This window comes from Poecilia formosa, unplaced genomic scaffold (genome assembly GCF_000485575.1).
Source record: "Poecilia formosa unplaced genomic scaffold, Poecilia_formosa-5.1.2 Scaffold37, whole genome shotgun sequence".
Classification (NCBI taxonomy): Eukaryota; Metazoa; Chordata; class Actinopteri; order Cyprinodontiformes; family Poeciliidae; genus Poecilia; species Poecilia formosa.
Window position 1 is genome coordinate 2,770,935 of NW_006799976.1, and position 65,350 is coordinate 2,836,284.

The window sequence follows — 65,350 nt, forward strand, 5'->3', positions numbered from 1 at the left end:
TTTTGCCATGTTACAATAACAAACGTCAGGGTGATTTATAAGGATTTCGTGTGAAAGTTGCGCAGAATTGTAAGGTGTTAGAATTTTTCTTTTCCCCTAAAATGTCTTGCAAATGAAAGTTTAAAGGGGCAGTACTATACGTTTTCCACACAGTACTGCCCCTTTATATAGATAAAATCACAATCACTTGATTGTGATTTAATATCACAATCGAGTAACTATGTTAACGAAAGCTGAAAAGAATGCTATACCAAATACAACATAAAAGACATTTTACATTGTGATTTAATACCTTGAAATTGGGCCTCTGTCTCTTTAAAACCTCCTGCTCTTTCTGAAACTTCATGGGATTTTCCTTTTTTTTTTAACCACTTAATTTTTTTTTTACATTTCACTGAGCAGTAGTCCCTATAATGAGCTCAGCAGATGCACAGTTCCACCAGGTGTTTGCTAATTGCTGTTGGCTAGTCTGAAGGAGCTGAGTGGGGGAGTCGAAGGGAGGAGCTGCTCTGTGAGGCGGAAACTGAGCCCCAAAGGCAGAGCTAGGTCCACCCATAAGTTTTGCACAGCTGAATGGTTGACATGGAGATTAAAGGATTTCTCAAACATGCATGAAAGAAACAAAGCAACACTCAAACTCAAAACTCCATATGTTGTTGATGAGGGGAAAACATTTTAACATGACAAAGCTCATGAAAGTTGATTTTACATGACAATGGCCCTTTAATAATATGGCGCACATTTGTCTTCACTCTGATACCCCTAAATAAACTGCAAATAGGCTCCAGAAGATTAATCAGACTAATTATCACTGAACTACTTTGGCTCTAAATACAGGAAGTGCAGGCTCAGTATGAACTCCGAACTACCAGAAGAGGAATAAACATTTTATAACTGCTGCTATTAAATTATCGTTTAGTTCCTAAACGATAATTCTGTGTTTTAGGTTGGTGTATGTGTGAATCCTTTAAATTTTCAAGATTGTGTTTTAAATTCTGGGGGTAGAGATACACCAACTAGTCAGCTAGAGTTTATCGCACATTTTTCCTCTGAAAACTGATGTTCATTAAATGCATCAAAATAAGTCTACAAGTGCATCAGTTAACATGTAATTTTATTTGATTAAAGCTTAGAGACAAACAACCTTGTTTTTCTGCAGACATCAGAGCTACTGCTGCGATCAAAGAACCTGCAGCACATCTTCTCTTATTTCCTTTTTTTTTTTTTAAATTGTCCTCAGGGAAATCAGTTGAAGATGGAATCGGCAGGTCAGACCTCTGAGAAAACTGCAAATCAATTCGGACGCGGAGAAGCTTCAACCATGAATTTGCTGTTGCACACAGAACGGGGCTGCACATTACGTGTTCTTCAATGTGTGTGTGTTTGTGTGTGTGAGCCAAATTATTAGAATGTTGGAAAATTTAAGGGCCCGCGTGCAAGGTCCATATCGGACATGATCACTCAACATTTTATTGTTGTCACTTTTAAAACCATCGACAGCTTCCCTCCCCCCCACCTCAAGGAAGATCAGTTATAAAAGGAATAGAAACGACAGACAGCTGTAAACATTTTTTTATAAAGGCCAGAATTGCTCTCATTTCACTGGATTCACCTTCTGAAAAGTCCTCATGACAACCAAAATGCAAATCACAAAGCTGAACTAACACCCATGCATAATGCAAGGAACACAAGAAGGCTTCAAACAGATGAACAAGACGAGACACAGATCAAACAAATAAGTCTGTCCTGCATCGGATATGTTTAATGAGGGCTTGTGACGGGAGTAAGAGCTCTCGCTTCCAACGCTCCCACAACCCACCCAAATACCTGGAATAAATTGTGTGGAAGACGAACCTATCCCATACATGTTTTATTCCTTGCGCTGCGTTCAAGTTGTACTCGAAAATGGGAAATTACAACTTGGAATTTTTTTTTTTTTTTTGGGGGGGGGAGGATCTACTGGAATGCCGCCCAAAGTCGAATTAACCATTGGGAAACTGGGAGCAACTCTGACTTGAAAGGCCGACTTCGTGTTTCAATATGGCCGCTCCTTGCATCAGCAGTAATAAAATGAGGTGAAAACTAAACGTGCCAACATTACAAGACACAAGTGTAGGAGGTTCTTAAAGAGACAGACCGATTTCAACTATAATGCTAGTCAAGCGAATTTCAAGTTATTTTCAATGTATACACCATTTTAAATGCAACAGTTGATTGTGCTATAAAATGGCACTATATGCCTGGAAAGTACATAAAACAAACCTTTTTACATAAAAGGAAGCTCATGAAGTCAAATTAAAGGAGCAGTGTTATGTTTTCCAGACACAAAGTGTCATTTTACAGCACAATCAAGTAACTATGTTAACTTCAGTTGTTATAAAAATGGCAGATATATCAAATATGACTTTGTAATTTAACAGCTTGAAATTGGGCGTGTCTCTTTAAAAACTCATTTGTTGCAACATCCAATATGTCAGTATGCAAGTCTGACGCAGAAAGAAATACAGATTCAGGTTATTAGAAAGTTTATTAAATAAAAAAACAAAGATTTACAATATTTAATCAAACAAATTATTGGTAATATCTACACAAGTTACATCTTGAAAACAACAGTCGCTTAATCTTACCAAGCAAGTCTCACAAGCCAGTGCTGCTACAGTACCTTGGTGGCAACGCTTTGCTTTGATCTGCATTAAACCAGATAGTAAAAATAATACGGAAAATTAAGTCAGCGTTTGTAACTTGGTATATGGTAGAAATTCTGTTAAGAAAGGGAGGTATAACTGGTTTTTTGAGTACATTACATAGTCCTTTATGTTGAGGATAACCTGGTTTATAAATTGAAGTTGAGTGTGGCACAGAAAGAGAGCACCTGAGAGAAACAGATCTAAAGCCCCCCTAACATGAACCGCCTCCAGAGTTCAAGAAAACTAAATGCGTACATGTGTCGTTCATCTGAGGATGCAGGCAGCAATAAATATTTACAGAATCGTGAAATGAACTTTGATTCAATTCCAAAAAAAAAAACAAAAGAAAAAAAACAGACTTAACAATCCACTTCTGGACAAACACTGGTTAGAAAACGGGAGGGTCGGGTGCTGACAAGTGCTCTAGTTAGAACATCATGCAAGTGAGTCACTAACATGTGAGGGGCAGCCAGACTTCATGCATAGATCCTTCTGTCTGTAGAGGGAAGACGGTCAGACAGCCGCCAGCAGCTCCACTGCTCTGAACGTTACTCGTCGTTGTCTAAACGAGACAGAAAATGAAAACTGATTAGAATGAGGTGTGAGGGGGTGCTGTGGTGGCGCAGGGGCAAAGCACAACCCACATATGGACCTTTGCCTCATGTCTCCCCCCCTCTCTCATTAACCACTTTCCTGTCAATTCACTATCAAATAAAGGCCACTAGAGCCAATAAAACCTTTAAAAAACATAAAATCAGGTGTGACCCAGGGGCCATCTGTGGCCCCGTGAGGAATTTTGTGCGGCTACTGGGAAAATGATGGGGAATGGAACAAAGTTTGGTAGGTCGTTTAGTTTATGCAGACACTTTCTGCAAAAAGTCTTTCCCTAAGGCGATGACTTTCAATAAAAAATTCTTAGAAAAAAAGGAAAGGTTTTTGTGCTTAAGAAGAAAACAACAGAACATACATGTGTATGACTGAGGCAAACTCTCTATCCCGTTGTTAGAATTCAACGTTTTTTGTTTGGAAACCCAGAAAAAAAGAGAAAAAAAGAAAGTTCAAATTGATTTTATGGTTTTAGACAAAATTCATTTCATAAGAGCCAGGTTAAAAATGTCTATGTTAGAGATCCCTAACCTAGACCAACATCCTCCTAAATCTGAGTCTGAATAATAATAATAATGAGGGGAACAGACTACAGTTCATTAACACAGAAAGCTCTCCGAGAACTGCTCCACACATCTTTTCAGAGATACGGCCCCTGCTCTCTGCGTGGAGGTGATAAAACATCTGCCAACGATCCCGAGACGAGTCCTCAGGGAAAATATCCGACATGTGTAGCTTCTCCTTCAACGCAGTAAAAATAGAAATCAAAGAGTTGTCAAACAGAGATGAAACCCCCCCCCCCACAACATATCTGAAGACTATTTGGATCCTGAGGGGAAACCTTTAAAGCCTCTCCACCCTTCAACATCTATTTCTGGTGTGGCCACAGTGTGACAACAGATCAGGCACAGAGAATAACAAATCAGGGAAAGCAAAGGGAGCAAAGGGAGCGTTTCTCCATCTACTCAGTCCCTTGACAAGTTGGTGCAGTGACACATGAGAAGTTGGTATGTTGGAGACTTAAATCTGGAAATAATGAAGAAAGGTGATCCAGATGCAGTCTGTATAAGCCACTGAATATTCACAGGGAAATAGAGCTGCTGAAAACATATTAAAATACACAAACCTTTCCTGGTGGTTGGATTAAACAACCACGAAATTGTTGTTTAATCCACCATTCCTGGAAATATCATAGCCACACTTATTTTTTGCCAAATTTAGAAAACAAACATTTTTTTTCTAGATTTGGGGTGGGGGGGAAGAAAAGTACAAAAACTAAAAGTATAAAACTTTTGCCAAGTTGAATTTGCTGATTTGTAGTTTTATTTTCTGAAAATCATGAATCATCAGTGTTCATTCTGGCTTCTGATTCAGAAATGACGTCAAGGGCAAGTTAAAAATTATCATAACGGATCATAATTGTTGTTATAATAATAAAATCTGTGTAGCATAGGGGAAAAAGAAAGGTTAAGCACCTTGAGTTCAGTTTTAAAAACAAAAAAACTAGAGGCCAAGATGAACAGTGTAGTTTCCCTTTAAAATTTTAGAGAAAGAAAATAAAGGTCTTTTTATTGGTTTTTAACTGGACAACCACAATAATCACAGAATGGGACAAGAACACAAACTGCTATGTGGTAAAACCGAATCTAAAAGGTGTATTTTTATTACAAAAAGTAATAACAATAATCCAGTGTAAAACCTACTTATTTTCTCTACTTATTAAAAAAAAAAAAAATACAAAACTACTTTATAAACAAAAACCACCAACCTTCTTGGTAGGCTCCGTCAGCCATCACTAGATGAAGGATGTTTGGGTACAGATGCTGGTGCTCAGTTCCCAGGATGTTTGACACCAAATTGGAACCCAGTTCAATATTCTCATCTTCATCTTCATGTATAGCCTTGGGGGGAAAAAAACCCCAACAACCCAGGGATATTTATTGCGAGGTCAGAAGAATGAATGGGCTGATTTTAGAGACACCTAATGACTAAATCTGCACCTTTATCTTGTTATAAGCTTCAATGAACTTCTCGAATCCCATCTGCTGCTCCAGGTTGAAGCGCAGCTCCTCCAGGCGACTGAAGATGCTGTCGTGATGGTCAACCTCCACGCACTGATCATCTCCGCTGCCATCTATGATGGAGAAGAATAAGGCATTTGTCTTCTTAGGATGCTTTGGTTTACATGAAAATGTCTCCAACTATAGTAGAAAAAGCTAAAAGGGTAGAGACGGGTGCTAAACAAAATGCAGGTGAAAAAGAACGTCACCTGCAAGTCAAACATGAACAGGTTTCTTGCTCTTCCAAAGTTACAACTGACAAGAACGTTCTTAAACAGCTGGAGTACTTCAAGTGGGAGGCTGAAAAATACGCCTCCCGCAATAAAGGTCTGATTGAAGTAATGGTTGAAGAATACCGAGTGAGACTCAAATATGAGAAGCAGCTCAAAAGTCACTCTGAGCAAGCTTCCAAATTTAAGGCTCAGGAGGAAACGGTGAAAGCTCTGCAGGGTCAGGTTGCGGACCTGAAGGTGGAGTTGAAACTTGCTCTAGAAAACAACCATCCTAGAGTCTCCACCCGACCAGAGGTCCCCCTGCAAAGAGAAGGCTCCCTACAAACAGAGGAGACCAAGATAGACAAACCTCCAATCAACCAGGGAGGTCTGAAGAAAGACAGACCTCCAATCAACCAGAGAGGTCTGAGGAAAGATGGGCCTCCAATCAACAAGGGAGGTCTGAAGAAAGACAGACCTTGAATCAACAAGGGGTCTCCATGCATAGCCTGGCTCAGCCTTTACTCCGACCCACAGTCAGGTTGTAAACAGGAGTCCACGCAAAGCCAAACCTCCACACAAACATGAAGGTCCGAGGAAAGACAGACATCCAGGCGATCAACCTCCACTGGTTTCATGGAGGGTCTTCATGTTGGTGTTGGCACAAAGGCCAAGCTAAGCCCAGCTCAGCCTAGCTCAGCCTTTACACCAACCCACACCCAGGTAGCACTAACCAAGGTCACTAATCAAGCCCAGGTTTTGCTAACACTTTGAATTATGAAAATTTGAGGCTTTGCACAAATTTGGCAAAGCCTCAAACTGTTTAACAAATATTCATCCATCATCTAACATAGAGATGATGGATGAATATTTGCTAAACAGTTGACAATAGAATACGAAACAGAATTTGTGAAAATTCATTTGGCTCTGCTACTGTGCAGAAACAACCAATCAGAACCAAAAGTTTGCCCTTTGGTTCTGATTGGTTTCTAATGTGCTGAATGTGTCTCAGCACATTCGACTACTAGTGTACTGCAGCTATGCAATTGGCAGAAAAACAACCTAACGTTACATCATCATTATTTATAGAATGATTTAGAAAACAAAATTCTATACAGGCTTGTCAAAACTATTTCGACCCATATTAGAACTTTGCATTGATTTCCCTTCATTTTAGTAGCTGCGATTAAACCAAACCAATACTAGTCTATTCCTAACATTAACTAAACCTTAATTCACATCTTTGATGCATCAAAGGAATCTCTCTCTCGACTGTTTTTTCAGACCTGTTCTCTATAAGTTAACTTGTAGGTTCCTGTAACTTTTAAGTTATGAATCTTCCACAGGAGCATTAAAATTATTTGAAGGCACAGAATCAGCCCAGTAGGTTCACATTCTCAGGTGAGAGAGACTCACCTGGTATAAAGTTAATTTTTCGGTACTGGAATTGCACCAAGGATAAATTACTTTAATCAAAGCATATCATGAATATATGTGCATATATTCCATCTTAAGTACATAGCATAATAGTTTTTTTGTTGCTTTTGCCACCACTAGATGATGTAACATAAACAGCACTATTCAGAGATGCAATGAGTTTATAGCAGCGGCCCTGATGCCAACATCTACAGAAAACATATTAAAGATTGTGGCATGTGTTACACAAATCAGACCTTCACTAATCCTCCTGGAATCTGTTCTGGTTAAATAGTTAACATTTCCAAACAGCACCATATGTGATTTTTCTTCAAAATAATCATTGTGTCCACGTTATTTTCTTTGTCATTCTAGACAATATAATTATTCCTGTAATAAACAGTTTTAGATCCTTTAATACAAAGGTACAGCTTATGCCACACACTTAAGTCTCAGAATAACCCCCATCTGCTACTGCATAAAAAATACACAATTTATTGGGGGGGAGGGGGGGTTTTGTACACCAACATTTTCACCGAAAGACAGAATATAGCTAAACAGATTCGACTCATGTAACGAAAAAAAACAATCTAAACATGTCAATATTACTTTCCAACAACTTCCAGAACCGTTTTATTTCAAAGCTGATGACTGACGGTGTATTAAGCAATCTGTACATATAAACATATTGCAATTCAGCTCCTGTACAGAAGGTTTATACCTCTGCTAACTAGAACCGCCGTCGCTCTTTTTCCTCCCAGCGCCCGTTAGTTCAGTTGCTATGACAACGGTAAATAAAAACACAAAAGGAAAAGGAGTAGTAACGGCGTGTTCCGCCATGTCTGTAGTTCTAAAGAGCAGCTCAGAGGGGCAGACAAAAGTCTACGCCTATTTTGAGTGGCACTGTTTTGTGTCAGACTTTTGTTTTGAGTTGAATTTGGCTCATTTTGTGTTAATTATGTCGCCACAGTTACTCGAAATGCCAACAAAAGCAATAGCTCCCCTCACAGGATCGAGCCGCTACTTTTTGACGGGGCACGCTTCACAATATATTTTGAGGTGTAGAACAATAGGTGCCTGCCTATACATTGCTACGGCAGGCCCCAATAATAAAGGTTGACCTGAATTCAAATTCCAAACAAATGGAAGCTGCAGAATATGCTTCTCAAAAAAAAAGAGAAATACAATTTTGGGCGTGCTGATATCAATGGGAACACAAAGTACTTTATTATTTTTATTCCCCCCCCCCCCCCAATTTTACAAAAATTACATCTTCAAAAACCAAAAATTAAATTCAATCGATCACGTGTGGCGCTCCCGCTTACCTGACTGCCATTCTTCGTTGAGCTGCTTGCCGTCTCTTTGCCGCTCCTCTCCGTCTCCATTAGCCAGCAGTTCCCTGACCTCGTCGTCTGCCGGACTCCCATTAGAGCACTCCTCGTCCTCATCCTCGTCCTCCTCTTCATCCTCGTCGTCCTCATCCTCCTCGTCGTCCTCTTCGTCGGCGTCCACGGCCATCTGGTTGTTGTCCTGATCGAGCTCGGCGGCTATTTTGTTGAACAGCTCGCTGTTGCCCTCCTGTGGAGGGTTCCCGTTGTAATCTCCGGCTCCGTTAACATCGACAGGGTTTCTGTCGCCTTCTTCCTGCAGCAGTCTCACCATAGAGGCCCGGATGTCCCGCAGGTCTTCATCTTCGTACGCACTAAGAAACAGAGCAGAGTCTCACAGTTCGCTCTTACCCTGCAGTAATTATTCTCCATCTTGATTCTTAAATTTAATTCTTAAACATTTTACAATACAAATATTTTGTTTGCAGGATATCCTGAACACAAAACTTTAACTCAAAGTATTCACATGCCTTAAGCCTTCCACATTGTCATTTAATTTATGATAGATCAGCATGAAGTAGTGCATAATTGTGACGTTACAATAAAAAAAAAACCAAAGTCTGAGAAGTGTGGAGTGCTAGCCTTGTCCTGATAACACATTTTTCTGGATGGTAAATTGTCCCAGAAATTTTTCCATGAATGATAATATTGTTGTTTTGAGGCCATTTTCAAATAGTATATCGATAATGGCATAATAATGCAAATTCACCCTCTCAAAGACCAATAAACTTTAACTTTGTACAGAACATTTACCAGAGAACCTGGAATATATTTTAAATATCCACAAAAAAAAAAACAACAGTTGGATGACTAATAATAGAAAATATTTTCAAAAACTGACTTGTTTCAGTTATTTACTTTTTTTTTTTTTTAAAGAAAGTGATGAAAAAATTTAATTCAGAAACTGAATTTGGTGTGGGAAAAAATCAAAGTAAAACTTAAATCCCATCTGAGCGAAGCTCCTTCTTCCACAGGTTTGCTGTGATTTTAGAAACAATTCAATTTGTGGGACTGAATACAAATGCACGCCACACTTTCCAGATTTTTATTTGTGAAGAGTTTGAAAAACCACGCTTCATGTTCCTGCTACTTCGCAACTGAGCACGACTGGTGCAGGTCATAAGAAAAATCTCAGAAACGCAAACCTCAATCGATTTTTACTAACGAGAAAAAAATGTGGAAAACCTCAAGGCCATTACTTTTAGCACGGCGTAGACTAAAATGATCAAATTCAGAGTCAGAACGACTTACTCCTCAGCATCTGATTGGTCGTCGTCTTTGACAGCCTCCTCCAGATCCTCAATTTCCAGGTCTTTGTCCGGGGAAACGTTAGCCTTGCTAGCTTCAGTGGAGTCCTGCTGAGGGCTGAACAGTCGACTGAGGTCGGGTAAAGAACACGTCCGCAGCATCTAATGGCGCAACAGGAGCAGAAAGGCATGTGAAGAAACTCGATATAACATTTATTAGAAAATTCATGAAGTAAAATATCGAATTTAGCACTGAATGACCCTAAACAAATAATCTCTCTGACAGCCCAACTGTTTGATGCTTCCAGTCCAACTCCAGAGAAGAACAGAAGGATGTTCGTCACCTTTGGGTTGTTGGCATCAAACATGCCGGCAGAGAGACCGATGAGAAGGGCGTCCTGGTTCTTGGTGCGTAGAGGTGAGACGGATCGTGAGCGGGAGGCCAGAGAAGAGGATGACTCGTCCATGGAGGAATTGGCGGACATCACTGAGAGGGCGGCGGCTCGGCGGTGGGCCGGCGAGCATTTCAGAAACAGCGGCTCCTCGTTCTGAGCCGAGCCTGGTGAGAGCCGAACAGGCGAGGGTGGATTTAATCAGAGTCATGATCACAGGGGAAACCGGTGGCCATGACAGCGGGGACGTTCGCCTTACATGAGGAGTCGGTCGGCTTCTCTGAACTCTTCTCAATATCCTGAGGGCCCGCTGGTCTTGTAGCGCCCCCATGTGGCCTGTAAGAAGAAGACACACAATAATGAAATATGACGGAATATTAGGGTGAGATTAAGATCTTTTTTTTAAATTAGGAGAATAAAGATACAATATTACCCAAAGAAAGTCGCAAAAGAAAAAAAAAAAGAAAAAAATCACTAGAAAAAAAAGCTGTTGAGAACACTGCAGTGATCAAGATCTGACATGACCAGTTCTTCAGTCCATGTGGCACTTTCTTCTAAATAGTCGTTTGAACACATCGTCAAATTTACTGTTTTTGTAAGGAGTTCTCCTAATATTACTACTTCATTTTCCTAATATGACGACTTTATTCTGGTATCATTTCGACTTTGTGAAAATGAGAGAACAAAGTAATACGGCAACTTCATTTTCACACCATCACAACTTTTTTCTCGTATTATGAATTTTGTCTTCACTCTCATATTATTATGACTTTATTCTTGTAATGTTAAGACTTTTTTCTCAGTCTGGCCCTTACACTGTAAATTAGTGAAAAGTTATTACAAATGAAATACCATATTAGGGTTTCGCTGTATGGCAAATCTACATGTAGGTTTTTTATTTTTTATTGTTTTGCTATTCGCATTAAAATGACCTCTAAATCTGAATTTATTGCAACATTTATAATCCAACACATATCAGTGCTCACATTTGCTTCTGGACTTCCTGTTCCCAAGCTTGTTGCACATTAGCTGGTGGATTTGACTCTTGTTTAGGACTCTCCTCCAAAATCACTGACTCCAGGTCGGCTGGATCTAGAGGAATTTAACCAAAACAAGATTTTGCTTTGCTGAAAATGAATAAAAGTCTTGATTTGTAATAATCAATGGTGATCATTAATATTAATATCAAGCTAAGAGATAACTTACCCTCAATATCAGTAAGGCCAGGCAGCAGCGATGCGTTTACCACAGACGTTTTCTGACCTGAATCCTGGTTTCCATCAGTCGGTCTTTGACCCACTGCAGAGGTGAAAGGTTCACTGGGGATTTTCACACCATCAGCTGCAGCAGAAAACAGAAAATACACCATTAATATTAGACAATGAATGCACCGAGGGTATTCTTGTGCTTTCATTTGTGACCCTCTCGCTCACTCTAAAAAAATTAAAAATTTGAAATCTGTCATTTCCAGATCATAAAGGGAAATCAGAATCAGCCAGAAATTATTCCGATAGGTCAGAGCTTCACAAAAACAACCAAAACAGATCAGATTGTCTGTATGAAGTACATCTGCAGCTGATCCTTAAGACAATGACTCAAATTAAGAACAAAAACTAGAAAAGTCCGTACACGTTGTGGAAACCTCCGGCTGTTGAGCGAGCGGCCGAAGCGCCTCTGGCCCCTCACACACCGGGTTCGCCTCCCACGCCTTCCTGGGAGCGTCTTCCTGAAGCTCGCCCATCCATATGACTTCCCCCAGCGTTTGATCTGAGACAGAAGGCAGGACAACAAAACAGACCATTTTCTAACGCACGCGTTTCCCATGTCCTCCCCCGGAGTCGACGGTCGTTACCGGTAGTTGTGATGCACGTCTCTCCGAGCGTCTGCTGTGCAACGGCGAGAACGAGAGGAGCCGCTGCCTCCCACTTCTTCCTGTCTCCACCAGAGCATGGCCTTTCCTCTGGAGATGCTAAAGTGGCTAGCAAAACAATTAGAAAAAAAAAAAGAGATAAAAATTGATGCACCAGATTGATTTTGTTCGTTTTTCGCCTGGAAGACTGAACTCACTGCTTGATGTGGAACAAGTTTCTCCAAAGGTTTGCTGAGGCACAGGCAGCGCCGCAGGCAGCTCCGCCACTTCCCACTTCTTCCGATCTCCGTCCGAAGGGCGGCATTTCTCACCGTCCAGCTGTTGGGGCGGAGCAGGAGTCGGTTCTGATGGTGCCGGTGGCGGTGGAGGAGGTGAAGGAGTCTCCTCCGTCTCGTCCACCGGGCTCTGGGCTTTCAGGTTCTGGTTCAGTCTGCGCAGAATCTGCTTCTTCTCACTCTGCTGTACAGGAGACATCGGTGAACGTCGACTCTTGGAAATTTATTCACGCAAAAAAAAAAAAAAAAAATCGACCGACACTTTAACAGACCTGAGTCACTGCTGTTGCCTCAGTTTCGTTCAAGTTCTCCTTTGGTGGAGTAATCTGTGAATGAGTGAAAACGGTCACAATTTAAAAGTAGCGATACAACTACAGCCATATGTGTTGATTGTTTATTTTAAGTATCAATTAATTGATTATTCCAACAATTAATCGGCTTAAACACATGATCACATGCTGCAGATCTTTCAGTTAAGCCTTTTTTATAAATGCGTTAAAAAATACAAAACAATTCAATTCCCTTACTGAAATAAGAAAGTTGATATTTTATGGATTAAAATGCAACATAGCATTCCTTTAGTGAACCCTGGATCATTCTGACTGGTATTTTAAAAGAGTCTTTATTGGTTAGTGCTCTGGTCATTTTGTAGCATTGTGATATTTATATGTGAAGTGCACTATAAAATATTATTGTTAGGATAATTAACAGCAATGGATGAATCTGTAGTGAAAAAAAATACTAACAATACTTTTATTCTCAGCCCTTTCTGACTTATCAATACGTTGATTATCTTTTGGATTACAGATTAATATTTGGGTAGCAAAAAGTGCTTAATAGGAGATTTTTCAGAAATAATTTGAACCAGGTGAAACTAAAACTATGCCACTTGAGTTTTGAGTAGGACAGTTTTACAGTGTTTTTATTTTTTTTATCTTAAATGTAAAATACATATAATTTTTGCACAATTACTGCTGTGAGTGAGCTGTCCTTTCAGGATTTTTTCTTTGGAGTACTTAAACTCCTGTTAATGATTATTTAATTAACAAATTAGCTGACAGTCAATTAGCACACTGACCGCTCCGACGTTCTCCAGCGCAGCGGTCATGGAGATGAGGGGGCTGGAGGCTTTGGATGAGGGCTGGGCCGAAGCTTTGGCGGCTGGGTCGGGCTGCGGCGGCGCGGCCTGTGGAGGAGGACCGTCAGAGGAAGACGACGCGGCTCCTGCTGCATTTCCAGGTGCAACGCCGCTCTTGGCAGCTCGAGCTGCACCGAGCTTTAAACAACAACAGAACATAGCCAGCATTGGACTTTATCCGTTTTAGACGTGCGTGCAGAAAGGCGGCGTGAACCCTACATGGTCCTCCCAGGCTTTCTTCTCTCTCTCGTACGCTTCCCTCCTCTTCTTCTCCAGCTGCTCCTTCAGTACAGCAACACGGGCGTTTGCCTGAGCCTGAGGAAGGTTAGACGGACACAGATATGAATATAGACGCACTGCAAAACTAAATCTTACCAAGTAACTTTTCAGCAATATTTATGAGCTTGTTTTAAATCAATAATTTCCTAATACATAGTTTAAAAGAAAAAAAAATCATCTATAACTCGGGAAAATGTCTTGTTATAAGTGAAATAATAACCATCCTCTGGTTTCTTATTGTTCAATGTTTACAAAAACTTCCAAATTTTTTGCGATGAATAAAACATCTAATATTAAAGTACTGGAATGTCACCTGGCCTGAAATCTGTTGAAAGTTTATGGCCGGGGCCATACAAGCTGGATTGTAGCCCAGACAAATTCTACTTCCTACTGTCTGGCCAGAGAGTTATACCAGGAACTCCGTAATAGTTATAAAAAATAAATATATTTCTGCAATTTGTTAAGGGTCTTTTACCTAAATATTAGTCATGGTGTGTATTTAGCTTAACCTGCTGAGACAGAGAAAAGTCCAGAAGGAGATCAAACATTTGCACAAAGTTCTTATTTTTGAAAAAAAAGTGAAGTTTTTTGTTTTATAATCACATTAATGACAAAAAAAAGATGAAACAGAATAAAACAGATACCAGCTGATTTTTTTCTAAAGACTAAACTATTCATAGAAACACCTCTGACCTTTTTAAAGAGCAATTCCAGAAGTAATAAATCTGAGAAGTAAATAAAAATGTCAGTGGCTTTGAGCTTCTTGCAGACTCACTTTTAAAACCTCTATCTTTTTCCTCCTGAGCTCTGCCTCCTCACTTGACTCCTGGCTATCAGAGCCGTCACTGTCATACTGAAACACACACACACAGACAGAAATATCAGAGAAAGTGACAACAAGTCTAAACTCTGACGGTGTGTGTAGGTGTGTACCTTCTCTCCTCGCAGCCGGGCTTTGATCTGTTGACGCTCATTGAAGTTCTGCAGGCGGATCTGCCGGAGTCTTGCCAAGTACTCCTGGGAACAGATCAATCCTTCATGAACGGTGAGAAAAACTTACTGTCTACATCTTGTTTAGTCATCATAAACACTAAACACCCACACATGCTTAGCTGTAGAGCTGGGCGACATGGCTCAAAAATAAAATGCCAGATTGTTTTCAGTCCAGAATCAACTTTTTTCTTGCCTTTTCTAAAAAGTTACAAATGACAAAATATTTTCAAAAAGGCTTTTATGTCAATCATGCCCTTCTGATTTGTATGACTAAGTATTAGGGCCAGGTTACAAGAATGTTTAATTATGGAGGATATGGTCATAATATTAGTAGAATAAAGACAGTTTCACCATAAATATATCTTAAAATTACAAGGGGGGAAAAAAATGTGGATAATTTTTTTATTATTTTTTGTGTTGGAGTTTTCATAAAATTACATCTTCATTCTCTTAATATTAGAACTTCATTCTGATAAATTGCTACTTTATTCTCATATTAGTACGACTGTATTCCTAAAAAAAAAACGAAAAAAAAAAACTTTACCTTTATATTTTGTGATAGTCTGATTCAAATCTAAATAAGCTGTAAAATACTAAAAAGAAGATTTTCCAAAACTGTAATCTTCAAAAACTGATCATTTCAACTCAGACCAGCCATGAGGTGAGCATCTCATTAGAACAGCAAATAAGAGACAGAATTAATAAAATTTTGCAAACTTCATGCCATGAAGAACAACGTCGTGTATCAGTAAAATACAAACATGATTGAAAAAAATAAATAAATAAATAAAATGCATGAAACAATGGCCGTTGTTGGGGAAACACAACGAGGAAACCAAACACAAGGAGGGAGTTTGATGTTGAACTGTTATGGCTGCGTCACAGGGGGGATGGAGGGGTTTTGTGCAGACAAGCCAGGCGTGCTGTGATTCAGATGGAGCGTCAGGTTGGGGCGTTCAGCTCTGGGCTCCTACCTCCTCCTCTGTGTTGACTTTAGGTCGCCGGAACCGAGCCGAACCGGCCCGGCTTCCATAGATTGCAGCCAGGTTTTGTCGGGTTCCCTGTTCAGCATTCAAGTCAACCACACTTTAGACGGATACAAAGCCTCAACGTCTGACTACAACAACATTTAAGTTGGGAATGCGAAGGTAAAGTGCCACTGATCAATGTTTTTTTTTTTTTCCTTAAAAAGCTAAAGATTTGAATGATGAAATTCTGCCACTGCACCATTAAATCTATTTAATGACAGCAGCCTTCGAAGCACGCAAGCGTAAAAATAATCATATTGGAACTTTAAGAAAACTTAGTCAAAGTGCTAAAGTTGGAGTTACATTGCAAAAAAAAAAGAAAATTACAGTAATATTTGTGATAAAGTTGTATAGTGCATTTCTGCCACTAGGGGGCAGCAGGGCTCTTAAATCAGATCTTCTGTCTGATGAACTTGTGGGTTTCCAATGACGGCGTTTTCATAAACTTTCCACAAAACATTTCAAACTACTAATAACCAATTTAACACATACAGAGCACCTGCAGGTAACAGCCAATCACATTTAAAACCTTTTTAATGCCACCTTGAATTAAATTTTAAGAGCAAAAGCTGTAACTATAGGGGATGTTTGGGGGATACAGCACCCAACAAATTTATCAACTGGTGATAAATTTGAACTTACTCCATGACAGATGCACAAAGCTAGCTAGCAGGGGTGCATTAGCAGTTACTTAGCAATAGCCACAACCACCTTGAGTCACAGAGTGCAATGAAGAAGTCTGCGCATGACTCAAATGTTTGCTTAACCCAACTGTCCCGCAAGAAAAACACTACAAAGATGATTAATAGTTCTGCCACAACAAAATGTAAGACCTGATTAATGTCTTTAAGGTCAAATATGTTTTTAAGAGATAGATGCATGAATTTAAGACTTAAGACTTATTTAGATTGTGCAGACTCCCTGATACAGCCGTCAATGTGTAACGGTTTCATGCATTACGTACCAGCTGCCCCTCCGCTTTCACTTTGTTGAGCATTGCTTCTCTCTTGCGCTGTAGAAACTCCTCGACCTGGAAGGCTCTCTCGGCTGGTATCTGACCGCGCTGCCTACAGACAAAACACGGCAACAAATATTCAGGCCGCCTTCTCAGCACGGAGACCATCTGGTGGTGCTCGTTCAACTGCGACTGACCGGCTAATCTGGGCTTGTTTTGAAACGTGGTGCAACCTCTGAAGTTCTCTCTTGATGACGTCGGAGTTCAGTCGACGGGCCGGTCCGTTGGGCAGCACTGGGCCGGCAGCAGCTGGTACACCTCTGGAAAAAAACCCCGGCAAGAAATACATTTAACTCTTCTTTCCTCCTTGCTCAAATAAAAATTAGACAATAATAAAAAAAAAAAAGAAATTCATTATTACATAATTTAATTATATTTTAAAATCCTGAGATGCTTTGGCTGATAACATGATTCTAATTGGAATCAATCCTAATGTATTAAGCCACATTTTATACTCTTAAAGCAATTTTGATCTGCTGCTTTGATGGTTCAAAAACTCGGCTCTGTGTGTAAAACCGTGTTTCTCATTTCATGAGAGTAGCTAAGGTCTACTTGAAAACTCCAGTTATTACAGCTACGCGTGAAAGCGTGTCAATACGTTTGTAGGGTCCTGGATATGTTTAATAAAAACAGAAGTATTAATTTACCTGATGGGACTGCCAGGTCCTGCTGAGGGTCCCTCCCTGCTGGGGTCTTTGGGTTGGGGTTTAGCCATTTGGTCCACAGCAGCGTAGTGGTGTTCATACGGGCTCAAAACAGAAGCTTGGACCCCCGCAGCCCTTTTACCACCCACAAAACACTGAAAACACAAGATTAGCATCCAGAGTTGAAGCATACGAGGGAAAAAAGGGGGTCATTTTACTTAAAAGTAATCCAAAAAACAGTCACTACCTTCCTCTCTGGGCTGCTACCTCCACTTGAACTCAATACATGCTTCCAACCTTGTTCTCTGGCTTGGTTTATTCGACTAATCTGTAAGACATTATTGATCCACAATTTCATTCATGTTTGAGTCACAATTTAATAATAGCTTTCAGCTTATGAACAAGGAGAAATTGTATGACTTCTTTTAATCAGCAGCATAGCTAAAATCAATTAGAAAGCGTCACTGAACATTGGTTTTCAATTTCTATCACAGATTTCCAATTCAACTAATTCAACTTACATTGCGCCTCTGTCTCTTTAAGAAGCTCCTACTTTTTCCAACACTCCGCCTTCAGAACTTCATCACAACAAAGCTTCTCCTTTAAGTAGTTTACAAATATTCTTAGGAGTGTTGGACTTAGAAGTAGTTCCTATGATAAGGTTCTGTTAATTTATACCATAAAATCCTAATAAAAGACTTTTGCAGGACAGTACGGCTCACCTTTTCTTTCTCGTATCTCTTCATTTGCTCGCCTTTCAACAGGAACATCTGAGAGGCACAGAGAATGACAAAAAGGACAAACCACACACATTTAGACATTAAAAACAGACTAAATGACATGCTTACCTGTTCTCTCTGTTTCCTTTCCTTCTCTATCAGCTCCATCCTTTTCTTTCTGATGCCATCCTGCAGAGGAGACAGAAGCACCACAAACTCAAAAAACATCTTAAAGCGCTCCCCCTAGAGGTGAGAGGATGCAGAACTGCTCTGTCACAGGGCAGGCAGGCGAAGAGGGAAAAACGACTGGTTAGGAAAGGGCTAAACTCAGGCAGAAGGCTCCGAGTGGAAAACCAGGTGAAGGCAGGGATCAAGTGTAATGGGAAGAAGGAAAAAAAAAAAAAAAAAAAAAAACTGAAAACTGAAAAATTAACCCACGTGTGTGGGTGAATGAATGGAGGAGAGGAAGGGCAACGCTAACAGAGAACACAAGTTAAACGGGGACGCTCAGCTGTACCTCGTGCTTTTTCCTTTCTTCCTCCACTTGACTGATCCTTCTGTGAGGGGCTGCTGGGAGAACGGCCTGAGCAACATATAACATGTGGCTTCAGAGTTTGCCGACATTTTCAACACACGGGAACACCCACTAACATTTAGACAGGGTTCAAACAAAACAACAATAAACAAGTACGAGAGACTAACCGGTTTGTGTTTCACTGCAGCTTTCCTCTCCGAAGGCTTCTTTGCTCCGTCGCCAGCTTTCCTCACTGCTAAAGGCACTCCATATTTACATGCTGGTTTTGTAATCTTCTGGGCTGAGGTGAAAAGATATATGAAAAACACAAACAAACTGAAATTAACCTTATTGTACAAATAAGAAGTTCAGAAATATGAGAATGAAGAAAGACAGGAAATGTTGCTACGCCAACTACTGAAGCTACCAATTATAATAAGTTCTCTGTTTAACAATTTCATGGGGAACAGCCGTCATTACAGTGAGTTTAATGACTGGACACAACTTTGTTTACCCATCTGAAACCTAGGCTCTTATTTTGAAGGCATGTTTTCCCATATGCTCCTTCCTGATGTAAATTGATTTAGCATTAGCTTGGCATGGCTGGCAGCCATCAGGTTGATGTAGCGTGACAGCGTCACTTTTCTATTCCTACAGTGAATGTAAGTTTGGATGATTTCTGCTATGGCTTCTTTTTTTTTTTTCTACTGAGCATCCAAACTGATGGATAATACTTTTTCCGGCAGACTTTAATTTGGCACAAAATATTTTCTTTTAATTGTGGGATCCCACTATATTTGGACTGTACTTTGAAATATAACAGAGGATTAAAGCTCAATTAGGGCTGAAATGATTAATCGGCTGTTGAAATAATTGTCAACTGATCGAGTAATCAATTCATTGTTAATTGGAGGAGTTTAAGTATCTGGTGAGGTGTTCCAGACACGTCCCACCGGGAGGCGGCCTCGGGGAAGACCCAGGACATGCTGGAGGGACTACGTCTCTCAGCTGGCCTGGGAACGCCTTGGGGTTCCCCCAGAGGAACCCCATGGAAGAAGTGGCTGGGGAGAGGGAAGTCTGGGCCTCCCTTCTGAAGCTGCTGCCCTCGTGACCCGACCCCGGATAAGTGGAAGAAAATGGATGGATGGATGGATTGATAATTGAGGGGGCGGGTTAGCAGTCTTTAATTAATTTCTAATAGTATAAAACTTAAGTGGTTAAATGAGAAATCTGCGGAATGTACCAATTTTTTCCATTGTTCATTAATCAGAATAATTGATTAATAAAATAATCATCAGTTGCAGCCCTAGGATGAATTGTTTGACGCATTTTGAATCATTTTGCCCAAAACCAGCAGGAGAAAGTTGGGACTCACTGCAACAGACATGCATGAAGGCTCCTTACCTGGCGGCACCTGTGCCACGCCCATTTTAGGCTGCTTGTGTAGAAAAGTATGGCGGAATTCCTGAGCGATGATCTGAAAGGAGAAAATAAACCAGTTTCCTCTCCATCACAGAACCTGATGGCTGAAAAATAACGACAGAGGAATGGCGGCACACTACCTGTGGTGTGAGAAACCTCTCGATCCTACAAGAGAGGAAAGGTTTGTCCAGAATGCTGCCGATCGAAGGCCTCTCCCGGGGGTTGCGTTTAAAAAGCTGCGCCAAGAGAGAGCGTAGCTCTTGGGAATAGTGAACAGATACAGGAGGGTAAGAGCCTCTGATTATCTTCAGAACCAGGTTCTTCATGTTGCCAGCTTCAAACTACAAAAAAAACAAAACAAAAAAAACAGTCGTGATTGTCACCTAGAAAACACTGAAGTTATCATGAGTGAAAGTGGCAATAATGATTACAACTAGGCTCAGATAAAAAAAAAAAGAAACATGCTCACTGCAGTGCTGCAAAGGATGCATTAAAACGCACATTAATATGTAAACAGCTAGCACACATCAAATACTTACTGCATGCTTAAGAGTGCACATTTCATAGAGCACACACCCTAGGGCCCAAATATCACTGCAGAGGGAAGGAAAGTAGGAAAACGTAATTCAACGACAAGGAAACAGACACGCAGGGATACGTTTTCCAATCAGTTTGCATTCATTTAGTTGGGCAATTGTGAGATATAAATACATTTTAGCCCTTTATTAAACTTAAAGAGCTTCCAAGACATGACTTCACTGACTGTAACTAAATTGGATAGGATGACATGGAAACCTAAAAACAGAGCAGGAAATCAATATTGGCTTCCTGTTGTGGATGTAAACAAGAAGCTGACATGCTATCCTCCTGGCTTTATCTAGAAACCACCTGCTAATACTGGAGGGAACAAATCAGGTGAGGACATATGGACTGTGCAGCAAACATTACAAGAGAAATAGAACAACCCCCCCCCCAAAATGATTCACTTCAACTGAAGATCAGGTACCTTTTATTGTTGTACGGCTTATTTTCACAGATCTCTGGTGATAAGTAATATGGAGTCCCTATGCATGTTCTCGCCAGTTCTACAGTGCTGGGGGGAAAAACAACAAACAAACAAAAAGAGCAACGTTATTGAGTCTGTTCTAAGTCCAAGTTTTATCTTTACAGACAACTGCCGAACATACCTGTTCAGGACCCTCGCGATCCCAAAGTCTCCAAGTTGAACCGTCCCTTCTTTTGTCAAAAATATATTCTGCAGAGGAATTTTTAATCAAAGAACAAATAAATGATTGGGAACACAAGATTTGCCAAGATCTGGCCACACAAAAGGAACAATACCTGCGATTTAATGTCCCTGTGGAGAATTTTCCGCCCGTGTACGTGCTTCAGGGCCAGGCAAATCTGCACAAACCAATCTAGGATCTGAAAAAAACGAAACAAAACAAAACAATTTCAATATGAACAATGAACATTTATTTGGCAGCATTACAGGAAGCACAAAGCTGTCTGAAGCTTCTGGAAAGGAAGTTTTCCCCATCAGCTGTTCTTTCAGGTAGCAACTTTTAAACGGTGAATTAACAGGAAGCTGGAAGCATTACAGAAGAGTTGCTTTGTTTATCCTTCAAGTTTTTAGCTTCAACAAATTTTGCCTTTGTGGTCTAATGGAAGCGAAATCCGGTTAAACTGCAGAGCTGTGTAACACCCACTGCTCTCGCATCCACTCTGGTCTTAATGGAAATAATTAATGATCCCGAGAGAAAAGCTTCTTAAGGGGCAACGTACTGCTGCAACCAACACATAGCAGCAAACTGGAGCTTCTTCCTCTTGGATACATTTGGGTGCGTTACATGTACTGTGCAAAAACAAAAGGTTTGTGAGCTGATTTGTAAACAACATATGTTGAAATATTTTTTATTGGATCAATGTCTAACATGGAGCTTTTTATGGTGTTTTAAAATGTTCAGTAATTTTGAGAGAAATCACTGTTTGGCGGAAGAAAAAACCCATCATTTATTTAATGAGAAATGCTGAATTGTTAGGACAGTTAAATTATCTTACTTATTAGTCAAGTATCGCCTGGTGTTTATAACTCATAAAGAGAAGTCGGAACTTGTCAAAAACGATCAGAACTTCATTAAGTTAATGATAAGTAACCAGCCACAAAATATCTGGACGGTGAATCTCTAGTTGAAATAAATTATAAAGTTCCAACTTCTCAAAAACTATCATTTAGATCTGGCAAAGTGTTACAGGCTTACTTGTTCCTCAGGAAACAGCACTCCTTTCTGAGAATTGATCTTTTTGAAAAGGTCCCCTCCCTCACAGTAGTCCATGACAATATAAAGACATCCCCCTTCTAAAGAAAACATAAGAAATACAAATTAAATGTCATTATTAAAATACTTCTGAGATTCTTCACAGAAACACAAATGTGCGAATACCTTCAAAAGACTCCTTATACTGCACAATGTTGGGATGACTCATGTTGGCAAGAACAGCAACCTCTCTTCTGGACTCCTGCCTCTCTTTCCTTGACATCTGTGGAGAGAAATGAAAGGATCATTTGTTATAATCGTGATGAAGAGGTAAAATGGGCTCCTACTGCCACATAATAATACACAAGAGCTTACTCCAGATATGCCAATCTCCTTGATGACATACTGACGTCCATCATCTTTGGATTTCACCAGGATGGCTTTTCCAAATGAGCCCTCCCCAATTTGTTTCACCTTTTCGTACTTTTCCATGCTACTGGAGAGACTGGCTCCGCATAGTGGATCTGAAAATAAATATAGACAGCATGGGAAGACTGAAAGCTTTGATAAAGGGCTTAGAAACAGTGAAGCGTCGATTTTATTCTCTGATCAGAATCCCGAACGTTCGCGTTATTATGCATAAATGTTGAATCAATATGTCAAACATTAATTATCTACTCTAAAGGGGTTGAGATGCTGAGAAATTACATACAGCTACCAGATGGCTAATGTTACCGTGGCAGTGTAGCTAGACGACGATGTGAAAAACCAAATTCCTGCTGTAGACTTCGACTGTCCCGTAAACTCTCAAAGCTCAACGATAAAACGCGAAGGCTCATTTAGCAACAGTGTGTAAATGCTAATAGGAGGTTAATTGTGTATTACCATTAGTTCTTCGTTTCGCTGCTTCTCGCAGAAATTCTGCTTCTTGCTACTGTCCTCGCACTCACTCTAACACGTCGCTCTTTCTTCATTCTTATTGGTCAGCGTCTCTCTTCTCGATCAATGATTGGTTAAACTAACTGCCCATCACGTCTTATGCCCACCCCAACCAACGGCTCTGTTGCTGTGAACATTTCCCTTAGCAACCAAAAGGCACACCGTGTTAACTACAATGGTTGGTGAGTTTAACCTTTTCACAGCGTCCAAGAACTACTTTAACTTACAAACTATATTAGTTAACATAAAACAAAGTGTTCCACGTTTGATAGTTAAGTGTCGTGACACTGGCATTAACGTGGTGGGAACCACTGAGGTTCAGTAACTCAGCTCAAAGTCAGCCAAAGGCATTTTCAAACTAGGCTGACTTGAGGTTCACCAAAAGCGTTAGATTTCAAGCAGAATAACGTGTAGATCTTTAAACTTTACATTTGTGGTTACTTTTATCAATATTATATCGCTTTTTAAATTTGGTTTAAAGGCTTTCGATCAACTTTAAATTTTAAATCTGGAAGTATTTAGAATAGAAAAGAACTGATAAATAATACTAATCATACCATACAGAGGAAAATCTGAATCAAAAAAGTTTGATTCAATAATTTTCTTCACAATTTATGTACTGCTGTTTATTTAATAAACAATGTAAAAAAAGAATGCCATTAGAATCAGAATAAACTTTAATGGCCAAAACTGTGTGCACAAACATGAGATTTCATTGTTGACTAACTATGAAAACATGAATGAGTAAGCCATGGCATTTGTGGAATGTCAGTATCTCTCACAAAATAATATAAGTGGTGCTGATGATAGTAGTGTTAGCACTAACTCCCATACAAAATTCTGCTGAAAGGCGAGAAATAAACTTTTACGAGCTCTGATCCAAACCAATATAAACAAAAATAAGCAATAAATAAATAAATAAATAAAATAAAAAGTCACAATCTTTAAGATTTGAAATCTAATACCACAAGGTTTATGTTGTTATCTGAATTGTTTAAGTTTTTTTCCTAAATTGTTAATCTTTTTGAAGAAATTAGCTTTTGTTCCTCTTTTACTCATATTAAATTAAATACACACACATGGATAGAAACATTTACATTATTTATTTATTTATTTATCCAGTGTATGTATTTTTAAATTGTGCTTAAATAATCTCTGGAATAGCAATTTAATCGATATGTTCTTACTTTATGTTTAATATTACTTGAATGTTAGCACCAGATGAAAACCGCCCTCGTTAATAAGTTGTAGTCACGTGGGTGACTCGCGCAAGCTCTGCCGCACACCTCCTAGTTTGATTATATCGCAGATGACGCAGTAAGGTCCAGTGAAGATGGCTCCCTTTCCGGACGAGGTGGATGTTTTTACTGGCCCACACTGGCGAATGAAGCAGCTGGTGGGTCTGTACTGCGATAAGGTACGTATACACAGCCGTAGCTCGCCTCCAATCAGTTTCTGAAAACAACAAGCAAACGGTCTGCGGTTCAAGGAGGAGTGTTCGCCAGCTAGCACGCTAGCTAGCTGCTGTTAGCTGGTTTGTTTGGCAGTGAGTGTTGAGACGGAGTGGATGAAATGCTCCCGGGTTGTCTCGGGACTGCTTCGGCGTTGTTTGGTTGATATAGTGTTGGACTAACATCTAAACTTCTATTACTTTAAATTCTGTGTTACGTTTCTCATAATAAATTGTTTGCACCTTTAGCACAACTGAAAAGCAGCTTCGTATTTGGTTAGCCTACGTGCAGTATGTTTTGTTATGCAACATGTTCTAAGTGTGACACGCACGCCTTAGTGTTTCATCAGGCAGGGTACTCGTAATAATGGGATTTGAAAGAGGCTTCCTGTCACAGCCTACAATAGGCGTCAGATAAGCTCAATTAGGACACTAGCTAATGCACTGCTAACCTGAACAACTGTGGTTACAAAACACTGCACAGCTGTCATGTTACACATGTTTTGCAAAGTATCTGTTACCATAATATGACACCAACAATAGGAATTTGAGCTAATGCCAGTTCCAGTGTAATTATAAACGGCTTTTTTTTTTTTAATTATTGACTCAGGCATGTCTCTTCTCCACAGCTGTCCAAGACAAACTTCTCCAACAACAATGACTTCCGCTCCTTTCTTCAGTCCCTGTGCGCCACCTTCAAGGAGTTCAAGATGCACGAGCAAATTGAAAACGAGTACATCATCGGTCTGTTGCAGCAGCGCTGCTGCACAGTCTACAACGTGCATTCAGACAACAAACTGTCGGAGATGCTGTCTCTCTTTGAGAAAGGACTGCAAAGCGTTAAGGTGAATCTGCGTTCAAAACCACCTAAACCAGCTCAGTGTCGTCATGGCCTGGCCGTAATTTGTACCTGCTGTGCTTTTTAACAATAGGCCAGCAGAAAAATACCAGGGTTATACCATAGAGGGAAACCATAAAGTGCATGCGCTTTTCCACTGATGGCTGGTTAACAGCATGTCATTAAATTAACTGTTATGTTTACCACCCAATGTCAAACAACAATGTCAGGCCTGTTGATTTTTTTACATGTACGTGCAATTTATGAAAATGTGTACTGTTTCTACTCAAAGTATTGTTTAGTTTATATTATGGGAATTTTAGCATCTGCTATAATCAAAAGTCAAAACTATTTCATTGCATTTCTCATAAAATAACTGGACTTAAAGAGAAAAGCAGTTTTTGTCTCGGGATTAAAAAAGAAAACGATAAAAAAATACATTCTGAGTAAATGTTTTGTAAATCTGACCTTCCGCTTTGCCAACTGCTTAAACAAAAACCTAATTTTGGGTCAGATTGAGATCTGGCTTCCTTTCTAAAATATGTTTTCATGAGAGATAAACAATACTGCTCTGATATATTTATAAATATTTGAAATATGTTTAATTTCCCTCTGTTTGAAAACAGAAAGTTTGGAACATTGGGTCACGGGGAGGTGAAACCCCAGTGTAACAAAAATATTGCTACGTCTCGGCTAAAACTCCTTGCCTGTGAAAATATCAAGTCTGTGACTTGCCTTTTGTCAGTTCTGATTCGAAACGTAAACTATTGTGGTCTTACTTACTCCATTACATGTGGAGTAAGTAAGTTTTGTTGAGGATTAAAAACCCCAAATTACGGATTTGATTTTTCTGATTGTAGAGTGAATATGAACAGCTCAACTACGCCCAGCAGCTGAAGGAACGACTGGAAGCTTTCACGCAAGATTTTCTGCCACACATGAAGGAAGAGGAGGAGGTATAAAACATTCAAATTTATCTCGGTGTGATAATCTGTTGCAAGTCGTTTTTAAACTAGAAGTGTGTTGCAGGTGTTCCAGCCTATGCTCATGCAGTACTTCACGTACGAGGAGCTGAAGGACATTAAGAAGCAGGTGATAGCGCAGCACTGCAACCAGCAGCAGCCGGACTGCGCTGCCGAGGTACTGAAGGGCTTCAGCTTGTGGACCCAGGCCGAGGAGCTGCAAAAGGCTTTTAAATATGCTGATCACGAGAAGACGGATTATGGTAAGTGTATTCTTTTAAAATTGTTTTACGTTTTCTTTACAAGCTCACTCTTAAGTTTTTTCGTTGTTGTTGTTTGTCCAGATCTGGAACAAAGAAGGAGTTCTTCTTCAACCCACGTCTCCCAGCTTCCTGCAGAAATCATGCTGAGGCTTTTCCATTACTTGGGCCCCGTGGATCTGTGCCGCTGCAGTCAAGTGTGCAGCGCGTGGTCAGACTTGGTCAAGACCGGCTCGTTGTGGAGGCACCTGTATCCTGTCCGCTGGGCCAGAGGTGGGCTTTAGTTTTAGAGCAAACCAAATTTACTTCCTTAATTTAAGGAAGTGGTGAGTATGCCGAGCTTCTAGAATATTTATTAAAAGGATGAACTATTATGTACCATGAGGCAGTTCAGTTTTATTGTATTTATTTATTGCAGACAAAATCAATTTTATTGCCAGTTACTGACACTATAGTTTGGTTAAGGAAGGTCAGTACAGATTCCTCTTGGTCAAAGTCTTCTCATGACTCTAGAGCAGGAGTCTGCAAACTGCTACTCTTTGGACCTTCTGCAATAGCTAAAAATGATAAAGAACAAACAATTGTTTATCATTTATCAGATGGATGTAAAACAAATGTCAGTCAGTTTTTATGGAACAATTGCATTAAATTTCCACAACAAAATGACACAAAATTTACATCTTAGATCTATTTTCCTTGTCATTAGGTTGGCAACTATACCATATTTTCTGCACATGTCATCATAACTTTACATATCCTCTTTTTGGAAAAGTGTTTCTTTATTTTAGGAAGACAAAAAAAAAACTGAAATAAGTTGATGGTTCTTTAAAAATTACACTTTCGTATGTTAGATATTTTTCAAAAAACATTTTTTTTCTTTATGTAACATTTGTGGCTCTGAATGACTTAATTGGCTTGACTCAGGGTAAAAATTTTATTTTTGGATTGTAAAAGCTGTAGACCCCTGATCTGAAGCTAAACGGACTAAAATGCAGGATCACTCATACAAACACTGAGTAATGTAATATTCAGATGAACCATAAACTAATAATCCCTCATTGTTTTTATGGTTTTTGTCTTATGTTGACTTCTTTAACTTGGGTTTCATTGTTAATGCGTTCTTAAAGCTTATAGATGTTAACGTTGAGAGAGATATTGCTTTGATGGGGTTTTTTTTCTATAGTCTTAGTAATTTGTTACATAATCTCTAAACAGAGCTTTGAACGAACGAACGCAAACGTCTGTGATCAAGGCAACAGAAATGATTAAACAGCCGGTTTCTGTTTTCTTTAAGAAAAAAAAAAAGAAGAAACGGTTTCATCTCTGCGGTGTGCACCTGCGTCTTTTCTTCTTCAGGTGATTATTACAGCGGCCCTCCTGAGGATCTCGACCAGGACCCAGATGACGACTGGGTGAAGAGCCGGCAGAACGAGGGCCGCGCTTACCAGGAATGGGATGAGGACGCTGATGTTGACGAGTCAGGTGCGGTTTGGTTTTCATCACTGTGGGGAAGAGTAAACGGTATCACCAGATGTGGCATCTAGAGCTGAAGCTGAACTGACTCGTAGGAAATGTTTGGTTTGAATCATCACCTGCATCGTCTGTGTCTTCCCAGATGCTTCCGGTCACACTGAAGGCTCCCTCGCCATCAGCACGGCCCAGAGGGAGAAACGGCTCCTAAATGGGATCATCCAGCACCTTCTTCCCACTGTGGGTTCTTCTGTCAAGTCCATGATTCTTGCCTATAGTTCTACAGTTTCAAGCAAAATGGTATGTTGCTCAAGACTTTTTTTTATCATGGCACTTAACGTTTCCAACTCGGCATCCTCTGAAAGTTCTGCTGTATTTTATTCGCAGGTTCGTCAAATTCTCAGCCTTTGCCCCAACATCACTCATCTGGACCTGACCCAGACTGATGTTACCGATTTTGCTTTTGACAGGTAAAACGTCAAACTGAATGCTCTTTTCAAAAACATATTCTGAGTAATAGGAGAAGAAAATGATATGCCCTCTCCTTTAAGGATCCACAAGAGTTAATCTGAAGTTGACTGATCTTATCGATCAACTAGGCCTGTCATGAGAACAAATTTTGCTGGACGATTAATTGTCTAAAACATTATTGCATGCATGTGATGTCCTGCCATAGATAGATGCACTTTATTTTCAAAAGAACACATAACACTGGAACTAATAAACTAAATGAACAAAACAACCAAAACCAAAAATAAAATGGATTCTCAATCTCCATTAACAAAAAATGTACTTGAATAAAAACTAAACATAAAGGCAAAGTGGAAATAAATATTGCATTCAACCAAAAGAGTGCAGATTATGAAGTCTGTATGTGCCCTTCAGTAATCACTAGATAGATAATGAAGATGGGCACATCCGACTACCTAATCCAGTAGTTCATACTACACTATTTTTTGCCCCTATTTTCTCCTTATGACAATCTTAGATCGTTGGCCGATCTAAGATTGTCGCTGGTGATTTCGTAACCGATCATCCTGCAGTGTGTGGTGTTATGGTGGATCGTCGTGGCCACTCCGATCTAAATCGGGGTTTTCCCCGACTGGGAGCTTAACGCAGCCTGTTGAATGCGACAGGTAGCCAATCAGAAAGCGCTGATTCTCCTCCTGCTTTCTGAGGGGAAATTATGGAGGGAAATCCCAAACAGCTGACACGGTGCAACCCGAAGTCCAGCGGACATCAGAGATGATATGTGATAACATTAATATTTATTCAACGTTTCGTCCGAAGAATATAGAAATGACAAGGAGAGGAGTTGAAGCCAAATTGCTACCACAGTTGATAAACCCAGTAACTTTTCAGCTGTTCTTTGTTAACGTGAAATAAATAGGTTATAATGATTTTCATTCAGTCAGGACTTTATGTTGACTCTAGCCACATGGATCACAGGTAGATTCTAGTAAAGCATTGATTAATGCCTGATTTTAAAATTGGTTAACTGGACTTGTAGCCATTATTTTGTGCCCATGTGGCTGGACACCACACGGCACAATCGAACCCGATCGAACCGTTATACCTAGGATTTCTGTCGGCTAATGTGTCTCAGGTTTTGAAAATGAGCCGACAACTTGTGTAGTGTGAGTTGGACATTACACTAAGGAAATGAGGAAGGGAGGGTCAGTGCAGAGCACCAGAGCTTAGCCTGTTTTCATTCAGTGTCATCAAGAGAAAGAAAAAAGGCAGGAAGAGACGATAAAGCTTATAACTAAAATGAGGTCGATAGGTTTAATTTATCGTGCGATGAATTGATTTATCGTTTATCGCGACAGGCCTACGATCAACTAACAATTTATTGATGAGAGTTGCCTTTTTGAAAAAACCTGAGGGCCAACTGTCTGTCTATAACATAAAAAGCTACGTTCTTCATACGTCAAATTAAAAAAAAGTTGCTGACAAAATTTACATTCGTTTTTCCCATTAACACATGGGATGTAATCTTAGTTTTATAAAACATTTGGTTAATCTCTTAAAAGATGTAGTTTTATTAAAAAAAATTTCATGGGTTGATGGTGTAAAAATACCTTACATTCCTGTGACTCCAATACACAATTTTTTACTGAATTGTAGTCTTTGAACTAAATTATGACAATTATTATTTATTAAGAGAATTATAACATTGTACAGGTAATACTATAACAAATAGTATCTTAATAAATATAAAAATATGTTACACTTTGTTGATGTACATTTTAAGAAAAAATCAGCGAATGCTCAAATGCAACAACGGTACAGATCGCGCAGTCAGAAACCGTTTACCGTATGGACACCGCCATCTTTATTCCTGTATCAACTGGCTCCTCTTAAGGATGACCAGCTGCACCTCTTCTGGATGGAGGCCAAACTACAATACTAAGATGTTATTGATAGGAACTATTTTTAATCTAATCTAAAACCATTAATCACAAATTAATGTTTTTGCATCCGTTGTCTGCTTGGTGAGATTGTTGCTGAAATGATCCCAGAGCTCAATACTCAGTGTTGTTTCCTGTCTGTCCTCTATCAGCTGGTCCTTTCTTGGAGCTTGCCGCTCTCTGGAGCACCTGGATTTGTCGGGGTGCGAGAAAATCACCGATCAAACCCTGAAGAGACTGTCTGTGGGTCTGGGCGACCCCGTGTCCTCCATCAGTTTGGACAAACACTCAGAGCGACGAGCCAAGCTGCTCAAAAGCTGCCCTGTGCCCATTACCCTAGTGGAGGAGAGAAACCTGCACACGGTTGGGCGAAGGCAGCAGGCCATCATTTTCAAGCACGGCACCAGTCGCTGGGGCTCTGCCTGCATCCCCACTCACGTCTGGGTCCTGGACACTTCCAGCCTCGCTGACATTGAAGACGCCGCAGAGTGGAGTCATCGCGGCGGGATGCCTTTCTCTGAAAGCTTGGCGGAGACGACGCAGCTCGTGGGAGGCTCGTGCTGCTGCAAGAGGAGGAGGAGGCACAGGACCGGCTCGGATTCATCCTATCTGCATCAGCAATATGCCATATCTGGGGAAATGTTTTGCGGTCACTCCACCTGCTGCTCAAGCGAGAAGGCCCTCAGGACTTTTACTGGGCCCCAAAGCGAGTTGGGCACCACCAGAACCAGCACTGCAGAATTGCGGACTAAATGCTCCCCGTCAGGGGGGCAGCAGTGTCTGGAGCCAGAGAACAGAACTGACTGCTCAAAGGCAAAACGATCACTCAAGTTTCTCAGCCTCTCTGGATGCTACCAGGTCACTGACCTGGGCTTAAGGTAATGATCGCACTTTGATTCAAACCAATAAATATTTACTTAGACTTCATTCTACCAGGATAAAATCCCTTTGAGATTAAAAGGCTTTTTCAATAGACTCAAAGTGAAATATGTCTCACTTGAAAAGTAATTATTTCCTGCTCAAATTTACTTTCTATTATGAAGATTGAAATGTTAAATTAAGGAGCTGCAGTGACATTCTTAATTCTTTAGTCTTTTCATAGCACAGATGAGGTTTTAAAACATTCAGCAATACTTTTGTAGCGATTCAAAAGAAAAGATTGAAATAACTTATGCCACTTATTGAGTAAACTTTTCTATACAGATATACAACTTGGATCCAATCTTCAGGTTTCTTACAGCAAAATTTACACTGGTTTTTATAATTTAAAAAAATGTATATATATAATTTACTCATTGTCATTTATTAATTATTGTTTTATCATTTATTTTTCAGGTCTAGATGAGTCTGGAAAATTGGTTTTCCACACATTTTCTTTATTATCTTCTAAATGATAAACCTCAACTAAAGCCTAACTAATACAGGGTTTCTAAAGTCAAGAACAAATTTAAACATTTTTTATTGCTAAATCACATGTTGAATTGAAAGTTTCACTTGTATGTATTTTTCACTTACTGACTTGCTGCACCGTCATTAGGAATTCAGAAAACTGCAATTTTGTTGCAAACCACTTGGTTAATAGAAATCCTTACTTTTAAGGTTGAACTGGACTAGTTTCCAAACTGGGTCTGAAATGCCAAAGAAAGTAGTACTGGAGCATTTATAATAATTTTTTGCTAAATAAAATGAAGGCAACATTTGTTGTGAAATCTTTAAGGCAGGTTTCAGAAACTGCTTTAAAGAGTCAATTCCTTATTAGTCAAGACCAAAATTTGTAGATTAAAACGGCTAATGAACCAAATCCACAGTGTGAAAATTTGACAATATCATTATTATTATTGTGGAACCTAAAGAAGTTGGTCAAGCAATGTTAATACTTATTATATTGTATTGACATGTAAATAATAATAATAAAAAAAATCTAAGGTGAATGTGTAAGAACCCTGACTCATCTGTCCTAAATAATACATTTGCTAATGAAATATTGTTAATCAGTGGCAATAATGAACAGTGCAGCTCCTATTAGTGTAAGTCTGGATTAACCATGTCCATATATTTGCCTGAGCTGTAAGTCTGCATTATTCTTTACCTTTAACGAGGTGGCATCCCCCTCTTGTATTTCAGGGCGTTATCTCAGCGTGGAGGGCTTCCTGTCCTGGAGCATCTCAACTTGTCTGGCTGCCTCTTCATCACTGAGGTGGGGCTGCAGGAGCTGGTGTCAGCCTGTCCTTCCCTCAATGATGAACACTTCTATTACTGCGACAACATTAACGGTAACACAAGCCAACGTGCTTTACACTTCTGCCTCCCATAAAATCCTTCATGTTTGTATGTTCTAGGAAGTGCCTTGATGAAGACCTTTGTCTCTGTTAAAGTGTACTATTTTTTTATGATGGCTGTAAATGATTTGCCAGTAGACCTATAACTGTATGCAGCAGCTGTTACTTACAGGTAAGTATGAATTATGCTAGTGTCCGCCACACAGGCCTATGAGATGAGATGTTACAAGTTCAAAGTGTGTAAATATTAGTGATGCAAGTCATCCATTAATGACTTAATCTAAAGCTGATTGATCTTATCAGTAGACCAACAATTAATTGATATGTAGCCATTTTCTTTTCATTTATGTGTTCGCATCCACCTGAATAATATGTAGTTGCGACGCTGATACTTGGTACCTGTGGTACCTGCATCTGTGGTTGTTCCAGGAGGAATGCTGCACTGAGAGCTATTTAAGGAGCTTGTTGAGTGTTTATATTTCAAAACAGAACCACGTAAAGTTAATTTTGCATCCTACACCCTACATCCGACTCTGTTCAAACCATTTTTCTTTCCCATTCTGGTATGCTACCGCTTTCTTTGGTTCTGTATCAACTGATTCCACTTAAGGGTGACCAGTGGTGCCCTCTTCTGGACTGCTACCAAATTACACTAAAAAAGGTCTTAAGTGGGCGCTATTAATCACTTAGAATTGATTTTAATCTAATAAGCCATTAATTGTTAATTAATTGTAAGTCAATTGCTTGCGTCTCTAATAATTTTTTTTGTAGCACAGCATTTGCTTCTTCTTGTTCTGATGTGTTTATCAGTAAGTAATCGGCATATGTCTGTTCTCTGCAGGTCCTCATGCAGACACAGCCAGCGGTTGCCAGAACCTGCAGTGTGGTTTCCGAGCCTGCTGTCGCTCCGGAGAGTGATTCCCGCCTACCAATGCTCCCCTAAAAACGTCACGTCTCCCTATTGTTGCACTTTATCCTGGGAAATACCATTTGCTGTATTTTGTCACTTAAAAAGTGTTTCTTGATGAAACTGTAATTTTTGCTCCTGCTGTTTCCCTACTTATTTAGTGGAGATAACCGTTTAGAAAGAAGAAATAAATAACGGGGCGAAAGAGTACTTGTTGGTTCCTTTGGCTTTGGAAAAGTGAGAGAAAATTTTTACACAATTGTTTTTTTTTTTTGTAGATAGAAGCTGACTGTTCCCTAATGTTTGTACATACAACTTTTACCAACCACCACCCTTTATCCATCCCTTTGCAGTTGATGCTGGTGCAGAACATGTTTACTTTACTGAGGGCCCGAGTTCTGATATTTTCAGAATCAGGCACCTTCTGAATCGATCTACAGGATAAACAAAAAAGTATGATTTTTGGATCCAGGCAGCAAAGACATAGGAACAGGCACATGATGTTGCCATATGTTTTGGTTATGATCTTTACCATTCTGCCCTTCAGCTCTCCTGTAAAGGCTTTTGCTCTTTTTCCCCATTTCTTTATGCACTCCAGTGGATAAAAAAGAACAAATGTTAATATGAGATGATCACCGCCATGTTGGAGGGCTCTGTTGTGTACATAACTGCTTTACCATTCATTCTGCAGCAGGATTTATTTTCTGGTTCTACAGTCTTGCATGAGATCTGTTGAAATTGTCAACTGGTAATAAAAGTTTAGGCACTGCAATCTACTTTTTTGTGTTCAAAAATACATTTTATTTTCAAATGTGTTTCCCTACTGTGTATTATCTGTAGTGCTCCTTTTCTACTGCTATTCCAATTCAAGGCATATAAATATTTCTAAGCACTGTACACCAGATATTTATACCATGTTGACAGATTCACAATAATTAGGTAAAAAATCATACATTTTCTTTAAAAAAAAAAAAAGCAACAGTGAAACGAGTGCATTGTTCAGTTTTTGTCATGTGCGGACAAGCGAGGCGAGGTACACCCACACAGACAGCACGTTGTTGGGATAAGGATGTATGTAAACGGCCAGTGCAAACTCCACATTGGATGAGTGAATATTGTGAACCCCAGTGCTGTGAACTGCCTCTATGATTGGTCCGACCTCAGAAAACGGCAGATGGAGGGGGAATCCTGAGATCTGAAAAGATGGGGATCTGCAGTCAGTTTTTGACAACTTTCTCCAAATACAGTGACATCTGCTGCCAGTTTCCACAGAGAACATTGAAGATATGACTCAAAAATTAGGAAGCAGTGTTAACAATGTCCTTTTATGGAAGTTGATCAGTGCTGAAGGGTCTCAAAGGTTTCCAACTCACCCTGTAGTCTCCGAGGAGGTTCTGCAGCTCCACACGGTGGCTCTCCGCTACATCCTGACCACGACCCTGCTCAAGTTTGGGCAGAAACTGTTTCAGGGTGGTGTTGCAGTACCGGTTCCAGCGAGTTGGGTGACGAGGGCGCCACTCCATAATCTTCTCCTTCAGTATCTTCTCAACTCTATCCAGAATTGAATGTTAAAGTGTAAATTTAAAAAAAAAAAAGAAAAAAAAAAGGTGTTTATAGTTGACCACTCTGGATCAGTACAGCATAACTTAGAGCTGCATTTATTCCTGTAACTCGCCTGTCCTGAAGCTCAGCTGCAGCTGCTTTGTCTGTTTGGCGGTACGCTAGCTCCTCCGGCTTTGAGAGGAAAGAAAAACAGTGAGAACAGGATGTCTGCAGGTTTTAGCAAATCACACTTTAAGACCATTTTAATTTCAGCTTGGATGAAATTTAAGACCAAAGAAACTAAACACCGGGAATGACTGGGGGATGATGCTGGCAGCAGAAGTGAGCCAGCAGCAAAAACAAAGATCGTCTATCCAACCGGTTGTACATTTGCACTTAGCCATGATAGCTAACTAGCTAGCTAACGAGGGTATTTTAGCAGCTAACTACCAACCGCCTTTAATCAGAATGTACTGAAGATGCTTGCGCAAGACTTTAAGCTTTTGCTTTACAGAAAAGTCCTGCAAGTCAAAAAACAACTACCTGAATCGTTTTGCTACAACAAAATTTAACACTTGTAATTAATGTATTTGAGGTCAACTTACTATTTTCTCAATGAATTTAAAACATTTTAGGGATGCACGGGCACTCTAGAGAAAATGAAAATATAGATCTATATAGATAAGATTTTACATTCACCTGTACACTAGACAGCCCCGGGTGGGAGAAGGAGCGGGAGAAAAACGGTTTCCACATTTTGGCCTTGGTGATGTCAAAGTTGGTGTGTAGTGGTGAAGGATTTTCCTGAATGTTGAACCAAACCTAAACAACAAGCACCCCCAAGAATCTTGTTATAGAGGAAGGAGACATTAACATATGTATCATGTCACATATAACTGCTCATTTTTCACTCACGTTGTCAGAATTAACCAAGCACCCTACGGTTTGCAGAGGGCAGAAAGTGTCGCCCTTCTCATAGAACTGCCCGCTGCTGGGGTTCCAGATGAAGTAGCCACTCTGCTCATGGGTCAGAACATAAGCTGTTGGTCCCTGTGAAAAATCCACGCGTCTGAAAGGTGCTCCCAAACAGTTCTCTCTCTGATCTTGGAGGTTTTTGAAACGGCTCATTTTCCAGAAACAAAAAAAAAAAGTGTGTTTTCTTTTTTAAGCACTTGAGCTGTTTTTAGAAACATTTGAGACCCAAATGGAAAAATAAAAACATGAAAAAAGTGAGTTTTGCATAATAGATCCCCCTTTATACTTTATATTTGATCAACTTTAAACCTGGCACACAAAAAAACAAAACATTGCACTTGTGGCTACTTCTCCAATTTATCATTTCAGGTGGGTGACCACGTCTTGGAAGGTTTGCAGTTATTCCCTACTCTTTCCATTTTAACTAAAGCCCAATAAAATATATTGCAGTTGTATTTGTGGCAAAATGCACAACGATTCAAGGTTTGTTTATGAGGCACTGCCACCACGATAGGTTCAGGTTTAACAAGTAACGCTCACCTACCTCTGGTATGGCTGTGCCAATTATGAGCCACGCTTTCTTTCCCAAAAAAAGAAAGTAGTTGCACAACAACACAGCGTGTTCCTGCTCATCTCCTGCCAGTAGAGTCAAGAATTGCTGAGAACAAACAGAAGATACATGTGTAAGTACAGCGTTCGTACCGTTTCCACGTCTTACGGAGGTTTCACTCACGTCACATGTGCTCAATAGGTCGCAGGTCGCAGAGAAGGAAACCTGATCTGGCAAAGAAGGGATCAGGGAGACATATCGGGCAACGAGGCTCTGTGAGGGGACAGAAGGGGTATCAGGTCAGCCGGTCCGCTAAAAGTGAAACCTGGCATCGCTCAGCGTTCAGCAAGATCGCACCGACCGTGGCTTCCTGAGGGTTGTTAGGAAACGCATCCAGGAACTCCCGCGGGGGGTTGAGCGGTCGGATGTAACGAGTGATGAAGATCGTCTTTCCGCTGAGGTCGATGACCGTGGTGATGCAGGGTCGGTCCGGATAGCCTCCGGCTGCGTGTTTCTCAAACTTCTCTGAAGCCTGCAGTAAGCGCTCATCCTCCTGACTGTTGAACTAAAGTCACTTCAGATTAACACCGAGTGTCTTTCTAGAAACATTTTGACCTGATGCACAAGTCTGCACAAATGATGATAAAATGGGGTAAAAGAAAACAATAGAATGATACCTCTGCTTCCTTTATCTAGCGCACGAAGAGCAGAACATAAAAGAAGATAAGGACAAATTACTGAAGTGATATGTAAAAATCCTAATAAATACATAAAAAGGAAAGATAAAACAAAAAAATATATATATATACATATACGTATTTATTTATATCAATGAAACAGCATGTTTTGGTGAAACGATATCTCAGGTTTTGAACTCCTCACAGAACTCTGTAATCTACTGTAATCTACTGCTCCTCTTCCACAAGATAAAACTGAGATAAACTACTTTGAAGCTTGTGATTGCAATGAGATAAAAACTGGAAAAAGTTCAAGGGGTATAAATATTTTGCAAGTTAGTCTAAGCTTGAACCAAAAGAAGTCGAAAACAGCGATGCGGACACGGACACTAAACTAAAAAAAAAAAAATAAAACCCCGGACACAATGATGTGAGACTGGGTTACCTTCTCTCTGATGGACTCTCCAGGCACCAGCTGAGGTTCTACAGTGATGAAGAGCCGTACGAACGTCCCGCCCTGCGTGCTCCGCCACTGATCATAGACACTGGTGCTGCTGTGCTCCCTGCTGTATCCCAGCAGCACGGCCGGCGTGTTCACTTTGAACGCACCATCAATCTGCCGGGCAAAGCGAGAAATGGAACGGTTGTTTGGGGAAATGTCTGCTTGTGCAAACAACGCAGCAGAGCCTTTACCTTTGACTGAGAGTAAATGGTGCTGAAGGGGATCTTGACGGAGCCCAACCAGTGCTTCTCTATCTGCGTGTGAATGGACGTCGCCCTCGATTTGTCGCCCTGCGCGGCAAAGTCACAGTTGTTACAACTTGAAGCGGCTGTTTCGGACATAAAACGTGATTTCAATCGTAGACGGCTCTTTACCGGTCCAGTCTCATAGAGCACTTCGTCAAATATGTTGATAAAGACTTCATCTTTGACAGACTGCAAACTGCCAGTGCTGTAGTCCCCATTCGGAGCACTGAGGAGAAGACATTTGAAACGGTACACCCATTTACCGCTTGGCTGACTAGTTAGCAGTCCAGGAATGTCTCAGGATTCAGGTAATCATAATGTAAACACAAAATGAATTTTAATATATGCAGTATATAAAATACATTGAAGGTTATGGGAACAGGACAAAAATCTGTCCCAGCTGAGTCAAACTGGACGGCTGTGTTCGAGATCTATGTTTTAACTTAATAAAATAAAACCTTATAATAAATCATGAGAGGCAAAAAGTCTGCAGTCGGTTACTTAAATGGCAGCTGCAGCTCCTCATTCCAGCTGGGATTTGGTCCGTCTGCTGTGGTTGTTTGGAGCACCGTGCGCTGGAAGGACACTTCCACAAATGGCCTTACTTGTACCTGTATTACACAGAGTGTACATACTTAACATCGACCCTATAGCTCACAGTGTTCGGGTCGGGGTGTCCTGTACCTGGCTGAGGTACCAATCACTGCCCTGGACGGCACTCTGAGACGACTGTCCCGGTTTACTGGAAAGCAAAAAGTGGGACGGTGTCAGGCATCGAAAACTCCACAATCCAAGTACGAGTTCGACATAATGTCTTCTTGATTATTTAAAAGGAAAAAAAAAAAAGAAAAATAAAAAAAAAGGTGCTGGCGCTCACCTGCTCTGGGGTTTGCGGATCGGGATGTTGTGGGCCCGGATGACGTTAACGAGCAGCTTGATGTCTCCGTCCGACAGATTCTGCGCTGTGACTTTTTTCCTTTCTTTCCTTTGAGGTTTCAGTGGCCGTTTGGATTCAGCCAGCTTGAACAGGTTGATTCCCAGAATGCTGTTGGCAGCAAGAGACAAGACGCATGAAAACCAGACGTTTAAACTATCTTATGGAAGAGAATAAAAATGGATGGGTGGGATTGTTGGCTGCTAACAGTACCCAGTGCATCAAGGAGACAGGCAGAGACTCCTGAGGTGAAAACTTAAGGTTCTCTATTGGTTAAAGCTTAAATTGTAGCTTTACTAGAGTGTGGCGTAACATATCCTGGATTTTAATTGTTGATATTTTAAGCAAGGACGTTAAAACCAACATTTTGCTGTAGATATAAATGACTTCAAAAAGGGTTTGTGTGTTAGTTACCTCATTGTGGAAGCAGTAATAGGATACAACTGTTATGACTTATGAATTTTGGCTTGTATAAAATATTAGAAAGGAGCAACATCACACACAAATGCCATAAGATGATGTATGCCAATGTTTCAGCACCAATTCTTACATTTTTGCACCACTTAATTGAGGTCATTCTACATAATCTTTTTCCAGAACCGTTGGAAAAATCTGGAAGTTTACAAAAGGACTGAACACTGCCAGTGGTCTACAGGTACTAGAGCTTTGGTACCTGCGTTTGCAGCTAAAAAGCACACAAAGACAGGGCAGGGTGGGGAAAGCGAAAAGAAAAGCATTCCAAACATACCCTGAACCTGCACCACTGTAAAAATGAAGTGCAAACGAATAGCATAAACATAGAAAACACATTTTAAACATCCAGTCACAGATATGAAAAGAACAGCAAACGTATCACTGATGCTCTGTTCTGTGTACATGTTATATATTGTACAAAGCAATTTTGTTGGGAAATGTGTAAAAAGTCATGAAGTAAAGTAATCTCTCTCTCTTTTTTTTTTTTTTTGCAGTAGTAGAGCAGGTAAATTCCAAATTTAGGCTTACAATCAAGGGATTACACTTTATTACCAAACTGTGCAGTTTGAATATCAAGCACTTTGAAGGGCTTTATAGAGAAGTCATGCACTTCCCAAACCTTGAAAACACCTCATTGATATTCAAGCATATTCAAGGATTTCAAGCACCCGTACAAACCCTGTAAAAAAAATTAAAAAAGTAGCCCCTGTGTATTTTATTTATTGCCTATGAGCCAAAAGGTCAAGGATTACTAGTTAAACTTTTCTAGAAATAGAGAAACGTATGAATAAAAAAAAAGCTTCAGTTACATTAATTTTAAAGGGAATATCAATTGTGTCAATACCTGTGGCACTTCTCAATTCACCCCATAAATTAAAGGTTTTCTAGATTTTTTTAGAGCAACTGGAATGAAAAATGAACTTATTTTGGGGGATTTTTATGCATACTTATAAAGTTTTGTATAAATCTGATCATAACACATTTCTAAGACCGTCAAACTAATTGTTTGGATTGGTATTTTGCAGTAGCAACAAATTAATCTCACTCACTTCTTAGAACATTCTTAGAATAAACAATAAAAAAGAGAGTGAACTTTGCAAGAGGTGAGGCAAAATGTCTGGTTTAATATTCACCCAATGCTTGGTATTTCTTCTTCGATCACCAGGTCGGACAGCTGGTAGTGATGTTTGGCGAGAATAAATCTGTTGATGACCGATTCTCGTATCTGTGTGGCAACGGCAGCAGCAACACGGCTCGTTCAACGGCACAGAAAACAAAGATAGATCTCAGTTTCCACATTAAAAAAAAAAAAGCACTTAGACACCTGCTGAAGGTATTTGGCCACAACGGCTCTGTGAGGATCCAGATGTTGCCTGGTGTCAATCGTCTCCCCCTCTTTCAATCTTTTTTCATAATCCTAAACTCATTCAAACCAAAGAGAAAGAAGAACGGTTATTACAGCTCACAAATCGTCTGACAATCCTTTTCACAATATTCCGCGACGGAGTACGGCGTCGGAATTGCCGACCTGGAAAACCTTGTCAGAGACCTCCCTCTCCAGAAGAGAAACGAATTTGTAATTGCGAAACTCGGGCGCCTCCTGGTTCCTCAGCCTGAGCAGGCGGAACCTCTTGGACCTCTCCATCTCCTGATCGCTTACAAAGTTGAACTCCTCCTGCAGGTGTTCAAGGCGAAAGTAGTCGGGATCGGTCACCTCGCCGCTGCTCGCCACCTGCGAAGACACGGCGGCTGCTCTTATCTGGGGTTTTGACTTTATCCTGGGGAAATCCAGGAAGACAATGTTGTGTGTTACGCACTTTCAGCAGGTGCATGATGGAGGTGTTCTTGGGATCGTTGGGGTCCAGTCGCGACTGTACGGCCCACTCACCGATCTTTTTCATGTCATACAATCCAGACGCACCGATGTATGAGACGGCATCCAGATGGCCTAGCCCTCTAAGACGCAGAAATACACAACTGTTGATGTATGGGAAAAAGTCTAGAGGTGAGATTTTTTCTGTCTAGGAGTGAGATGTGAGGTGTGGTTGTGGAATTTCACTATTTTTGTTTGCAGGCTGTATGGTTTCTTGCCATCTTGTTTGTATCCTAACACCTCGCAACTCAACATCTGAATTTTTTTTTGTGCTGTTTCAACAAATTTTGAAACGGCACAACACTGAAGGTGGGTTTTGATTAGGCTGTGTGGTAAAAGAATATTTCACAGGTTTGCTGGCATCAGGAACAACAAAATCTGATTTTTTTTTTATTTTTATTTTTTTTACAGATCAATAATACGAACTTATTAAATCAGAGATGGATTATCCTTTACTAAATGCAGAGTGATGATGCTTTGGAAGATTAGCTGGGAGCACAAGCAGTGGCACTCCAAACGGGGGGCATGGAGAGGCTGTGGCCCCCTCTTGCCATGTTCATGTAATAGAAAGGCTTACAGGGCCATCTTCTTCAGTGAAGATGTACACGTAAAGCCCAATAAATAAATAAAATTATATGTGGGTTTTTTTTTATTATTAATTTTTAGTTGTACTCACCTAAAAATTTTTTCTTGCCTTTCCTGGCCACCCCTATAAAACATTTTCTGAGGGTCCCACAGGTCCAGTTTAAAACTGTGACCATAGATGATCTATAAACTCTTTAGTTCTTCCCTCAGTTTTCTACACATTTAACATGTTTACAGAACTTTATGAACAGTTTTTATGCAAAACTAATTCAACTAGATTTTACAAATATTCTGGAAGCATTTGCTACAAATACGAGCAAATGTATTTGTCCTTGCCTAAGCAGACAAGTTTTCATTGTCCGTGTAGTAGGAATTCAACCTTACACCATCTGAGCAGCCCTTAGATCTGCGGTGCTGGTTTCATGGGCGCCAGGTCGGGAGCCGCTTGGTTTACAATGCAGATCGACAATCGTCCCCCTGTGACAGTGAGTACCTGTGTGTGCCACCAGGATGCTGAGAAAGAGGCGGTGCGAGTGGGACGCCTTCTTCCCCGATGCCCCACGACACGCAGCAAGACAGCTTCCCGGACGTCAGCAGTGTCAGCTTGTTGCTGCCATCGGACTCAAAGGAGAGCGGCACATCTGAGGACACGGACAGAGAAAGAGGGTCAGTGAGGATGCGCCGGTACTCCTTCATGCCTTTGAAATTTTGCTCCCAATGAATCGAGAATTTCTTTGCATTCTTTTTAAACAGCCAAGTTTTATTTTTATTTTAACTCGCTTTTATTTCTACTTTTGCATCTGATTGTCACTACGTCAGTGTTTGTTTACAGCTGTGGTTGACACAGAACTTTACAAGATTAACAGAAAACTAAATCACAAAAACACATTTTTTGCATCTCGTTTCAACTAGAGCAGAGAAATTTCAGGATTCGTACACTTTCAAACTTCTACAGCACCACACTTGAGCTAAAGAATGAACTACAGAAGACAGCTCCTAATCACTGATTTATATCATTTATTACTGTTATTAATAATAACAGTATTGTCAATACTGTTATTATTAACAGTATTGCCAATACTAATCCTTGTGGATTAGTATTCTTATTTGTATGTTTTGAAGTGTCTTGCTTGTACACATCCTACACATGTGACTGATCTGAAATAGTTACAAAAAAAATCTCTAAAAGAGTTTTCTGGCATTAACTGACCTAAAGCAAGAGAAATTTGGTCTAATCTCATTTCAGAGGGTGAGGAAAAACATGTGCCTGTGTGTTTTAGTGTCGTTACATTTCAACTGTAAACAAAGTTTTCCAAAACGTTTTTACAAAACTGCGCAGTTTGAATATCAAGCACTTTCCAAACCTTGAAAACATTTAATTGCAAGCATTTTCAAAGATTTCAAGCATCCGTATCAATCATGATATTTGGGGCAGAAAAAAAGAGAAATTAGGAGTGACTTGAGTTGAGACTTTTGCAGAGTACTGGGTATTGTGGGTATTTTTAGTCGAAGGTAGAGTGATCTGGAAAAAAACAAAAAAAAACAAGTACCACTTCCAACTCCCTCGTGATCAAACATCACATGCTGGTTGCTGCTGAACTCGATTTCCTCTATAGGGGCTCTGCCTGTAACGACTGAAGGGTCGGGTACAGGAACAAACACCTGAGCCAGCAGGGAGTATGATGACCCAATCTCCTCAAACACCTGCTCAGACACAGTACACAAACACAGCCGGGTAGAACAGAAAGACTACAGCGAGTAAGTGAACCGAAATATGCAGGAACAGGCAAAAAGAGTTTTATTGTACCTGCAGATTAATGCTATGTGGACAGTTGAGCACCTTCAGATTGAAAATTTGTCCAAAGTGAACCCTGAAGTCGGTGCTCAGGGATCGACTGTCTGTTCTGGAAACTTCCTTGTAGTTGTAAAGGATCTTGATGAAAAGAGAGCGCCTCGAAACATCTTCCCTGCGAGCTATTTCAGCCCTGAAAGATGATGCAAAACCTCTCAGTGTGGCGAACAATAACAGGGTTCATGAAGGTTTTGCCAACTCAAATTTAAGACATTTTAAGACCATTTCTAAACATAGGGCTCCCACCAAAATCATGGTATAAATCCATGATTTTCCATGACTCTCCATGACCTTCAATACAATTTTCCATGACCCGTGTATAACAGGTTGAGAAAGAAAAGTGTATAACTGAAAGAGTAACTCCACCAGGCTGAACTACAGCAAACATGTAAAAGTGCAGTGCACTTTTCCAGAAAGGGAGGAAATATAAATGACGCTGTTACCGTGTTCAGAGCGTAACAGCGGCAACCGTTGCTAAGACGGTTGTTTATTTTCGCTGTGTAGTAGCGATACTTCTTCTAATTGAGTTATATTTAAGCTGGTGATGTTAATATATTCTATGGTATGTGGTATCAATAACCCCATTGAGTTCCGTATTAGTATTGCTTCCATTTTAAGTTATTTTTACTTTGTGAGCCACAATTTTTTTGAAGAATCTAAGACATTTAAAGGCCTTCGTTTAAGATGCATGAATTTAAGACTTTTTAAGGACACGTGGACACCCAAAATACACCATTTGGCAAATATTCTGGCATCAGGAGGATTTGTTAGGTGCTACTTGAAGGTGCCTACCTGGGACAGAGATCGCTGGCCGTGACGCCTCCTGATGTACACAGCTCCGGGACCAGAATGGCCTCTCCTGGTTTCCTACGTATCCTGGAGGCTTTTTCTCTCACCCACTGCTCCAGGGAGCCAATGTCCGGCCTTTCTGGAACCTCCGGCTTCACGGGGGCTTCCTCAAATGGATCCTCTGACTCAGTCTGATCCTGTTCTTCTTCTTCTTCTTGTTCTTCTTCTTCCGTGTCATCCTGTGTTTGGCCTTTCTTTTTCTTTTTCTTCTTTTTCCGCTTGGCTTTCTGCAAACAGTGAATATGAGAACAGGTGCTTGAATACGAACGTGAGGCTGACGAAGTAAACAGGCTGACTATGACTGGTAGGAACCTGCTTCTTCCTCCAGAGTTTCCACTCTTCCAGTTGCTTGTTGTACTCTGCTAGCTTCTTTTGGTACTGCTCTTCACTTTCTGCTTCCAGCTCCAAAACTTCTTTCAGGATTTCACCTTCATACTCCCACTCGTCCAAAGCCCGATCTACGTTCTCCCTGAAGCAGTGACATAGAAAAATAAGGAAATGTGACACAAATTAACACAAAGCTCTGATAAGAAGCAGATAAGTACAAGTAGTTGTTTTTACATTTGCTCATGTTACGATCACAAACTGTAATAAATTTTATTCGGATCTCATTAGAACAACGCAAAGTAAAATGAAAATGATGCATAAGATTAGAAAAACAAATAAAAATCTTAAAAGTGGATTCTTTTACTAATTAGGTGGATTCTGAAGGTAACTTGTTACAATGGTTGTATTTTCTGCCATATCTTCTTATTTTTAAAATTAGGGAGTCTATACAATCGTAAAAAGTCTTAAATGCATCTAAAATTATAGTACCTAAAATTAGTTTAAAGGCATTATTATTTTTGGTTGTTTTTTCCTTATGGGACTGTTGTGCAGACATCTTGAATTTTGTGACTTGAGGTGGTTGAAGCTATCGATAACTAGTTGCTAACATACCCTTACTGCCTAGCTAGCTAGCTTTTATGTCTCTATCATGGGTAATTGCAAAGTTTTGACCGGTTAGCAGGACAACAATCATTTTCGCCACATCTAGCGAGGCTAGATGCATTCTCTGAAAGAAATAAACAAAAAACTTTTAAGCTTGGCAGTACACAGGTCAAGGCTGTAGAAATCCATATGCAGTGTAATACACCGGGATCCCCAATATACTTATAGTTTTTTTCAGGTCTTAAATTTCATTCAAGGTGGCATTAAAACTGTCTTAAAAGCCTTAAAATTCTACTTCCTGAAACCCCCAGAAACCCTGAAAATATTGAAAACCACGTGTCATTTCCCTACCACCTCACTGTTATCCTGCACATTGTGTTGGTCCTTCATATAAAATCCATTGAGGTTTGCGGTTATAATGAGGAAATTATTGAAGGAGAGGGATCATTTTCACAGTGAAGCAACATCAGGCAGAAATTTAAAGATTAACTAATGATGTTTCCATTGAGAAGTCTATGAATTAAGTAGTTACCTTCTGAGAAAAAGCTTAAAAGGTGTATTGGTATACTTCTGAAACTCTCTCAGGGACTTGATCTCCTTCCACACTTTAATGATGCTCCTCAGTAGAGTCCTGTCTTTCTCCTGCTCCAAGTCGCGCAGCTGCCGAGTGTTCCTGTTGTGGACGAATAGAAAAACTGGTTTGTTACGTAGCCAGCACTGTTGTGCCTGCTACCGAAAAGAGACCTCACCTCACTTCTAGACTGTACTCAGAAATCCTGTGCTGCAAGGCCTCGGAGGAGCCCTGCTCACCATGGATCCTCATCATGTTACGCAGAGCTTTCCTCAGGCCGTTCAACTACAGCAGAACCAACACAAAAAGATATCAGACTCTATAAATACTGCAACAAAGCATCTTGGAACAATAGAAGCAAAATCGGGTTGGTGCGAGGACTGCTTTAATCCACTAGAGTTTACCTTCTCGGTAAGGTGCCCTGCGAGATTATTCTGTTGCCTGCTGAGGTACTGATCGTACAGCTGAGCCAGCCGCGATGCCAGGACGTGTTCGCGGCTAAAGAGAGGATGATGGGAGAAGATCAGCCCGGAGACATCAACGTCAAGCTGGTAGTCTCCCTCGGGGTCCGTGGCACCAGCAATGTACAGATTTGCATACTGGGACTTCATAGCCTAGGACATAAATAAAAGACACAATTACCCATCATCCACTGTCCTGAAGGATGTGTATTTGGTTTCTACACAATCGTTTTGTGAACATTTCATAGATAGATAGATTTAAGTTGTTTCAGAACATCTTTTGTGCAATTTATGAGCACAGATATCAATATCACAGCCTCCGGATCCTGCTGGTTTACAACTTGCAGTCTTCACTAGCAGAGGGATTTCTCCTGGATAATTTCCCCCAGCGATAATGTCGGTGTTGCAGTGCTCATGTATGTGTCCAAATGCATTCAGTTGAATTTGGTTAAGGCAAAAATACAGCGTAGGAAAATTCTATACTTTGACTAGAACTTTTTGAAAAAGTTGCCACAAAATGAGCAACAACAGGCCACAACAGTCACAAAAAAAAACAAACATCCCAACATCCTGGAAAAACTATTAAAAATGCCAGCAAAGTCGCTCACCATGCTCAGCATTGTTACTATCAACATCAGATTCTGCTGATCAACATATTTCTTGGATGGATGGATTGGCTGTGAAGGAGTGTCTGACCTTCCTGTATACAGTTTGCAGAGCAGGATCCAGCTCTTCATCCATGTGGAAAAGGGGCGGCCTTGTGGACGATTCCTTTATGGGGTCAGGCAGAGCAAGAATCTTCCCATCGTCTCCAAACCATTTACTTCCCTTCAAGGAAAGTAAAAAAATAAAATAAAAAAAAGATAAGCATAAATCTAAACTTGAACACACTTCTTTATACGAACAGTTTAGTAGATTAGCTGATGATACCTCAGCCATTTTCAAAATGCGATTCTCTGAAATGTTTTCGTTGGTCAAAGATACGGCAGGCCGTTGTCCCACGTAGAGGCCCTCCTCCTCCAGAAAGCGGGGCTTCGTGTTTTCAGGCAGCTTGACGGAGGTTGGGACTGTAAAGATTTTTGCACAATTCCAGTCAGACCAACACTTGTGAGTCGAAGGGGTAACTGCTAAAACGTGCTTTACCTGTTCGAAAGCTCGGAGTAAACAGGAGTTCACGGTCTCGTTGGACGCGCTTTTTGAGACCAACGTACTCCGCTTTCCTCACTTCCACAAAGTCCTGAGGCGAATGGTCAATGACGAATAAATCGTCTTCATTTCGCACCAGAGGAGCTTCTTCACTCTTAGGCAAGGTGTAAAACAAGAGTCAGTCACTCACTACTTTACAGCGTAATACAGTGCTTTGATATTTCTTAAATGTTTCCATAGTTTTCCATGCTACATTCACAAAACTCAATTATTTTGGGTGGTGCTATTTTGTGTTTCTGTTCATAATGTCGGACTAGGCCTGTCACAGTAACAAATATTATTTATTTTGATATTTACAGGGATGATTATTGAAAATGGTTGCATTTTGAGATCATTTTCAAATAATATATTGATAATGGCATCTCAAAGACTAATGGACTTAAAAAACAAACAAAACAAAACAACCAAAAACAATAAATGAAAACAAAATAATAAAAAAAAAACCCACACACAAACCCAAATCATAAATAAATTGATGATGAAGTCTGTGTGAACAAAATTGCCCTTCAAAAAAATATTTAAAGCTCATTTTAATTCATCATGCGATTAACTGATTAATTTCTAACTGCGACAGACTCAGTTGCACAGTTAGGAATAAAAAGAAAAACAGTCAGCTCCCATCTGTCGCCCTGTCCCAGTCTTTGTTTTTCACTGGCTGTCAGAAACATGTGTTAAAAGTAGATACGGTTATCGGTTCAGCTTGCATCCAGATCGGCCCTTACAAAATTCAAAGATGTTGGTTTGACTCTGACTGAGATCCTGTCCGGTCCCCTCACACACTTACAGAATCCAGTCTTCACCCCATCTCACACCAAATGTTACCTGGAATTCATTTTGGTCTTGATTATCTTCCTCTGCTTCATCCTCCTCTTCCACCTCAGCTTCTTCTTGTCCGTTTTCATCTCTGTCGTCCTCCTCAACTCCGTCTCTCTGTTTTTGTCTCTTCCTGCTCTTACTCTCTGGCTTACTTGGCCGGTCGGGCTCATAGTTAAATGTAAAGAAATTGTATGCTTCTTCAGTAGTTGGGAAGTCTTTTTCTACCTTGATTTGGAAAGGTACAAAAAAAAAAAGCAGCATGTGAAAAGAAATATTAGTTTTAAGAGAAATATTAACGTCAGCATGCAGCTTACTCTTCTAGCCGGCTCTCGAAACTTGACTCTGGCGCGAAGGGTCAGGGGGTCGTCGTCTCTTCCCGAACTGGTTGGATCAGCCTAGTAAACACTGGAAAGTTACTTCTACTGCTGTACTTTATTACACATGCTCAGATGTCTTTCAAATCACCTCTCTATCGAATCTCGTTATGGTGTCTCTGTCTTTGAGCCGCTGGAGTCGACTGACCGGCTCACTAGAATCCCTTGAGGTTTCCTGCTGCTGAAGGCTCTCTCCTTTAGACTGCAACGCAGCGTACATACAGTGGCACTCACAGACTGATAGGCATATGAGTGGTGACAGTCTTACTCATATAAAAAGGGAAAAAGAGAAACTGAAATTTACCCTCGCTGCTCTCAACTTCTCTTGCAAATGCCGTGTCACAAAGGTGTCTAAATGCAGAGAGCTGGAGGGCTGCTCAGATTTTACAGAGACACCTACAAGAAACAGGAGATAGATTGTAAATGCATTGTTCAAATTAACATTAAACTGTATAGAAAGTCTTGCAAAAATATAGACCTTCTTTAACTATTTCAACTTTTGTCACATTATATCCACAATCACCAATTTATTATTATTTTTTTAATTTTATGGAAAAGGCTAACACAAAGCAATGTATAACTGTGAAGTTAAGAAAAATGCATAAATGATTTTCAAACTTTTTTCTTTTTCAAGAAAAATAAATATCTGGAAAACTCTGGTATGCATTTGTGTTCATCTGTCCCCCCCCATCCTATAAAAAGTAGCTATGATCTGTTGGACTGAATTTCCAGATTTTTAGATGATGGTTTAGGCAATGATAGGGGTTGATGGTGGCTAAAAATCAGCATATTGGCTGCTGGTGTAATTTCTGTTGTCATTGTTCCCCTGTTTAATTTGCTGAGAAACATACTCAACTCACAGGGTCAACTGTTCACACTTGCCTTTTGACTCAAGTGTGAACATTGACTCAAAAGGCAATGTTCACACTTGAACAAAGCTCTGGTTGTATTCTTTCCTTATAATGCAAGTTGCAAATATTGTTTTTTGTCTTGCACACAAAAGTTTGACCACATCTCTCCTTTTCTAGCCTTTCTGCTATCTGTATAGTTTAGGATTCATTTTAAAAATTCTTGTTCTTTAAATGTTTCTTTCCTATTTTCATTTTTTTTATTATTTTGTTGTTATTTTATTACTATAGGGTTGCTTTATTGATTTTCTTTTGGTCATATTGACTTTATTATTGGGTTGTTATTGCATTATATGACTGCTGTTTCCTTTATTCTGTGTACAGCATTTGGTCCTGTGGGCGTTTAAAGAGCTCTATAAATAAAGCTGGTATGGAATGGCACTTAACAGTTAGATACCACTTTGTGTTTGTCTGTTACAGTAGATACAAATAAAAATGCATAAAAATGTGAGGTTGTTATGTGACAAAAACGGAAAAGGTTCAAAGGGGTAGACACAAACCTCTCTGAGAACCAGTTGGAGGTCTTGTAGAAACCACAGAATCATCCACCCTACTAGATGGTCCCTCATTTGGACTGTTGTACTGAGTGGGGGAAACTTCCCCAACATCCTCATCCTGGACGAAAGACTGTTCCAGCAACTAATCAACAAGAGCCACCAGTGATATTAGGCATAATGGGAGTAAAACTGAGCCAACATAAAAAATTTGAAAAAAAAAAAAAAAAATCCCAGACAACTGGGTTGCACCTTTGTCTTCCTCTTCTCTCTCTGGGCTCTCAGTGTGCGTCTCAGACTCTCTCCTGGGTCCTCATCGCTGCCCTCAGCTTCCTAGTGGAAGACAACCACGCAGTTTTAGAGCAGGCAGAAATACAGAGCCCACATTCACGCTGCTATTAGCCACTAAAGCTGCAGGAAGGCTTAGGATGAAGGGAGGTTGGTGTTGAAGAACCAGCAGCACACACAGGAGAGCAGCAACAGCCTAAAACCTAAGCTAAAACACACAAACCAACCTTCATTGCAGTCGGTTGGTTGTCCACATTGAACTTGGCAGACGGAACCAGAGCCTATCGAGTACAGTTAGATTTATCAGAGCGTTAGCAGCCCCTGTTTCTGTGCTGTAACATCTCCTTCCTTCCTTTCTTCCCTCGGGTCATGTTCAGGCTTGTTAAAAGTGACGCTTCATGTTGGACTGACAGAATTAAGTATGCATGCACGCGCTAAATATTAAATACTCTGGTACGATATTTAGGCTTCATTTAACCTTAGAAGTTCAATTACTTTACCTGAATGTCATCCTCGTTTTTGTTTTTTACCAAAGTATCTTGCAAGGCCCGCCGTTTCTTTCGTAGTTTCTCCCGAATGTCACTAAAAATTTGTTTCAACACAGGAAATTATGTTTTATTAGTAACCAAGCGTTATAAAAGGTAATTCACAGATTTACTTGTTACCCGAGCAGTTAAATGTTTACCTTGACGCAGCCATTTTTTCCATCAACGTTCACCAACTTGTCGTGAAAATGTTACATTTATAACAGTGTAACTGTGCGTATAGATGAAGCGTTGTCTTTTAGACCAAGATGGTTTTCTGCTAATGACTGGAACTCCGTTAACGCTGCTTGGTAACGACGTAAACTACTTCTCAACCTACCAAGAGCAACATCACGAATGCAACCTAATAGTCCAGAGAGAAGGATTTCTATTGGTCGGATTAACTGCCAATCAAGACTCTCATTTTAAAGCAACCCGCCCACTACATGGCGCGAGGAGGGACAAACGTGCAAGTTTTTTTTTTTTTTTTTACGGAACTCATGTCGCTGGTGGAGTAGTTTTTCTCCTCCCTGCATCTACACTTCTGTAATAAGAACCAAATCTGACAAAACTGGGTAGAAATCTGCCCAGATTTGCAGATTTAACAAGGCTCGACAACAGCCTTGGTAGTAAGGCTAGACTTTATGGATGAATCCTGAACTAAAGTTGCAGTTTCATAGTGGAAGGATGGCAAATATTTCTTACTGCCTGCATGTCCTCTGCATTTTATCCCAGTCATTTTCTCACTTCCATTGCTGTATATTCTGCTAAATTTAAAAACTCACAAAAGGGGATCTTGTGTTTTTATTTGCAAATTATTTAAATCCAGCAAAACATGCTGAATATCAAATTTTTTTTACAGAGTTTGCATTCAAATCCATAATCCAAATAATTAAAGGGAGTAATGCTCACATCAAAACCTCGTTCAAAGTGATCTTAACTGGTCGCAGCGTTTATGTTCCGGGACACAGATTAAAGCCATCCCAACTGACCAGGATTAGGATTTACAGATTTGAAATTTGAATGGAGCAGACATGCAGCTTCAGCAGCTGTGTCTGTACATGGTGTTCAGTGTTTGGTTTTTTTTAACCATCCCAAAGCAAACAGGCTTTAATCCACTGGAGATCACAGAGGACACACAAGGTGACTAACTCAAAGAACATGAATGAGTATCACAAATTGAGACTTTACCACACCAGCAGAGGGTTGATCAATCGTGAATGAATGAGTGGCTTTCTTCTGCTTAACCAGCAGGTCAGCATCAGGTGTGAGTAGGCAGGTCTGCCTCAGATCATGTGCTGGTGGAACAAACCTGGCAGTAGAAGGAAAAGTACATGCAAAACAAGTTTTTTGAGAGTGGCCTAGTCAAAGTAAAACCTGTTAGTAGGGTTGAGGTGTGATTTCTTTTTCACATAAGCCCAGGCAGGTTTGGATAGCTCATTTCTCTAAACACACACACACTCACACATGCACGCACGCACGCACACACACACACACACACACACACACACATATATATATATATATATATATACAAATTTGTTTGATGATTTGATGAAACATTTCAGTGTGACAAAACGGCAAAAACAGAAGAAATCTGAATGGAGGGCAAATAAATTTTCACATGGAGAAGTCATGTTATGCTTACTTTGCAGGAATTAGTTTGCTTAATAGTCAGTTAGTTTAATTTTTTTGGGAAAAAATGTTCACTATAACAAATATGATAAAATAAAGACAAAGCTTATGATTGTTCAGAGATCTTAACTTGGAGCCCTACCTCTCTGTAACATGAAATTCAAATATAATTTATGTATCCCAAAGAGAAATTAAACGTTGTTGTAGCTCACATTAATTCAATAAGGACTATAATATGGATGGTTAAGGCTGTTTTTCAGGAAAGATCTCCTGGAGCAGTCTGTATTACAGCACTCTGTCTCGTGAAGAGGATGATCAGGGTTGTCCATATTTGAAACTATAGGATTTCATTAGTTTAATTTAGAAAATATACAAAATAACAAACAGTTTCACAAAAACTTCTTCATGAATATAGAAGAATCTCAGCCAAAATTAGAGTAAAAAATGTCTCCCAAACAGAAGGTTAGAATGTTTTTTTTTTTCTAAACAAATTCACACCTTTAGTTATTTGGAATTTTTATTTAAATCAATTTTTCACCAGAATCAAATAAATCTCCTGAAGCTTCATCAGACTTCCGCAATGTTAAATGAATACTTTAATAATCCCATAGTAGTACAAACATGTAAATAAAGCAATATATATAGTTTGTTCACACCAAAAGTGTTCTGATTGAGTGATAATAGCAGTAGCAAACAGTTTGTGGTTCTACCTTGTTCTCCAGGTTTTCTACGCGTAGTCGGCTGCCAGTGTGTCAAAGTAATTTGTGTCTGCATAGAGCAGGAACCCAGAGAACAGGCTGTCAGCCCAGCTGGGGTCCGTGAATAAACCGTTCTGATCACTATAGAAGATCTCCATCCAGACCTCGTCTTCAGGGTTCAGGAACATGACGGTGGAACCAGACGCCACGTCGTGGTTTCCTGTGTTGGCGTCGAAGGTCTTAATGCGGTACTGACCGTTCTGCACCAGACTGATGGCCAGGTGTTTGTTGGCCAGTGTAATGTCATAGGAGAAATAATAGACGCCTGGATATGCGCAGATGAATTTCCCCGTCTGGGGATTGTAGTGTCCGCCTTCATTGAAGAGGACCTTGTTGAACTTGATGGGGGTCTTCTCTGTGGGGTAGCTGCTGGTGATTCCCACCGAGAAGGCAGATTTGGGTAGCAGGCTGCCACATTTGCATGTTCCTGCAGTTCCACGGGGTCCCCGCTCGCCCTTATTGCCTTTATCTCCTTCGCGGCCTGCAGGGCCAGGAGGCCCCGCGTCTCCGTTGTCTCCTGCAGGGCCTCGTTTTCCCGCGGGGCCACGTTCACCTCGTTCTCCAATTTTCCCCGTCGGACCAACTCTGCCCTTCACCCCTAAAACAGAAACGCCAAAGTTAAATGTCAGTTTTGCAGTGTTATGGTTGTGACTTTACAACTGCAGGGTGTTCTATCGGGACACTATGAAACATATTTTGTCTGAAATTTCCTATTGTACCATGTTTTTCCCAACCCATTTGACCCAATTTCTTGCAAGATCCACCCCCAGCTCCCTGCTGGAGGGAAAAAAGCTGCTGGCTGACAATGACTACCTTTTGTTTTAGGTGCCAAGTTGTCAACAAAACGCACTTAACCTTAAATGTACGCATGATATATAAAAGACAAAGGGATGCTAATTGTCAACACTATGACAACTAGATGACAAGGTCAGGAAAAAGTTTTAATAAAAAAAAAAACTACAACAAGGGAGAGGGAAGTAGGTTGGTGATGCTAGCTTGACTTTGACAACTTTAACATGTAGACGTGCTGTGGAATTTGGTTCAGTAAAACCGGCGACCCATACATAATTCTGATAGGTAGAACAGGTCTTTAAATTATTTTGTTTTCTTAAAATATTGCAAGTTTAACTTTTTAAACATATGGCCTCAGAGTAGTTCAGTTTGTGAAGATGTTGGTAAATGAACATCATTTCAGAATTATGCACTTCTCTGTGCTACGAAATCTCGATGAAATGCTCTACAGTTGGTGGTTGCTATGTAACACGTGAGAGGTCCATGGGTTACGAAGACTTTTTCACCTATGTACTGATTGCTTATTTTGTTGTTTTTCCATTAGTTGAATCAGTTTCAGCACCACACCCACCCCTTATATTAGGTCACAGCTGGAATGCAGCCAACCTGATATTAGAACAACAGCATAGTCTGGAGGCCACATTCCTCCGAACTATCTTATACCCGATCGCCTCCATCCAGAGTAAATAGCCCAAAGCAAGGACGTAGTTTATGTTTGAGCATGCTCCGTAGGCCCGAGAGGGTTATACAGGAATCCATGTCGTCAGACAATCTAAAACATAATCTTTTTTCTTTTTACTTTTTTATTGCTGACAGATTTATTGTGTTATAGAGTTCTAAGGTGTTGATGGATTGGTATTTTATTTTGGCGAGACCAACAGGAGCTAGGCTTCACAGCTAAATTGGATCCTTAGTGGAAGGGTTACATTTGGAGAAATCTTAAAGAAAAAAAAAATCTTGGCAAAATCAATAAATGCACAACCAAACAGCCCAATTTTTATGAATGAATCTATTTTAACTCGTGACATCTTACAAATTCACACCCATCTGCCTGTTTTTCACTCTCTGCACGTTGTCACTTTAAACAGTTCAGTGCAGAAGTACAAGGATGCAATTGTTAGGCTTGGCATTGCTGGTACATGCCTATAAGTTACACTGCGTGTTTTAGCAACTACCAATAACTCCAGCTCTCTATCAGCAAACTAAACAGTCAGTGCAGTAATGTTTAACGGAAACTCAGCCAAGACGAAACATCTGTGTTTGAAAAACTCCCATTCTGAGTTGAAAACCAGCAGACCAAATACTGAAGTCAACTGGCAGGTATGATCACCTCCCCATGAGGGTTTTGCAAGGTTTTCGCTCACATCTCGAGTTATTTATAAAAAATAAAAAAATTTAAAAAAAAAAGACTTGGAAAAAGTGGTTTAAAAAAATTCCAAATCACTTCATGTCAGACTCTCTATGCCTAGGTTGGTATAATAAATGTTGAAGCTGATGATATTTACAAAATGACAGAACAAGTCTGACTTGATGGGAAGGATTGCCAGGCAGGAAAAGTCTGTTGCTTTTAATAAAAAAAAATGTGTTTGATGTTTTGTTTCTTTTCTTCAAAGTACATATGCCCAAAATAAAGAGTCCATATTATACCTGTATCGCCCTTTTCTCCCTTCTCCCCCTTTCGGCCGTCTCTGCCGTCTCTTCCTGGAATTCCGACATTCCCATCGGCCCCCGGCGGCCCGCTGGGACCCGGTTTGCCGGGCGGGCCAGGTGACCCAGGGACGCTGCAGATCAGTCGAGGCGCTCCTTTCAGCTTGGACTCGAGCAGCTGCCCGGTGATGCAGTGACACAGATAGATCACTCCCATTAATGCCCACATCTTCAAATCTGCAGAAGCAAATTATTTAGTGAAGGGCAGTTAGTTTTCCGTGTGCAAAACAATTTCTACCCCTGAACTTTTTCTGATTTTGTCATTTTGCAACAAACCTTAAAGAGTTTTATTCGTATTTTTGGACCAACACGAAGCAGTGTTTGGTTTAAAACTGGAAGGAACGTCATACATGGATAGCAGTTTTTTTTTTTTTTTTTTAATAAAAGTGTCAATACAGTCAATAGTACTATGTGAAAACACTTTGCACTGTATTTACTCGTGTTTTGGAGTGTGTCTTCTGCTATTTCTTTTTTCCCATGTAGGTTTTCCCTTTCTGAGAGAAAGAAATTTGATGAGGAGTTTGTACATTAGGCCGACCCTCAACACCAATGATTGGAACAACTTACAAAAAACAAAGCTCAGTATGCTAACTTTAATATCAACCTTTATCAACTCAGTAAAAACCAAACACCTTGATCAATATAGCTACTTTTAAAAACTATTGACGTAACATGAGATTATATTTAGTCAGTCTGAATATGGTTGCTCTTTTACTTTTTTTAATGATATTCTTCTATTTTCTGCGATACGAAATTCCGTCGTATGACGTTTTAAAGTTTTCTGAACAGGTCGTTGTTGAAAATAAGATTTTGTTATCAATCAAGCTACCTCGTCAAATGAAGGTTAAATGAAATAATAATAATAATAATTTCCCATTATAAACATAAACATGTTCTACATCAAACCATTGCATTCATAATTCTGGTTGTATGTTAAAGCTCCTGTTCCTGTTTTAAGGTACATTAGATAGATTAAATCACATAGGTTACTTCTGAAGAACATAGGGTTTTATTTAGGGGTTTCAGAGTAAAAGGGACTTAAGACAAAAAAAAAAAAGCAGGCGTCAGAATTTCATTAATAAAGAAATCTGAAAACTATTCCTCCCTTTCCTTCCACTCCCCAACTGTGGACTACTTCGGGTTGGTCTGTTTGTTACATTGAAGATACATTCAAGTCTGCAGTTGTAATGTGACAACATGTGAAAAAGTGTGAGTGTGTTGGGTGTGTGTGTGTGTGTTTGTGTAGGGGGGAATACTCTTGCAAAACCAAAGAAGGTTTTGTTCTTACAGATAATTAGGTGACAAATGAAACGACAGCTCCGTTTGAACCCTCACTCGGGGTTGACGTCATGGTGGCAGCAGGCGGTATGGAGAAAGCCTTTCGTCCGGCGCTGTTCTGTCTATACTGAACGCAGCATGAGGCCAGATGTGATTTTGTAATCAGGAACAGCTAATATCTGATCCACAGACTTCTCAACCAGCCGCAGGATTACGAGAGAGAGAGAGAGAGAGAGAGAGAGAGAGAGAGAGAGAGACATCAAAACAGAAATCTTTAGCTCTCTTCCAATGCAAGTCTTCTTCTGCCAAGACATTCTCCAGCTGTGACGTAACACGCAAGCGCGACTTCTGTCTCCTAAACACGAAGCAATGGCACTTCACTGGACCCCACGCAATCTAGCTTCCCCAAAGAAGAAGACGGAAGAACATCCCATAAGGAAAGGCATCCCAATGCAGGCAAATCAGCTCTCATCCTGGAAACCCTAACCCATCGTTTTCAATTCCTTACTTCTTACTCCATATGGATGTATACTGACAAATAATCCTGTCCTGTGAGAAGTCTTTAAACAGTTCGGCAGAGGGGGATTTGCGGAGATGATGGATGCACATGACCTTTTCTTGGCAGATTTGCCAACGTGGGTGTGAGAACGCGAGCAGTGCATCTGCTGTTTGTCTCTGGTCAGTGGAACATTCGGGTCAGGCCTACAGAGAAACATCGTTCCCTCTGCAGTCCTCAAACAGAGAGAGAGCTGTTTCTCCTTTCCGTTACTCATGCATTTGCTTTGTCTATCCTATAGACATCCCCAACCCGCCTGCAGGAATGTTCTGAACAGCCCCTCTTGTCATCAGTGTGCATTATATTCGATATCAGGGCTAATCAGTGGTCAGTCTCCTGGGGGTTATGTAATAGCTGCTCAGCTTTAAAAACAAAAAGATTAAATGAAGTTCCTGTATATAGCAGCAGGATAAGTTCTTTTATGTCCTCTGCAGGTGGAAGAGCATGTTTGTCTCGAGATCGATGTCAGCACTTTGGTGGTCACACTTTTGGTACTCAGCTATTCCAAATGGAAGAAAAAGTTAAGAAGTGAAAACAGAACAGAACATTGTCTCACTCGTACATCAGACATGTTTTTCATGCACTTATTATTCGCTCTAATGACAGAAAAGGGAGAACAATGGTCTGGAACATCATCTTCTCTTCTCATCCCTCCGAGTGAAACACTCTTAAATGTCCTTACCCCTCACTCTACAGTTGTGCGTCTTCACGGCTGATCAAAATTCTCCCACTTTGGAGCGTCTCCGTCCCTTTATGTGCTCATGTTCCAGCCTTTTCCTTCGCAGTACATGTTCCTCTGGCAGGTTTGACACAGAACTCTGCCGCTCTGCTGCTGACAGCGTCTCACAGTGCATCCAACTTCCTCCCCTCCTCCTCCTCCTCCTCCTGCTCTTCCTCCAGATCCACTCCCTTCTCTCTGCTCCATAAACTTCCCAAGGCAAACAGGCTGTGATCTTGTCAAACCCAGTGACCACATGTTGCAGTCTGGATCCGTGGAGTCACGGAAGAAGGCGCGGGTATGAATCATGCGAGAATCGTAGAGCTTAGATGGGTTGATGTTGTAGAAATAAAGCAGGAAACCAGAAATGAGAACAATGGTTTGGAACGTGGTGACCTGTGTGGCTCTAATTTGCATTTATAGCGTTTACCTCAAGATGGCGCCATGACTTATTGTTATCTGTCACGTCGTTACGTTTCTAAAATAATAGCCTGAGTCGTCTTCTTCTTTGTCTTCTTTTTTTTTTTGTTTTTTTGTTTTTTGGACAAAGGTGATTTTGACTAATAAATAAATATAAAACCGTACCACCCCTTTTTTGCCAAGATGATTTAGACAGAAAAAATATTTTTAGCAAAAAAATAAATAAATAAATAAAATTTACGCCATTGTTTTAGGAAGGATGTGACGAAATATTAATTTTACATTGGCCTTTTGGATATTACTTTTAAAAAAATGAATAAACCCCCAAAACAGTAATAACTCTGAAGGACTAAATGAAATGTTTGAGACTTACAGTGAAAATAAAAATCGTTATTCAAACACTTCCATGAGAGCATCAACTATGACCAAAAACTGGGACTGAGACAGTAAAAAAGAAAAAGAAAGAATAGATAATTGACAACAATAGTCGATCTCCGTTTATTTTCCCTTTATCGTTGAAAGCGCTCCTAGCCAAACGTGTTAGCTGTGTCTCTTTCATGGAGAAATGTACTGAGAGCGCTATTGGCGCCATTTACTCGATACGCTCATATCTCACATTTAAAGTTGCAGTAAGCAGCTTTTACAAAAATATGTTCCTAGCAAATTTGTTTAAAAACGGTCACAACATGGTGAGACAAATGACCTGTTGAAACAAAAAGAAGCTCCTCCACCTTTTACCAGTGTTTTCCAGTGCCTTCTAAAGAAATATGCACCACCACAAATAGCAGAGAGACAACTTACCATTCAAGGAAAACCATTTATGTGATGTCATCGGTGGCTATGCTAACTAGCCTGAGCATCCATGGTAGGTTCTGTTGTAGTGAACCAACCAGCTGTAATGGTGTGAGCAGTACACAAATCATTGGCAGCGCTAAGACCCTCCTCCTGGCTCTGATTGGTTGTTTCTGACAGCAGTGTATTTTGTGCAAAATGACAGAGAAGCTAGATGAGCCTTTTTTTTCCCCACCAATTATCTCTTATACTGATCATTTTAACTAATATGTAAAAAAAAGAAAATCTTAAAAGTTACATAGTGTGCCTTGTATTACTGCACAGGTTTGACTGTTTTTTCTGTGCCTTTTTTTGAACCATGAGCTGGTCTTTTCAGATTTCTGTTCATGCTCAGCCTAATACTGCTGGAGGTCTCTTCCTGTTAAAAGCGAGTACCTCCTTTCCACTGTCCCCACATGCTTGATCAGGATGAGAGATGACAGCAAAATTAACCACTGAAGGTGTTCCAGATCACTTTTTTTTTTGCTAATTAACACTATGATTCATTGGTGTATTGTATTGCAATTGGATCTGAATATGAAACTGAATCTGACTGACTATGAACTAAGTTAAATCTGAGACAAATGCAGAGTCTTTAAAAGAGGAGGGTGGCATGGAGGTCATTATGTAGTGACAAATATTTAGGAACAACACTGTTTTGTGAGAATTTGCTCAATTTTGTAGATTACATCACCGAGCTTGCATGTTACTTGAGGTTTAGAAAATACGGAAAACCAAGCCAAGAACAAACTGATCTTGTGCTAGACAACATTTTGGCTGAAAACTATTGCTGGTGAACATAATCTTGTCTGAGAAACGGTGAACAAACTAAACAGAGCCCTCATTTGAGTGTGAGATCTAACTTGAAGACCAACGAAGAGCTCAGGGATCTAAAAAAAAAAAAAAGACCAAAAAAGTTATTTGGAGCATTTGTTTTAATGAAGAAGGTGGATTATTCAGACGAGACACAGCAGAACTTGGCTTGCAGAACACGAGCCAGGTGATCTGTGAGTGGTCTTACACTTCAAAACTTGACATGTACAGGGGGTTTTGCAATAAAACGAAATATGTTTTAAATGAAATTTTATGAGTGTCAGAGATCCAACACAATCCCAAAAACCATTTTTTTTTCTGAGGGTTGGAAGTAGACCTGTGGTGCTATACTAGATGATTGCACAAAATAATACATCATTTGACTGAGGGTGGAGAGGATAGTTAAGGCCTCACTGATAAGAACAGAAAATGTGCTTCTAAAATGGCACTAATTATTCACTTTACTTACTGATAAGTAAGTAAAGTGCAACATAGCTTATTTGCTTTTGTGCAAAATATTTTAAATTACACAAGAAATTGCACTTTTAGATACTTTTTCTCAATGTCAGCATATGAAGAAAACAAAAAAAGTTGATCTAAAAGTTTTATATAAAAATGTTTAAAACAGAAAATAGACTAGAGCATAACATCAAATATTTAAACCCTACAAGACATGATACTCTCTAGTAGACCTGAAGGCTCTTTGTAAATATGAACCAATAAAAATGCAGCCAACAGGAAGTCAGCGCAGTCAGCACTTTAACATGCTCACTCTTTCCCACTATTGCTAAAAGATGAGCAGTGGATGTTGCTGCTGTGTACAATAAAGGTGCAACTGATCTAAACGTAGTTATGACTTGTTTTTTAAATCTGGAAGGCAGGAATCTGTTTTTGTTAAGTGTCAACTGTACTGTCTGATTTTAGCTAAAAGGGCGACTTGGCTCGCCACTGTGGGCGCCATTCCATCTGGGGGTGGCACAAGAACTCAAAGACAAAAAGAAATGATTTGTCAGGTGAACCCCAGACACATTTTTTATTAGTATCTGGTAAACAATTTTTGATCCGATGCTGGCCTAAAAGTCTGTTTTTGTTTTTGAATCAGATCAAATTTGATAACTTTTGTTCACCATCGAATATACAAAGCTAAACTCTAAAGTATGCTATTTGTGAAAAGGTGTATGAAAACTGCAATATACTGTCAAGTAGAAACGGTCTCAAATATTCTGCACTGATTACTTCTCATCGAATTTTATGGATTTATTAGCCTTTGCTTTGCTTCTGAAGACAAAGAAAATCGTTTATTAAAAAAAGAAAAATCTCTAATCCTTTTTATGAGCCAATTTTCATGAAGGGTCTCAAGAGAAATGCGTCTTTGACGGGGAAAAACACACTGGGTCAGATTGTGTCCAAACAGAATGGGTCTTTATTCAGGAAGTGAAAGAAAAGAAGATTGTAATCAACACCCCATTTAAATACAAAACCAACAAAAATAAAAATAACCATGATATTCATCTTGCATATCAAAGAACCATTCAGTAATAATCGCAATCCAAACGCCTTATAGACCGCTTTGTGAATCTATACACAAACTTTGATTTAGAAATTAGTCACTTTACCAATAAAATTACAAATATTTAGCTTTAAAAATAATCAAAAACTCAAAAATATCTCAGCAGTTAGCATCTCAAATATATTATGTGTGTCCACATAAAAATACAAATAAACCTCCACAAAAACAATGACATTTAAATATGACGAATTATTCCAAAGAAAAAATAAAGAAAAAAAGTCTGCTACTGTTAAACGAAAAATAAAAACGCAGGACAAAACAAGATGAAAGGAAATAGAAATACGCATGAAAAAGTCTCTCCTTTTGTTAGCAAAACACTATTCAAAATAACTACAATCATTTACATCAGTACAAAGATATCTGGATTTAAAAATACTCGCAATGAAAAAACGGGGTTCGTTTTTCTGACGGTAAAAAATGACACTGTGGATCAGAAATCTGCAAAATATGCAATGAAAAAAATAAATCTGCATTTTAAAAAGGTCTACACTGTAGTTCTTACTTTTATACAAACATTAGAAACAGTATTGCACATCACAACACAGAGTCGAGGTTAGTCGGCCTTTCAAAATGTGTTATATTCAAGTTTCAGAGCATCTACGAGGACAGGCAGCCGGGGCCTCGATGCAACGGGGGGAGGAAGGAAGTGGGGGTTCGGAGGGGGGCGAGAATGTCAAGTGTCTTCCCAGATTTAAAGAAAACCTTCATGTTTCCTTCCTTCAAACAACATGTGCCTCGCGTATCAAAATAAGAATCAACTGTGTATCAAAAACGTCTGATGGCGTTGCTAATGAAATGATTCCTCTGAACCTTTGGGGTATAATTCATTGGTTGGGGACAGTGGGGGTGGGGATTGGGGAAAATAAATTGTCATATTAGTCCTATTTAAATAGAAAAATACAATCAAAATCAAAAAATCTTTTTTCTCGTCTACAAAAATAGTGAAATAAATACGCTTTTACAAAAACAAAAGAACAAAACGAGGACACGTACAGAACAAACAAACAGTGTTTCAACATAGAAAATAAAAAAAGGAAAAAGAACCGCACGAAAACAGTTACGAGTCAAGTGTTACAGGTGACGATATTCACACATCATCGGGGTAACTAAAGGGAGGGAGACGGGTCGAGGTCGTTTCCATCGCTTCTCACTTTTTTTTTTTGTCCTTTTCGGACTCCTGCTCCTCTCAACAACCAAATTACACTCAAATATATTAGGAAAAAATCTGGGATTCTGGCTCTAATCACAGAGAACATAGATAACTTAAGACCACTGCATCACGCTACATCTTAAATAAGTAATCGTGGGAAAAAAAAAAAAAATCATCTTTACAGTTATAATAAATAGGTGGAGTCCACGTTTGCACTGAAATCATTAGGCAGGGGGAGTGAATAGAAAAGTAGTGCATAATAATAATAATAATAATAATAATAATAATAATATATTATCAAAAAACATCTCAAAGAGCCAGTGAAAGGTAAGTAGTCGTCGACACAAACAGTTTAAATTATACGAACCATCTATAATAAGAATATATAAGCTTTGAGTTTCCGTCCCGTTAAGGTTTCGTAACAGCACACACTTGACTAACACTGAAGACCACACTTTGGGGGGCGGGGACGGGTTTGGGTTGGGACAGGGTGGACACCGAAATCACGACGACACAGGAGCGACACACGTGTACGGTAACTGAGTGGGCGGCCGGGGCGGGGCGGCCGTCCAAACAGAAAAGATTGTCCCTAAACGGTTTAAGTCGAAACGTCTTTCGAAGGGTCGAGGCGGAAACCGACAGAAACGAGTAGAAACCAACGATTAGTTTTTTTTTTTTTTTACTAAAGTCATCGTCCTTGCTGTAAGAGCGCAGGGCGGGAGATGATTCGTTGTCAGGTTTCCGTAAAACTGCGGCGCTCGGTCGCATGGCATGGAGCTGTGACTGTTACATTACAAAATATACGGAGCTTTGCAAACATATTCACACCCCTATATATACTTAGATTTAAAAAAAAATTAATTCATGTTACAACCACACACTTCCACGTATCCGTTTGGGATTTCATGTGACAGACCAACACAAAGCAGAGCATAACTGCAGAGTAGAAGGACAACGCTCCACGGCTTGCAATTTTGGGAAAACAAGGTCACCTGAAATCAGTGGACTAAAGATGACTCCAAACATTGAGCCAGAAACATTGGCGTTCACATGTGCTCTCCATCTCAACAGAATGGCCTGCTTCTTTATTTCTCAAAAGAAATGTCAGACTGCACGTGTAATTTTCCTCCGTTTCAGAAACCTGCAATACTTCCCATTGGCCTATAACACATCGATGGTGGTTGTAGTGAGAAAAATGTCCGAGGGGTATGAGTACTTTTGCAAAACGCCGCATGCGGGCCGATGTAGGATGCTTAATAATGTCACTCTTGTGTTTGCATCTGTTTCTGCCATAGAGCTGCAGTCTCAGATCACTTGGGGACCGTTCAGAGGTCCGACCGTAGGAAAAGCGAAGGCATGTAGTTGAATTTATCTCTACGTAATCTGTTGATAACTAAACTAGAGCTATCACACTAAGAACAATCACACAGCACATGGACAACACAAACCACTGAACACCACTCTGCTTTTGAGATTTTTTTTTGTCTATACAAGGCGCCACGTCACCAAAGGATGGCGTCTACTAAGTCTACATTAGAACCGATATCACTTGTTTTTGTATTGATAGTATGTAAACAGATCAAACAACAGAGAAACATCGATGCATGCAAGTTTATGTACGTTTTTTTTTCTTCTTCTTACCTAACTTCTTTTTATTTTTTCCTTGTCATTTAGGAATCTGCAGTTGATGATCATGCTACCCAGTACAGAATTTCAGTTTTGAAGCCTTTTTAAAATAGGATTTCAGTGATCAGCTGTTTTGGTTTATTATATCTTTCTCACATCTATCCTGCATGCTACTTCTGCAGCTACA

General features: G+C 40.0%; 4 protein-coding genes across 15 annotated transcripts; 1 reads left to right on the forward strand and 3 right to left on the reverse strand.

Annotated features, from left to right (window-relative positions):
• Positions 1 to 2,508: 2,508 nt before the first annotated feature.
• Positions 2,509 to 23,144, reverse strand: nek1 (NIMA-related kinase 1). Of its 7 annotated transcripts, none has more exons than XM_007550738.2 (36): positions 23,049 to 23,144; positions 22,539 to 22,687; positions 22,350 to 22,446; positions 22,167 to 22,264; positions 21,247 to 21,330; positions 21,093 to 21,160; positions 20,912 to 20,998; positions 20,445 to 20,499; positions 20,046 to 20,246; positions 19,888 to 19,960; positions 18,672 to 18,784; positions 18,487 to 18,552; positions 18,099 to 18,158; positions 17,973 to 18,020; positions 17,498 to 17,578; positions 17,254 to 17,405; positions 16,744 to 16,866; positions 16,556 to 16,658; positions 15,538 to 15,624; positions 14,504 to 14,587; positions 14,346 to 14,423; positions 13,511 to 13,606; positions 13,232 to 13,429; positions 12,426 to 12,479; positions 12,076 to 12,334; positions 11,861 to 11,986; positions 11,638 to 11,775; positions 11,215 to 11,349; positions 10,995 to 11,100; positions 10,268 to 10,344; positions 9,961 to 10,175; positions 9,621 to 9,778; positions 8,307 to 8,683; positions 5,294 to 5,427; positions 5,062 to 5,194; positions 2,509 to 3,249 (listed from the first exon to the last, which is right to left on the reverse strand). In XM_007550738.2, exons 2-36 carry the CDS (start codon positions 22,653 to 22,655, stop codon positions 3,236 to 3,238), a joined length of 4,095 nt encoding a protein of 1,364 aa, XP_007550800.1. In that variant the 5' UTR covers positions 22,656 to 22,687; positions 23,049 to 23,144; the 3' UTR covers positions 2,509 to 3,235. The 7 variants fall into 7 exon arrangements, with proteins under 7 accessions (XP_007550800.1, XP_007550799.1, XP_016526248.1 ...); XM_007550737.2 differs by having other exon boundaries at positions 12,076 to 12,337; XM_016670762.1 differs by lacking the exon at positions 18,487 to 18,552 and having other exon boundaries at positions 12,076 to 12,337.
• A 66-nt stretch (positions 23,145 to 23,210) lies between these two features.
• fbxl5 (F-box and leucine-rich repeat protein 5) lies at positions 23,211 to 34,451 on the forward strand. The gene is made up of 12 exons (XM_007550745.2): positions 23,211 to 23,284; positions 24,412 to 24,519; positions 25,182 to 25,397; positions 26,251 to 26,346; positions 26,420 to 26,615; positions 26,697 to 26,885; positions 27,969 to 28,094; positions 28,228 to 28,382; positions 28,470 to 28,552; positions 30,646 to 31,371; positions 32,618 to 32,766; positions 33,614 to 34,451. Exons 2-12 carry the CDS (start codon positions 24,436 to 24,438, stop codon positions 33,688 to 33,690), a joined length of 2,097 nt encoding a protein of 698 aa, XP_007550807.1. The 5' UTR covers positions 23,211 to 23,284; positions 24,412 to 24,435; the 3' UTR covers positions 33,691 to 34,451.
• Positions 33,942 to 51,678, reverse strand: cc2d2a (coiled-coil and C2 domain containing 2A). 3 transcript variants are annotated; one of them, XM_007550742.2, is made up of 39 exons: positions 51,471 to 51,678; positions 51,286 to 51,367; positions 51,013 to 51,066; positions 50,750 to 50,830; positions 50,504 to 50,642; positions 49,400 to 49,491; positions 49,187 to 49,297; positions 49,036 to 49,116; positions 48,728 to 48,946; positions 47,843 to 47,999; positions 47,630 to 47,766; positions 47,396 to 47,527; positions 46,643 to 46,852; positions 46,417 to 46,523; positions 46,200 to 46,340; positions 45,050 to 45,206; positions 44,681 to 44,964; positions 43,844 to 44,021; positions 43,587 to 43,740; positions 42,530 to 42,677; positions 41,396 to 41,534; positions 41,107 to 41,310; positions 40,903 to 40,995; positions 40,712 to 40,803; positions 39,048 to 39,215; positions 38,855 to 38,912; positions 38,672 to 38,781; positions 38,300 to 38,396; positions 38,117 to 38,215; positions 37,869 to 38,039; positions 37,424 to 37,438; positions 37,108 to 37,311; positions 36,930 to 37,019; positions 36,741 to 36,854; positions 36,137 to 36,271; positions 35,921 to 36,043; positions 35,355 to 35,413; positions 35,053 to 35,230; positions 33,942 to 34,874 (listed from the first exon to the last, which is right to left on the reverse strand). In XM_007550742.2, exons 1-39 carry the CDS (start codon positions 51,491 to 51,493, stop codon positions 34,689 to 34,691), a joined length of 5,022 nt encoding a protein of 1,673 aa, XP_007550804.1. In that variant the 5' UTR covers positions 51,494 to 51,678; the 3' UTR covers positions 33,942 to 34,688. The 3 variants fall into 3 exon arrangements, with proteins under 3 accessions (XP_007550804.1, XP_016526246.1, XP_007550805.1); XM_016670760.1 differs by lacking the exon at positions 37,424 to 37,438; XM_007550743.2 differs by lacking the exon at positions 51,013 to 51,066 and having other exon boundaries at positions 51,471 to 51,677.
• Positions 51,679 to 53,446: 1,768 nt separating this feature from the next.
• Positions 53,447 to 60,081, reverse strand: c1qtnf7 (C1q and TNF related 7). Of its 4 annotated transcripts, none has more exons than XM_007550747.2 (4): positions 59,975 to 60,070; positions 57,490 to 57,670; positions 56,142 to 56,378; positions 53,447 to 54,300 (listed from the first exon to the last, which is right to left on the reverse strand). In XM_007550747.2, the coding sequence occupies exons 3-4, from the start codon at positions 56,368 to 56,370 to the stop codon at positions 53,672 to 53,674; spliced, it is 858 nt and encodes a 285-aa protein (XP_007550809.1). In that variant the 5' UTR covers positions 56,371 to 56,378; positions 57,490 to 57,670; positions 59,975 to 60,070; the 3' UTR covers positions 53,447 to 53,671. The 4 variants fall into 4 exon arrangements, with proteins under 4 accessions (XP_007550809.1, XP_016526177.1, XP_007550808.1 ...); XM_016670691.1 differs by lacking the exon at positions 59,975 to 60,070 and adding an exon at positions 58,718 to 59,024; XM_007550746.2 differs by lacking the exon at positions 57,490 to 57,670 and having other exon boundaries at positions 59,975 to 60,081.
• Positions 60,082 to 65,350: the final 5,269 nt, after the last annotated feature.

Bases quoted from the DNA above. Each gene is read 5' to 3' on its own strand.
- nek1 (XM_007550737.2), bottom strand. From the start codon at position 22,655: ATGGAAAAGTACGAAAAGGTGAAACAAATTGGGGAGGGCTCATTTGGA. The intron at 18,159-18,486 runs GTACAGCTGAGC...TCTCCTCTGCAG, and splicing joins AAGAAAGGAAAAAGCACGAG to GATGGCATCAGAAAGAAAAG. The intron at 12,338-12,425 runs GTCTGTTAAAGT...TCTCCTGTACAG, and splicing joins AGGCAACAGCAGTGACTCAG to CAGAGTGAGAAGAAGCAGAT.
- fbxl5 (XM_007550745.2), top strand. From the start codon at position 24,436: ATGGCTCCCTTTCCGGACGAGGTGGATGTTTTTACTGGCCCACACTGG. The intron at 25,398-26,250 runs GTGAATCTGCGT...TTCTGATTGTAG, and splicing joins AAGGACTGCAAAGCGTTAAG to AGTGAATATGAACAGCTCAA. The intron at 28,383-28,469 runs GTATGTTGCTCA...TTTTATTCGCAG, and splicing joins CTACAGTTTCAAGCAAAATG to GTTCGTCAAATTCTCAGCCT.
- cc2d2a (XM_007550742.2), bottom strand. From the start codon at position 51,493: ATGGAAAAAATGGCTGCGTCAAG. The intron at 40,804-40,902 runs GTGTCTAAGTGC...GTTGCCACACAG, and splicing joins TGGCCAAATACCTTCAGCAG to ATACGAGAATCGGTCATCAA. The intron at 36,044-36,136 runs GTGAGTGAAAAA...CTTGTTGTTTAG, and splicing joins GCTTGGTTAATTCTGACAAC to GTTTGGTTCAACATTCAGGA.
- c1qtnf7 (XM_007550746.2), bottom strand. From the start codon at position 60,005: ATGACATCACATAAATGGTTTTCCTTGAATG. The intron at 56,379-59,974 runs GTAAGTTGTCTC...TTGCTTCTGCAG, and splicing joins TAAATGGTTTTCCTTGAATG to ATTTGAAGATGTGGGCATTA. The intron at 54,301-56,141 runs GTATAATATGGA...TTTCTGTTTTAG, and splicing joins GGGAGAAAAGGGCGATACAG to GGGTGAAGGGCAGAGTTGGT.